The sequence below is a fragment of the Eurytemora carolleeae genome, unplaced genomic scaffold, assembly GCF_000591075.1.
Source record: "Eurytemora carolleeae unplaced genomic scaffold, Eaff_2.0 scaffold516, whole genome shotgun sequence".
Lineage (NCBI taxonomy): Eukaryota > Metazoa > Arthropoda > Copepoda > Calanoida > Temoridae > Eurytemora > Eurytemora carolleeae.
Genome location: NW_019397079.1, coordinates 1 through 71,659, shown reverse-complemented (window position 1 = coordinate 71,659; position 71,659 = coordinate 1). Strand labels below are relative to the sequence as shown.

The window sequence follows — 71,659 nt, the reverse complement described above, 5'->3', positions numbered from 1 at the left end:
GAAAAATTTATTTATCTCTTTTTTCACAAGTGCAAAAAGGTCTTACATTTTTTTTTGGTAAAAATATAATTAAAGCTGAATAAAGTTCTTTATATAACAAAAAAACTCTTTTACAATTTCTTACGATAAAAAGTTTAATTGTAAGTTACTAAATTTAAATACACGTAAACTATATTTCAAAACTTTGTTAATGAATGTTTTATATATTTAAAGGCGTAACAAGCAAATCTAATAAACTTCTTATGACCTTGTATTCTCAAAAAAAAAAGATATTTAAAGCCTGTTATCAATTGTTATACCAATGTACCTGTGCGCTTTGTACTCTGCGATAATTCCTTTCTCATCATCCTTAAAATGGTTTTATACCACAATAGTTTTAGTAGAAGCAAGGTTATAATGCAAGGAAAGTTATTTCAGAGGTGTAAGCATCCTTTGTACTGTAGTGTACTGTCTCTGGGCGGTAATGTAAACACAAGACGGATGTGAAAGCCTGACATGGGATCCATCTTTCACATAAAAAATCAATGAAATATTCTAGTCATATGAAACTATTATGTGAATTATCAAAATGATCAAAATTTAATGCTTTTAACCTCCTCGGATACTAAACGAAAACTGATGCATCTATTCTTGTTTACAAATTCCGCCCAGATAGAACTGATTCAATATGTACGCAGAGTATACAGTACACAACTGCATTTAACTTTCCTTGCATTACAACCTTGCAGTAGAAGTAAATATTTCCATTTACTGTTAGAGATGAGCATTTTTCTCTAATTGGATGATGCGCTAGATAGAAGGACAGATGTTACCGCCATGCAATTTCTATTGGTTCAGAATAGACACCAAAAACATGGCTGAATACTGATTGGATCAGGATCTAATGTACTCGGCATACTATAGAATGATATTAGTTTCCCTATAAGATAATCTTAATAAAATACAATGATAACCATAAAATTGTAGAACATAAAGACAACATTAAAGCAATACTAAAGTGCATTTGATGATGTTACAAAGTAAGTTGTTAACTCACGTATTAAATAAAATGGGTCTGTTTGCATTACACAAGTGCTGTGTATCTGCATGTTCATTGGACTATCTAAAGTCATAACTTGAGTTTAAAAGTCGACTTCATTTTCCAGAGATTTCTGATTATCACTGTAGCATTTTAACACGATTAACGAGTCTGAGACATTCTTAGGTTTATTTAATCTAAAATTATTTACTCTAAATTTTACCTGGACAAGGAAGACGACATCAGGTGGAATCGGTGAATTTTCTTCCAGATATTGAGAAAAATCTGCTTCATTTAAACTCATTTTCTTCAAAATATACTGTCTACAGAGTAAAGTCCATTTACACCGTGTATTATCCTATACGTAAGGGTGAAATACATAAACTGCAGGGTGTCCCACGAAACATAACAGAGTGGCCAATAGTTTAAAATGCCCTCTTCCATAATTTTAAAGTGCTTCTTGATATAGAATAAAATAATTAAAAATATCACGTGACAGTTTTATTATAGTAAAAATGATTTCAAAGTAAAATATATTTGAGTTAAAGATATTTTAAAAATAAAACGACTACAAGCATGGTTGGTTATTGTCGATGCGCTCCAATTTTCGGAAAAATGTCATCTGCTAGAAAGAATTCTCATATGACGATACTGATAAAAAAGGCGAGCGTGACGTCATATGAGGATTCTATCTATCATTGCTAAGGAGACAGCATTTTCCGTACATTGGAGCGAATCTAGAGTAACCAACCACTATTAAAGAACCTTGGCAAATAGACTTTAACATCTGATGTGGAAAATGGAGAAGATCAGATTAAAAACTATTCATTAACATGTCATGCTGTTTCGTGGAACACCCTGCACTGTAGCAAATCTGTACCATAATCACTTTAATATAACTCTGTTCACGCTTTCGTTTATTTATGAGGGCTCAAGTTTTTTAAAGACCAATTCTTTCTGCGTTCGTTTATTTTTGATTTTTTTTTAATTGGAAAAATCGATAATCCCTCGTTAGTTACGCTTCGCCCATTCTATATTAGTACACTGTTCCCTGTACTATATATACTGTACTATTCACTGTACAATTCACTGACCACTGTACTATTCCCTGTATTGTACATGCATTGTATACTAAATACTGTCATATATACACTGTACTGTAAACTGCACTACATAAACAAGATTATACACTGTACTATATGCACTATACTATATACATTGTACTATATACTTTCCAAATTTATACTCTACTATACACTGTACTAAATTTGCACTACAATATGCACACTGTACTATAAATACTGTACTTTATTCACTGTAATATACCGTTTACTATATACACTGCTATGTATCCTGTACTATATACACTGCATTGTATCTTGTACTATATGCACTATACTATATACACTATACTATATACACTATACTATATACACTGTACTATATTCACTGTAATATACATTTTGCTGTATACACTGTGTCTGTACTATATTCATTGTAATATACCTATTACTACACTGCTACATTTCCTGTACTATAAACACTGTACTATACGCTGTACTATTCACTCTACTTTATACTGTACTATACACTGCACTACATAAACTGTACTGTATAGATTGCACTATACACTATACTATACAATGTACTATACATTGTACTATATACACTATACTATACGCCGTACTATATATGCACTGTACTATACAGTGTACTTTATACTCTGTACTATATACTCTGGACTATGTGCACTGTATTATATACAGTATACATTGTACTAGTACAATACACTGTACTATACTGTAATAATATACACGGATAGTTGTGTATATGATTACCCATCAGCTGTTTTCAAAGTATTGACAAAACTTCTAATTCTATGGTAGAATTTATACACCACAAGAATACAAAGAAAATGGTAAAAAAACCTTGGGCTACAAATTATTTAGTTCAAACATATATGACAAAGGAATAGAGAATAGAATATATATTAGAGGGGAATTTAAAGAATCTCTCGGTATGAATTTTTTCAGTCCCTTTCAGCCTGAAAGGGAGTTCAAAGTGTACAAATCATGTAAATGTTCACAAATTATATGTAGTAGAGTACATTAATACAGTATGTTCCTTAGACTATTAATTTCAATTTCGAATTTTTTTAACTGTTAAATAAAATTTATAATGAATTAGGTGAATAAAAACATCATTTGATTTATAGTTATAACGGAAAATCATCGCTGTAAAGCGAAAGGCATAGAGTCTATGTGAAATGATCATTGGTCAATTATGAAACCAGCCTATTTCATAATTTTGTTTTCTTCTAACAATAATTTTAGATTTTCTATAAAATGATATTCCAGGGCCCAAAAGGTTATATAGCATAAATATGTGAAGTACACCTGCAGTATGGAAACAGTATAACAAAATGGCCGTTTTACACTTTTTTCTAGTAAATTCCCCTCTAATATATATTCTATTCTCTATGGTTTTCAATAATTTTGTCTTTCAAAAAAGAAAAAATACAGGGAGGACCAGAACCAACTTAATGCCTAAAAATGTTCAAAATATGTAAATCAATTTTCAATGACAAATTGAACTATTTGAGATTTTACATATAGGAAAATATTACATTTATATCGTTTTAAAAGAATTTTGGCACGCTAAACGTTTTAAATCCAAATAGTTTTATTAATAGCTTAACTCAACTAATTGAGTGAAATGAGACTGTGTTCACTGCACAATTGCTTCATTATATTTTCATTGAACTATAAAAATCATAATTTGAGTCTGCCCGTCGTCTTTCTACCTTAATAGGTCTCACTGTACTTTTTAACTAACACAATATATCATATATTTAACAATCAAATTCATTTTTTTAATAATTTGAATACATTTTTATTATTTTCTAAGGTGGTGGGCGTGGTAGGCGATTATATCAATATAATGAAGACGACTTTCGATTTAAATATTGAATAACATCAAGCTTATGAACAGCATCGATACACAAAAACATGGAAACAAAGAGAAGCTGTCCACTAAAAAAGCTTTTCTTTAATTACTACAGTGAAAACCTTAATAACGAATACATCGGAAGAATTGATCAAATGTCGTCTTGACAATTTTTTAATGAGTTTTATACTATATTACGTAAATTTCAGTATTTGCGAAAATAAATAAATAGCCATGAATATGCGGGAACAGTTTTAAAGAGTTCCATATAATCATTTAATTAAAAAACTGAATATCTGCAACATTCCATTATCAGAAAGTGAAGAATACGACATTTGTTGATATCTTTCGATGTATTCGTTATTAAGGGTTTCACTGTAGTAAACTTGTAATTTGAAAAAAAAATTGTTAAAAAAGAAAACAGAAGTAAAAAAGCCTTCTTCATTATATTTATATAATCACCTAGTACCTACCACCGTAAAAAAAATACTAGAAAGCCTGTTTAAACAATGTTAAACAAGGAAATCATTTTATGAACAAACGAAACAAAGCTAACCACACTATACACAATGCTAATTTTTTGCTCTAATAACCTTGATAGGGTTTTTTGTTTGTATTAATTGTTTACTAACATCGAAAACACTTAAGAACACATTTAAATACTAAAGAACACATCTAATTCTAAACACTTAAGAACACATATAAAGTCTACGGAACACATTTAAAGTCTTCAGAACACATATAAAGTCTCAAAAACACATTAGTCATGTGTATTTAGATTAGACAACAATTTATGTTAAGTAAAAATTCTGATCATTTTTGAAAAAGGACACGGGAAAAAATTATATCATTGAAGTCATCAGTTGGAAAACTCAGCATAAAGAAATTGCATTGGAAAATTGATAATTTTTGTAATTTTAATTTTAAAATATTTGAAAAATCTTAAAAAGTCGTCAAGGATAAAATTAGATATAATTTTGGTCATCATAATAATCAATTTAAATTCAAAAATATTTGATTTGTGTCTATCACTGTTTTTATCCGTTTCTTGAAAATTTAAAGTTTTCTTGTTTTTAAATTTCAAGAGTTTTTCAAAACTCTCTTTTATTTTGTTTACACTATGCAAAAGAATGATTTTTTTTTCATGGATATCTTTTGCACATGAATCAACGTTTTGCATGAAGCAAAAAAAACATTTTAGAAATTACAATTTGAAAATATGCCTCATCGACTTTTCAGGTGCAACCGAAGAGCCCAAAAAACCTTATTCATAGTGCTCAGGCTGTGGGTGGAGGGGTAGGATAAGGGATGGGGAGGGGACTGAGGGGTGAGGGAGGGGGTGGGTGTACGATAAAGGTAGTTATAACATCAAGCTCCGGTAAATCATCACAGTTTATAATTTAAAATTAATTGCTTAGTTTTGCTGACATATAAATCTTGCTTTCAGATCAGGGTGATTACATGGAATCTCGATCTCAGAACCATCTAGCGGATTCCATTGAAAACAATGTCCACGCCGAGCCACCAGGCTGGGAGCACATCCTCCTGGAGAACAAAATATGTGTTTAAAATGCAATGTAAATGTAAGAGTCACGAAAACTGAAACATGGGTTAATTGATTAGTTCAAATCAACCCTATTCCAAAGAGGGGGGGGGGGGGTTCCTGGGAATTAGATTTTAATGTTTATTCAGTGTAAATAAGTAGCTTAACAACTAGAAACTTTAAAATTTGAAAACTATTGAAACAAGTGACCCTCGGACCTCGATTAGTTTATAATCTACAGAGATTTTTCCATTCTTGTATCTGCTGCACAAATTTGTGAGTCACAGTTAGATATATTAATTTTTTAAATGGAAACTTAATCCCGCGCAACTCCGCGATTATTTAATTGCGTCCTTGTTTGCAATTAAAGCGCAATTCTGCGCAATGGAATAGCGCAAGAGGAAGAAATTATTGCGTGCAATTCCGCATAACGGAATTCCGATTACAAACCCTGATTGCGGAACTTTGAAATAACAATACAATAGGAAATCTTGAACAATGTTTTATAAAAGTGAAAAAGAGTAAAGAAAATTCCTCCGTTCTTATAATGATTTATTTTTGTGTGCGTTTCCTGTTGGTTAGCATTTTAAATGATTTATATTTTTATATTTTACTTATTCTTTATCATATTTGAAGTTTTAGAAGAATATCGTAAAACTAAACTCTAAGGTAAATTTATCAGTTTGATGAAAATCTTAAATCTATCATAACTTCTTTTACTGTAGAGCTATTAAAGAACAAAGAAAGGGTCTGAATTTCTATTATGTAACCAAATAAACTTGCTTAGTTTTATCCCTGTGCATTAAAATAAACCAAGGGGAGCTACAGGGTGTCCCACGAAACATGACAGTTGCTGAATATTTTAAAATGTCTTCTTCCATAATTTGTTTAGTTGTTTGATACCAAAGAAAATAATAATAAACATTAAGTGGCAGTTTTATTATAGTAAAATCGATCCCAGATTAAGATATATTAGAGTAAAAGATTTTTCTACCGAACTAAACTGCAAAAAGTCTTTAAATCTAAACCAGTATTTGGAAGACGACATTCTAAACTGTTCATCAACTGTCATGTTTCGTGGGACACCTTGTACGATGCCAAAAAGTTATAGCAGCCATGTCGCATTATTAGTTTGATTTTCTCCTTCTGTCTGGTTCAGAATGATTTCTTACCTCTGACAGTAGCGCAAAGGTCTAAAGCACTTTTAAAATCTTGAACTTGTTCTGCTAGTTGACCGTCATGTGCCATACAGAATACAGCTGCATCATATACACTCTTATATGCCTAGATACATATAAAAACAATTATTGAAGTATTCAAGTGGAAAAATCTAATATTAAAAGCGCCTGGACTTGAGATTTTCGAAATGTGGTCTACCATTTTTGACAGAGGTATTGGAAGGTTTATACAAATATGTCATTTTATGCTAAAATCAAAATTATCTTTATATATAATATTTACGTCAATTTTTAATACACAAGAAAGGTAGACCACTGTATGAAAAGCTCGTGTCAGACGTAAAGTCTCGTTCTCATACTTTCTTTGTCATGCATTAAATATCAGATCAAAAGTACAGCTGAGATATCAAGGTTTAACAAAAGTACAGCTGAGATATCAAGGTTTTACAAAAGTACAAATAAGATATCAAGGTTTAACAAAAGTACAATTAAGATATCAAGGTTTAACAAAAGTACAAATAAGATATCAAGGTATTAGAAAAGTACAAATAAGATATCAAGGTTTAACAAAAGTACAAATAAGATATCAAGGTTTAAAAAAAGTACAAATGAGATATCAAGGTTTAACATGAGGTACAAATGAGTTATCAAGGTTTAACATGAGGTACAAATTAGTTATCAAGGTTTAACAAAAGTACAAATGAGTTATCAAGGTTTAACAAAAGTACAAATGAGTTATCAAGGTTTAACAAAAGTACAAATGAGATATCAAGGTTTAACAAAAGTACAAATGAGTTATCAAGGATTAATGAAATCCTAAGTCATTGCGAGTTTTAAGAGTTGTTGTTTAATGTTAATCTCTGGTACAACGATATAGAATATTTTTATAACGGACGCTGAAATTAAGCGATTTTGAAATGGTTGGCATAACTTGAAATTTAATCATGCAGTGTTTTGAACTTTGAGCCAGCGCGGCACGCCATTTGAATCTGTGATTGGCGGTTCAGCGACGTGGTTCTAATTCATTAAATGCCCTTGTATCTAATAAACCCCGGGGAAATAAAGAATATTATATACCTGGTGCCATGTATCTGATAAACCCAGGGGAAATAAAGAATATTATATACCTGGTGCCAAGTATCTGATAAACCCCAGGTTTAATAAAGAATAGCATGTAGTACATATAGTAATAACCTATATCAAACCTGAACCTACCTGTAAATATATTACGTTACAATCACCTGACCAATTATAGGTCAGTTTAATCTTTATCTGTACCTCATACTCAAATATAGTTAGTTGGATATGAACTCTGTTTTATTAGGGTTGGACGTATAGAATATAGAGAAGAGAGTATAGAGTTTGAGAGAGTTGTATCTGGATTGATACATACTTAAGCATACAGAGAGAGTTGAATCTGGATTGTTACATGCATAAAGCACTATTGGAGTAATTATATACCTGGTGCCAAGTATCAGATAAACCCCAAGGAGAATGAGGTCTTGAGAAAAATAAACACTGTTTCCCAACTTTCTAGAATGGTTTTAATAATTTTAAGTAACACTTTATACAAAGATGACAATGGTCTATTCACAACGATCTGAGTTGAATAATGCCACACTTTGAATTTATATCGGTTCTACGCTTTTCGGTATGAGTCGTTTTTAACCATTTTCTCCTAATAGATGCAACAGCTGGAGGAAAAATTAGAAACGATCCATATCAAATTTAATTTGACATCAACCTATAACTAGGGCTGGGCACGTTCCCACTTTTACCATCCATTCTGGTAATAGTTAGCTCCAACCGTTAAAAAAGTAAAATTTCAAGTAGCCATTAATCTTAAAGTAAAGAACGGTATTTAATCTTAATGGTATTTACCGTTTTTTAAATTACCGTTAGTTAACATTTTAAATTTTATTAATGGCGTTAACAGAAAATTTTCAACAACCCTTAATGGCATAGTTGTTAACGGTTTAAGATATTGTGCAGCCATTAACGGCCTGTTACAATATTAACATATTATGGAAGCATTAGCGGCACGAAGCGCTTAAACTTTTTTGTTAACAATTAAAGAAATTGTTAATGGTGCAACTGTTAACGGTCCTTTACAATATAAACTTTTATAAAATCCTTAACGGTCCTTTACAATATAAACTTTTATAAAATCCTTAACGGCACTAAGTTCCGAAAAAAGTTCGTTAACAGTGAAATAAATTGCTAACTGCGCAAAGCACCAAACAAATTTGTTAACGTTAAATAAATCATTAACAGCACAGCTGTTAATGGTATAATTTATAATTAACGGCAATATCAGTGTAACTTCATTCATTAACGTTTCATGAAATCGTTATGGGCGCAGCCGTTAATGTTATTTTTAGTATTAAGGGCACTAGCAGTTAAACTAAAGTTATCCTTCTCTGCGGTCTGATATCATAATCAACTATAATTATCTAATTCCGAGGAGAACCCAGATTTTAAAAGCAGAAGACGACATTCAAAACTTAAAAAAATTAACAAAATTCACTGTCTTTTTTGTAAAAGTCCGTTCTGTTTTCGTTTTCAACTGTTAATTTTTTTCTTTCAAAAACAGCTAATCCGTGCCGTTAACATTTTAAAAATTAATGGTTTTTGCCGTTTGTTATCAGGCACTTCCGTTAATTTTCGAAAACCTTTGTTCCGTTAACGGAACTTTGCCCAGCCCTACCTATAACCTCTTTCATTTTTTGCAAACACTCCCTTTCAAGGTATCTTTTTGAATCGGACCATGTCATCTTTGAGTTACTTGAAATTACGCTTTTCATAATAATATGTAAAACAAATCCTATCATATTCAGCATTCTCAATCTGACCAAAGATACTAACCAAAACGATTTGTAAAAAAGTCTACAAATAATTCTAAAAAAAAATTGGTTGATATAATTTGGACAAAGACCTGTAAGACAAAAACAGATATTTCATTTACTTTGTATTTTAATTTTCAAGTATTCTTTTTTAAATGAAATTGAATCTACAGGTCCTTACGACTTAAAACAACATTCTAAACAATGATTTGTTTTTAAATTTTCTCCCTATGATCGTAAACACTCCCCTTCCCCTCCCCTTTCCCCTAAAAAATACCCAGCCATAGTCCTTCAAATGAATGCTAAAGTCGTGTTATAATACCTGATATGGCGGAATACACAGGCTTTGGGATCTAACAATCACTAAAAAAAATTTTTTAAAAGAAATTAAGCAAAATAACTATGATAAGTTTTCCTTAAAAAAAGCGTTTCAAATTTCACAAAACTTGAGGTTCCATATATGTCCATTGCACAATTGCTGTGATTCATGTTTCACGCCTATTTAAAGGGTCCGATTCATGTTTCACGCCTATTTAAAGGGTCCGATTTACAACAGAATCTTTGGATGCAATTTGTCTACTAAATTATCAATTAAATATCCATGCTAATAATTTAAAAAAAGGATTAATTTCAATGTTGGTTTTCTATATCAAACTTAAGTACTTGTGATTTCAACGCCAGGAACATAATACAGGAATTAGAAATAACCACTTTTCAACTTTAAATTATGCTTACAGTCCCTTTAAATTCAAAACTTGAGTCTAACAGTCGTCTTCCTATTTCACAGTTGTGTGGGTCTCACTATTGAATGCCTTGAACTTACCATAGTTTTCTAACTGTGATTGCACTGTGGTAAATACTGTTACACTCAGAATAAATATTACAATGTGACGCGGCATAATTATGTTTTCATGCGCACAGTTAGTTTTAAACTGTTTAAACTGTAACCAGCAACAATCTGATCAATTATCAATACAATGGATACAAAATATGATAACTCTCTAAATCAATAAAGTTTGTATGATGAAAACAAGATTCAATATTATTAAAGTAACTTTATACAAAGTTTAAAGTGAAGAATAAAAAGTCAGCGAAGTGGAAACTATTTAATTTTCACTAAACATCTTCTCTTTGGTTTCTATCCTGGACTATTTAGAAGATTCTAAACTACCTGCCCCCCCCCACACACCTACACACTTATATAACTGTGTCCAATAAAGCATGACAATTGGGAAACGGTTTGAATTTGTTTTGATTTTTGAAGTTATTTGCTCCATTGGTATACAAGATTACCCTTAAAATGATGGTCATACAATATCCCTATTACAGACCTAGCATTTCCCAAATTTATCAGTTTTTCTTGAGATTCCAAAATTATCATAGATGTATAATTTTCCATACAGATTTCATGCAATTTTATAAAAACAACTTAAAATTGTCTTTGTCAATTTTTTCATTTTTCATACATTTTTTTATTCAAAACAATAATATTAATTTTAGCAGAAGACAAATTAACAAAAACTAGCATATCAAAGATAACAATTTTAAACCTCGTTGCAGTTTGAATTTTTTAACCAATATTTGACAAAAGTTTAGTCTTGACGTTTTGTTTTTCGTTTTCAAAAGCTTAACACTTAAACTGAGTTAGTTGTTACTGTTTTTAAAATTTTTTTAAAAAATTGTAATGCAGGTCAATTTAAAAAATTTTGCTCATCAATAATTTCATGAATTCAATTTACTTAAAAGAATGAGTGTACACTGTACAATGTACATATTAATTTCTAAGAAGAGTTTTTAGTTCAAGATTTACAATGATAAAGTAAAGTATCCTGCATCCAATATAATTGCATTACAAAGAAACAACATATTTATTTTTGAGATAAAATTCTTATAATACCTGGACAGAGCAAATAAACAAGATAAAGAATGTTTAAAATACAAAGCAGTTGGGAAATCTGACCAGTTGGAAAAATGTTTATTCTAGTATTTGTATTTGTGGGATCTTTCTTTGATTCCGGCCAAGCACTACATGTTGGAATTAATAACAGACCTAAAGTTATGGAAAACATGAATGGTGAATACTTGTTGTCTAATCCAAACCCAAATTCTAAAAATAAGTTTTCTACTGAGTACTCATCTTATGAGAATGTTGAATACTTTGATGTTTACTCTCCTCTTATTACATCAAGGTAGGTTCTTCCACTTATAAGAAAAACTAAAAATATATTTTTCTTAAATTTTTGTTGATTATATTAGTAATTTATTGCTACTGACTCAAGATTTTTGGTAGTTTAAGAGGTTTATCAAAATTCTCCCAAGTTTCACAAATTTCAAATTTTTCTGTCAGAATTTGAAATTTTCAATTGGAAAAAAAAACAATCTTCGAGAAATGAAATTTTTTCTTTCTTTTAAATCTCAAATATAAAAGAAGGATTTAAACAAAACCAAATTAGAGAAACTAACAAAATTTTTTAGATAGATTTTAAGAAGTCGGTATTTTGCTTGTTTTGTTACTTTATTTTTAGCTAATAACTTAAAATTCTCCTAATTGACACATCATTTTTCTATTTTTGTTTGGTTTCCTGTAGGGTTTCCTGCGAAAAGGGTAAATCACATTTTTCGCTAAAATTATTTTCACAAAAAAAGTTGCAACATACAAACAAAATGTTTGCTTTTTTTTGCGAACATTTTTGTTTGTTCGCGGAAATCAGTTTCTCCTTGCACTGTCAGAATTTGAAATTATTTATTCAGAAACAAACTAAACTTTAAGCAACACTATTCTCAATGTTGTGCAATTTTTCAAAAAAATCTCAAATATGAAAAATGGACACAAACATTCTTAATAAAATAAGCTAACAGCATATTTTAAATCAATTTTAATAGGACGATATGTTGCTTGTATGTATGTATAGCTACTTACTAAAGATTTTTGGTAGTTAGTTCATAAGATTAAAAAATAATTCTCAGAATTTTTAAAATTTTTTTCTTCCCCTTCTGACAGAGTATAAAATTTTATTTGAAAAAAAAAATTTTCACAAAGCAATTCTCAATATTTTTTTAATTTGTAATGGGGTCTTCTAACTTAAAAATTCTAAAATGTTAGAAAATATTGCTCAACCCTAGGTATGGAGAGGTTTATTGGACACTGATGGATGAAGTTCCTCTAGACAAATCACTTGTGGATAGATTTGATGGAAAAGTTATGGCCATCGTTGGGTTTGAAGCTGATCAGGTGAATAGTTTTACTTAAGTTGAATTGTCTTACTGCCTTTTGACCAACCAATAAAGGGCAGTTAATTTACTTTACCTCCATTGGGACAATTAAGTAAAATAACAACCCACTTAAAAATGTTACTTAACCACAGGTTCCCTCAACCAACTTTGCCAGTGAAACATCCATTGCTACCCTTTGGATGTTTTGTATGTAAAATTGATCTTGAGAACCCTTGGAAAAGTAAAATTCCTTGTTAAATAGTTGTAAATAATTAAAACACATTGCTGGGAATATTTTTTCTGTAGGTGATGAAAACAGGTAAGGGAGATGTTTCAGTTCCAATAACTTGGGCGTACAATCATCATTTTGAAGCTTACATCAAAGGAGCACTTTCTGAAATGAGACTTACAACTCCAGAGGAGGCTCATAAAATGGGTCATTCATATGGACAAAAGGTTTGGCATACTTTCAAAAGGTCTGATGTTGAGGATCCAACACCAGAATCTGGAATTCCTGTTTCTCAAATATTTTCCGAGGGAAATGGTGGGGAATATAGAAAATCCTATCACGGTTACCCAAAGGGAATGGCTCAGTTGATAGAATCACCAGTTTCTTTTCAAATTGAGCCAATGCAGATTGACACTAAGAATAGATTCTACAATGGATCTGATTTCCGTCCTGGCATTCTGCCAGCATCCTCTGCTGCACCCCCAAATGCCTCATACAGTGGGCTCCTGGAGTGTCCTTGTGCTACAAGAATACCTAAAAATATATCTGTTTCATACACCACAGAGGTGACTGGACATTGTGCAACTGAAATCCATAATTCTAAAGAATGTTTTGAAGCAGCTGAAAAGGTAGGTTTATCAAATGTAGCCAAATTTTTGGAAATTAGTCAAGACTCCCTGCCAACAGGATGTTCCTCCATCACATATGCCAATGGAACTGTGAATGTGTATTACAACAGCATAGAACAATCTAAAACCCAGTGTGGAGGAGGAATGGTTACTTCTGGAATTCTAAAGTCTGATTCTGCAATGGTGACCATTTCCCTTAAACTAGATTCCACTCTGTCCAAGGCCACTATTGAATTAACTGGTCAAAGTCAGAGTTGGTTTGGAGTTGGCTTCAATGCACCCAGCTTTCTAATGGCTGATCAACCATACACAATTGTTGTAGATGGAAATGGAAATGTTGAGGAGAGAAAACTAGGGAACCATGCCCCTGGTAATGTTCTTTCCCAAAGTTTGAAAGTTGTCTCTAATTCTATCAAGGATGGACTGAGAACTGTTACCATAGAAAGACCATTTGCTGGAAAGACAAATGATCATTATACATTTGACCCCAAGAATTCATCTTTGCCACTGCTGTTAGCTAGTGGAACAGCAAGCTCCTATTCATATCATGGACCTACATCAAGATCAGGAGGAACCATACATCTTCAAGCCATGGACAATCCAACTTGTCTGTGCTATGAAGGGGTTAAAGGAACCATCAATGGTATTCCATTTTCCAAGAACTGTCTTCCTGAACCAAAAGGTGATTTACTTGTACAAAAAAATCCAACATGTTTTGTTGACACCTACCAGGGAGGACTAGCATGCTGTCATCATGAGGTAGTCCTTCTTGATGAGGATCAGGTTCAGCCGGAAGGAGATTTGTCCTATCACATGAAGTTTAGATTCTGGTTCCAAGAATATGATACATCTACCAACATTCCCTCTCACCAAAACCTGATTCGAATTTACTGGCAGACTGAAGCGTTAGCTGGAGAATATGATATCTTAAAGTGTGAAGATGGAAAACCAGAGGAAGAATGCATCTTTGAGATAAAATCAAACTTTACAGTTCGAGATATGATGTCATCATGTGATACGCGCACAAACCCTTTGTGTTGGGGTGACACCACAAAGTTCAAGGGTATAAACTTGACTTATGCTGCAGGACATTGTCATGCACCTAGCTGCACTCTTATGGAACTGTACAATGCTGACACCAATGAACTCTTATGTCGTCATGACCCGGTATATGGTAAATCCCATGAAGTGTTTGATGAACTTGGATATATTGCTATCCCACCATGCTTGTACGGATCTGAAGAGCATGGACTAATGCCGCCTACCTTCTTGTCCTATGATACAAATCTATATTCAATCAAGAAGAACAAAAACACTGCTGCTCATTATGGAGAAATGGCCTCTTGGCAAATGAGAGGTGTACTGGCTAATAATTGAGAGACACTAATATGGAAAGGAACTGATTTCTAGACAAAACTCAAATTTTCTAATATCTATATCGTTGCAACCTGCTGGTTTAAACCTTTGATATTTCATCAACAACCGTTTGCAAAGATAGGGATTAATAAACAAAGGTTGTTGCAAAAATTTGTTTTAATTAATTGTTAAGAGAATTTATTTTGAATAAACATAATTGGTATATGATGTTTGAAGAATATCAAAGATCCTGAAATTACAGCAGTGTTTGTTCATGAACCGCTCTGATCCCAAAGTAAGGCTGACATTTTCCAGGATTCCAATTAAAAAAACAAACCATACAACTTTATATTTAAAATGTTCAGATTTTTTGGAATTCTAGAAAGGGAAATGTGCTATGTCATTTGTTTGGAGTTTAGCGAGAAAAAAACTTATTTAATGATAAGACATAGATTAAATGCTATCTTTGTAAATAGGACATCTGTTTTTTTTAAACGAAGTCACTTTAATTGTGTCAGCATTTCCTTAAAGTTAGCAGACATATTATTAGACATTATAGAAGTTCTGTTTTTCATACGAACAATTCAATATTTTAGTGGTATTTCTTTGCAACCATCAATACAAATCTGTACATTTCCAAGAAATCTACATAGGTACTTTTTCTGCGGTTTAAATGAATTTTTTACTTGCATAAATATATGCATTTATTACTTCTAATTAAAGAGACAACTTTTCTCTACATTTCTCCACACTTAGCTGAAAGAAAAATGATGATTTATTTCTTATTGTAATACCATTCCATACTTTATTTTTGTAAGAAGATACAAATAAATTTATTGTCTCCAAGTTAGTTGAATCCTTGGTTAAAATCTATTTGGTAAAGTGATGTATTAATATTTTATACAGTTCCCCCACTCTCCATATTGAAATCACTTGTCTCTTGGATCCAGTAAGTAGTGTAATATGGAAAAAGAAAGACTGAAATAAAAACAAAATTTAATGCAAACATTTGTAACAAACCTCAAACAATGGAAAATTAGTTTTTGCCACAAACTCTGATTTTATTACCCATCTATATCCTTGCAATCCGACATTATAGAGTTTTGATATCTTAAACTATAAGTTCCATTGGATTAAATAATTTAAGTTTGAAATATCCAAGGTTTACCCAATCAGGTTGCAAAGATATAGGGATTAGAAGATTTGATTTTGTGGCAAAAACTAAGTACCTTTAATGAAAATCATTTTTAAAATTTTTTTTCTCTTAAAAGATTTCAAATTTAAAAAATTAAAAAGTGTTTACAAGATTATTTAGATGGGAGGTGCATGGTTGCTTCTAAGTCAGATTTTTCCCTTATGAATCCTTTATTGAAGAATTCTGTGTCAATTTGTGACTCTATAGAAAATCAGAGTCTGATAAACCCTATTCAGTGCTCATCCTAACCAACGACATTGGTTATTAGACCAAAATACAGAAGAGGGGGGGGGAGGGGGAGATGGCTACAGTCTTAAGACTAATAAGACCTTTCAATCCTAATTTCCAAGAAATGAATGTAATTACAAAAGTTGATTGTTGTAAATGATATATATACTTTGGTGTTAAAGCAATTAAAAATAATTGCTTATTATCTTTATGTGTGGATCTATTTTCTAAGAGAATGGTTTATTATCCCTGTGGTTGGAATTGTGGATCTTTTATCTAAGAGAAAGGTTGCTTATTATCCCTGTGGATTTATTATCTAAGATAATGGTTTATTATCCCTGTGGTTTGATCTGTTGATCTATTATCTAAGAGAATGGTTGCTGATTATCCCTGTGGTTTGATCTGTGGATCTATTATCTAAGAGAATGGTTGCTTATTATCCCTGTGGTTGGATCTGTGGATCTATTATCTAAGAGAATGGTTGCCTATTATCCCTGTGGTTGGATCTGTGGATCTATTATCTAAGAGAATGGTTGCTTATTATCCCTGTGGTTGGATCTGTGGATTTGTTATGTTTTCCTCAAATCTAAATTGAAATCTCGCCATAACTTCTACCTTGGGGGGATAACACTCCTTTCATCCCTACAAACACAATATTTCAAAACAAATCATAATTTTCATTTATATTTTAAACTTTAGGAATAGATATTATGTTTTAAATATCTAGATTGTAAAGTACTTGAGTAGCACACAAGTATATCAAGGCCCAAGGATTGAGATGGGTAGTTTAACTCATCTAAATATATATCAAGTACTGATGTAAACATCTTTTTTTTTCGGTAAAAAAACCTTTTACTTTCTAATTCCTAAATCATTGAACATGAAGGAGTTAACCTTTAATATTTCAATCTATGTTTAATTGATCTATTACAAGTTTGAAAAATCAAATGACATCTATTAATTTGAAAAGAAATAAGGAGACAGGACATAAGTTTTCAGAATTAAAAACTTCAGAGTTGTGGCAATTATATACGTCGCTTAAAGAAGACGAATAGCATCAGAACCCAAGAAATTTTAGCGCGTAAACCATAAGAGAACTCTCATTGGCCCGGCTCCAACATGGATATTAAAAGTAAGGATTTAGCAGAAAAGCAAAAGTTTCCACAGTGGATATGCAGATATTTAGCAATTGGGATTAAGGGTATCCATTAGAAGAGGTTTTACCTCAGTTACTTAACCCAAGTAATTTGACAATTTTTGAAATTTCTTTTGCTTTTATCGTGAACTTTCGTACTAATCTGTTTCGCAAAAAAAAATGCGAAATTTTCGTAAATTTATAATTGAATTTTAAAGCTGATTGAGACAACAAGAGAAAATTTTGAGAACTCCAACGTTCTAGTTAAAGGCACTGTATGCGTAATATGTGGCCCTCTAAAAGGGACTGTATGCGTAATATGTGGCCATCCGCTCAACGATGCCAATGCCCGATGCACAACACACTTCTGTATGCCGAGTCCATTAGTGCCTGATCCAATCAGGGTTCAGTCATGTGTTTGTTGTCTATTCTGAACCAATATAAATAGTATGGCACTCCTGTATGCCAAGTCCATTAGTGCCTGATCCAATCAGGGTTCAGTCATGTGTTTGTTGTCTATTCTAAACCAATAGAAATAGTATAGCGGTAGCAGCTATCTTTCTATCTATCTCATTTTCACGGGCAGCCGTAGTACATTTGAATTTCCTAGCCGTGTAAGCCTTTCCGGTCCCAGTTTGTACTGTATCTAGCTCTATGGAAAGGACTAGCCGGTGCAACAAGGTTGACGCGGTCAGGCTATATGCTTCATATACAGGCTGAATTTACTTTTACTACAGGGGCAAATTTGCGTGTTATCCAATCAGAGTTATGAATCCTTCAATCTGCGCTATCCGTAAATGGAAATATTTACTTGTACTGAAACTATAGTGAACTTTACCCTTGAAACTTTTAGCTGATCCGAAATGTGGAAGAAATTGCCGTTGTAACGTGTATACTGTATAGTTCTAATAATAGAAATGCGCAAGTCACTTTGTAGATTAACCTCAATTGAAAAAAACTTTATTTTTTACTCATAAAAATGGATCTAACTCATACTTGATCAGACAAAGACTTTCATGGTACCATTGTGAATCGGGCATTGCCATTTTTGCATGAAGGGTCGCATGGAATTACGCGTACATTCCCTTTAAGTAAAACTTCATTTAATGGCCATCAGCCCTGGATATTGATATTCCATAACAGAAGGTATTAAAACTTCAGATTTAATTCTAAATATAGGCTTTTCTGCAATACTATTTTTTCAATTAAAACTATCAAAAAGAGGGAGGGGGGGTAGGAGGGGGAAGAAGAAATATAAATTTTAACACACTATCACTATTAGGCTATTTTTGTCTAATTGAGATTGCTCTTTTTGATTTTGCGCCTTTAGAGATGAGATTGGATAATTACGTCGAATTTTAACGTTTCTTGATTTTTGCGTTGTTATATATTACAATGGTGGGCGATTATATCAATAACATGAAGACGACTTTCGATTTCAATTTATATTTATATCAGGCGTTTACACAGCATGAAGACTCAAAAACATAAAAATCAAAAACATGGAAACAAAGAGAAGCTATCAAAAAAACAAAGAGAAGCTATTAAGAAAACTTCTCTTTTATTACTTGTAAACTTGTAATTCGAAAAAGATCGGTATTAATTGAAACTTTATTAACAAATCGTCTTTATTATATTGGTTGAAATACCTACCCCCATATTAGAAGTAGTATGAAGGTAAAAGAATGAATTATGTAAAGATTTCAATATAGATATTCTAAAGGATAAAAACTTTAAACTAAATATATTCCGATATACCGCAGCGCTCCTATAATATATATATATATATATATTATATTATATTATATACTGTGTTATTTCAAAATTTACATTTTAGATCTAAACACTCAAGAACACATCTATATTATCAATAACATATTTAATGTTTAAATTTAATGTTTTCTAAATCCTCTTGTTAAATTGCAATGAATTTATTCCTGAAAATCCTGAAAATGTTTTTGATTTAAAAAAAAAGCTAAATATAGATAATTCTGCAACAGCATGTATATGTCATGAAAATGTTGTATTTTAACTTTATCTTTGTAAATATATGTTTTGATGTTGTGTTGCGCTGACCGGCCTCACCGGTCTGAGTGGATCATGGTTTCTTTAAATAAAGATCAGTTCAACTCAAACCTTGATTATAGAGAGGATAGATTTTGTAGTTTATTTCGGAGTGAGGTTGTTACATATATATGTGTGTTTTTGAAATTAGAAAATGAATATATTCTGTGAATTAGACTTAGCTTATTAAAAATTTAGTTTTTTATGTATCTTTACCATAATATACTAATTTATGTTTGTGTGTGAAAATAAATCTAAAATAATTATAATAATAATATATCTCATCATCCAAAAATACTTCTAAAACCAAATATCACATTTAAACATTATATTATTGTTTTCGTGTTCAATTGTATGTAATATTTTATAGAAAAACTTAAGAATAGGAAGACGACATTAAAGCAATACGTAAGGCATTTGATATTGTTGCAAAGCAAATATCTTTACTTGTAAGTAATTTAACTTTTAATTATGTGAAATGGGTCTGTTTACACAATTGTTGTGACTCATGTTCATGGAACTATATAACCCTGTCCTGATTTGGTTATTTTTGTCTAATTTAGATGGGGGGGGGGGGGTGTTTTCCACCTACCATTATGATTTTGCTCTTATAGTTGAGATAGAAATTATACCTTTATCTTGAATGGTTAGGGTGCAAGAGAGGATTTAAAAAAAATTCAAACAGTACGTCGAAAAAATTTTCAGATATAAATATTTTTGCTTTTGGCAAGTGTAAACATGTAATGCTGTAACACATGTTAATACATCCATTTTTCAAGGGCTTTTCAAATACTTAAATTTTAACCTTGTTTTTGTGTTTTGTTTCAGCCGTTTTAAAGTTTTTTAGATGGGGGCACCCCCGGCCCTCCCCCCCCAATCGTGATAGGGTTAAAGTCATAAATTGAGTTTGAAAGTCGACTTCCTATTTTAGAGTTTTTGGTAATATTTTCTGTAATATTCTTTGATTCTTGTGTTTAATATTTCTTGTACTCTTGTGTTGTCTTGTTGACTTGTTGTCCTGTTGACTTTGTACTCTTGTGTTTTCTTGTTTCCTTGTTGTCCTGTTGACTTTTACTCTTGTGTTTTCTTGTTGTCTTGTTGTCCTGTTGACTTTTACTCTTGTGTTGTCCTGTTTTCTTGTTGTCCTGTTGTCTTGTTTCCTTGTGTTTTCTTGTTGTCTTGTACTCTTGTGTTGCCTTGTCGTCGCGTGTTCTTGTACTCTTGTGTTTTCTTGTCGTCTCGTGTTCTTGTACTCTAGTGTTGTGTTGTCGTCTTTTTTCTTGTATTCTTGTCTTGTCTTCTCGTCTCGCGTTCTTGTATTCTTGTCTTGTCTTGTCGTCCCGTGTTCTTGTATTCTTGTCTTGTCTTGTCCTCGTGTTCTTGTCTTCTTTTGTTGGCTTGTCGTATCGTGTTCTTGTATTCTTGTCTTGTCTTGTCGTATTGTGTTCTTGTATTCTTGTCTTGTCTTCTCGTCTCGCGTTCTTGTATTCTTGTCTTGTCTTGTCGTCTTGTGTTCTTGTACTCTTGTGTTGTCTTCTCGTCCCGTGTTCTTGTATTCTTGTCTTGTCTTGTCCTCGTGTTTTTGTATTCTTGTCTTGTCTTCTCCTCCCGTGTTCTTGTATTCTTGTGTTGTCTTCTCTTCTCGTGTTCTTGTATTCTTGTCTTGTCTTGTCCTCGTGTTCTTGTATTCTTGTCTTGTCTTGTCGTCTCGTGTTCTTGTATTCTTGTGTTNTGTTCAGAAAAAGTGTAATGTTTGCAATTTCATTAAGAAATGTTTGCTTAAAGTGATGCTTTATAAAATGATGTTCAGAAAAAGTGTAATGTTTGCAATTTCATTAAGAAATGTTTGCTTAAAATTATGCTTTATAAAGTAATGTTCAGACAAAGTGTAATGTTTGCAATTTCATTAAGAAATGTTTGTTTAAAGTGATGCTTTATAAAATAATGTGCAGAAAAAGTGTAATGTTTGCAATTTCATTAAGAAATGTTTGATAAAGAATGCTGTTTCCTGTTTTCATTATCATAAACTTTTCTTCCATTTATGCTTCAACTGAAATCGATTTAAGGTACTATGTTTTTAAAAATTTTTTCTCTAAAAACATTTAGTCGATCTCGCAGGTATTATCCACGAATGATGAGACTTAAATGACGACCAAAAACTCTGAAGAAATACAGTTTTCTCCTGTATTTGAAGAATAAGATATATTTTTGTCAGGAACGAGTTGAACGTTCTTCTTGAACTACATCTACCTTCTAAACTCTTAGTTCACCAGGTAATCCTGGATTATTTTATCGAGCTGGAACTTTTATGTTGATTACCCTTAATCCCGAGTGCTTGACCTTGACATTCACAGATTGCAATTCTGAATTTTACGAAGAATCTGCTTGATCTCTTGATTTTGGATACGTTCTCTCTTCTCCAATTGGTTGAACGCAAAATTCCTTGGCTTCTGATTGGCTGTTTGTTTTCTGCACGTCAAAGGAATAACAAAAAATAAGATCAAGCATCAATCTAGATAACAATACACGAGTTCCCACCTCTTTTTTACATATAATGGTTGCTATTAATTTGTTTGGTTTTTCAATAATATTTTGAATTATAAAAGGCCATTCGTTTTTGAGTTATATAAAAAAACAGAAGATGAATGGTCAAAATTAGCCCTGTTTCCCCACTCCCCCCCCCCAGTAGGAAATTGGTTAATATGGTTATAATACAGCTTAAATATAATATATTTAAATGTAATCAATATAATGATATAGGTGACAAAAAAAAATATTTTTGTAAATTAGGACAGAGATTCTGTAGAACGTTTAACAAGGACAGCAACAGAAAGATTCCACGTCAGAAAGCACATAGAAGATTACCACGTGGGAAAGCAGATAGAGGACAGAGGAAGAAATAGAAGAAATGTACAGAGCGCAGATGCCGGGGCAACAATGTACCTTCCTTTAGGGGGAGCAGGAAATAAAAGGTGCAAAGAAAACTTTTGCAGCATTTTTTGGCATTCTTTGTTAGCATGAATGGAACTTTCAAAACTTATCTAAAATACAAAACCAAATGCTATATTTGATGGAATCATTGCTTGTTTTTTCTTTCCCTTTAGATTTGAAAAAAAATGTTTTCTTTTTTTCAGATGCCCAACTGCTGCAGATGCTGCTGCTGTTAGGAAAATAAATCAACTAATCAAACAATCTTGAAAAAAGCTCAGATAACAGTTTAGAATTTCATGCTTTCGTTTTAGATTTTTAATTAAGATTGACACAAAGTGGGTAAAGGTAAAATATGCTAAAAATATGATAAATTAGGTACTGTAAAAAGTCTTTAAAGTTGAAACTGGGCTGACATAGAATAGGGGCGAGGAGGTATGTTCATCTCGATAAGGCGGGTACAAGGGGTTGATCCGGTTCGAATTGGTTTGAATTGACCTTAGTCTACTGTAGTTTGGCTTTGTTTAAAAATTGATTTTTATTTTTATTATTGCACAGTATTGCACAGATGACATTTCTCTCCACTACTCTCAACATTTTATCCATTGTCATCAACATCAACAACAACTTAAACAATAACAATAACAACAACAACAGGCTGAATATTAACGCTCAAAGTAACAACAATATTGTTACAAATACCAACGTAAACAATGGAAATCAGGTAAAAATTTTTTATTTATGATCAATCCTAAAAAAGGCTAGAGGACATTTTTGGTGACCCCACCCCCCTCTCTCACGTTCTTTCTATATTTCTGTTTTTTCTTTCACCATCACCAAAGATTTGTTTAATTGAAAAGGAAAGAAATCTAGCATCCTAGTTAAGACATATTAAATAGGACCGATTTTCAACCCTTAACTTAGCCTATGCTAACTTTTTAAGTCTGTAAAGGGTTACTCACAAAGGATGCGACCTTTTAGACGACTGTACGGAATTAACACTGTCTTTCTCATCATATTCATGATTCCCTAAACAATTGAATAAGACTATATTTAAAAATTTGAATAAGACTATATGAAAAAGACTATATTTAAGGCAAAAGGCTTAATTTAGCCTTGGGAAAACCATGTGTTTAGAGTTTCCAGTCGTCTTCACACTCTCATGCTTTGTGGGTAACCCTGTACATCATTTTTAAAAAACGTTTAAAGAAATTTTTTTAGTAAAAACTGATATTTTAAATGAATTGTTTATTATTTTACTTTAGGTTAATGTTATGGTACCTGTACTTAACCCCTAGTTTAACAAGGTACTTCAAAATAGATCATTATTTTTTAACAAGTATTTCACAGAATACTTTAACTGACAAAAAACCATTTATTAGCTGTTTTCGGATTGTTCAGTCTAAGCCACAATCTCCAATGTTTCAAGCGTTCTTGAAAAATAACAAAATTAGAACAGAGTTTGGAAAACCACTTCCGAAAACAAGAGCTCTTGAAGAGTTTGGAAAACCACTTCCGAAAACAAGAGCTCTTGAAGAGTTTGGAAAGAGAGCCAAGGTTCACAAAAAAGCCAACCTTGCATCAAATCCAGAAAATTTTGTTGGTACTCTTCAATCAATGGTGATGCATGATCTTAGCCTCGGGCAAGCATCAAGGTAAACTTAGAATTTTTAAACCAGACTAAGGACAATTCTACTGAATTCCCCAATAAAAATAAATCAGCAAATCGGTTCTGTGGTTATGCTCGTACATTCAATCAAAGAGGATACTTTATATTAGCCTCGGGCAAGCATCAAGGTAAACTTAGAATTTTTAAACCAGACTAAGGACAATCTTGTGTTTCTACTGAATTCCCCAATAAAAATAAATCAGCAAATCGGTTCTGTGGCCGTAGGATTTGGAACTCTTTTTACGGAAAGCTCTCCAGAAAAAAAAACTGTACTTAACAATATGCAAGATTCAAATCTCAATTAAAATCTCTTAAATCTTTGAAAGTTCTTATTTAAAAACAAGTTCACATTTTTTGGTGATATAATAAAACCTGGAGAAGTTACTCAGTTCCACAGTTGTTACCGATAAACCTGTTTGAAATGTGTAACCCTATAAAGGCGGGGGGGTCTGAATCTATGTATAGAAAAAAGGCCTTAGAGAATAGGTATAGGGTTGAAGTGCATGTGCATAGCCCAATTTGCCAATGCCAGCTCATTGAAAAAAAGATTAGACCGATAGCTTCAATAGTTTGGTTGCAAGGGAGGGTTGAAAAAAAAACGCCAAAAAGGGGTCAGAAAAATGAAAAAATATTTTTGTTTTGTTTTAAACAAATATCAAAGTGTGACACATGTGTCTATATCCATTTTTCACGGGCTTTACAAAAATATAGTTATAAGATATGTAGCTTTAGTCACAAAAAAAGTTATGGGCTATTTTAGATTTTTTTTCCAAAGACCGGACTTTTTTTCCGACTTGTACAAAACGCTATGCATTAAAAAAGTCTTTAAAAAAAATCCTTTCAATTACTGTTCATTAAAAGTCACAAAATTTCACAATAATAGTGTCAAAAATGAGAGTATTAGGATAAACGAACCCCGCCTGTTTAGGGTTAAAATATGAAAATTCATCAAATTTTTGTTCAAATTCTCCAGTTTGTAAATAAACTGATTTTTATAATAATTAGGCGGCGACGACTTGATGATCAGCTGTACTGGCAGTTTTTTATTCATCCTAAAGATTTAGAAGCCTTGCTCAATAAACCAGGAAATTTTATGAATAAAATTCCCCCTTTCGGTCTTACCCTCCCCCCCCCCTTCACTTCCCATTTTTTAATCCTTCCTTCACCCTATTCAAAACTTTTTTTTCAAATATTTTTACATTTGAATAAATTTTGATATTTTTTTTTTCGAATTTTAAGTATGGAGCCTGTTTTAAAATTATTTCCTTGGTTGGAAAGGAAGTGGGTGTTTGCCTCTTTAAAATATCTTACAGGATGTCCCACGGAACATGACAGTTGGTGAATAGTTTTGAATGTCTTCTTAGTTTTTCCTTATACTGTATTAGATATTAAAGACTTTTTGCAGTTTTATTTCGTAAAAGTCTTTTACACAAATATATTTTATTTTTCTATAATATGACGACCTTGTAAAATTTGTTATAATTACCTTTGGTATCAAAGAACTTAATGAATCATGGAAGAACACATTTAAACTATTCACTAACTGTCATGTTTCGTGGGACAATCTATACATTCATTTCTATATTTTTCTTATCTAGAAAAGCAGTTTTATAAAATAATTCTGTAGGATTTGGTTTACAAAGGTTGTCACTTGAAAGAGAAAGATTGGAGAATCTAAAAGACAATGCAGCAGCAATTAAACCAGACAATGTTTCCTCCGGAAATAAGATGGAGTCGGCCATTTTAGATTTGAAATCAGATTTCCCGCCAAAAACACGGGTTAAAAGAAATTCCCCGGATCCACAATCGCCCTCCGTTCTCTATCTTCCTTTAGGTAGAGTTTTTAAAAATAAAAATTTTACAAAATTTTTTTTTATTTTTAAAAACTGAAAAAAAAACTAAAAGATTTACGAATGTTTAAAGGAAATTATAATATCTTACATTAAAGAATAACAGTTTTCAAAAGTAAAAATATGTTAGAATAAATATCTTGTTTGGTAAAAGTAAAAATATCGTTTATTTATTAATGCTACACCAAAAAATAGAAATTAAATAAAATGTACTTCTAGGCGGTGGTGGAATTAAAGATTGTCAGCCTGCAGGTACGACAAAAAAAATATCTTATTTAAAATTTTTTATTTTTTGAACTTTTTTATTTGGCTTCAATTATAAATAATTTAATGGAGTAGTTTCCCTCTTAAATTAATTTAATTTAATTAATTTCTTAATTATTTTTAAATTGTACTTTTTATAATCTCCTGTACAATTAATTGTAAACATTTGTTACCAAAGAAATTGAGTTTTTGCTACAAACTCACTATATATTTGCAACCTATTGGTGTTTTTTTTACAATTTATTATTTAAAATTTTTTATTTTATAATTTGGATACAGTTAATACAGAAAGCAACCTATTGGTTGATATTTCAAACTTAGATTATTTGATGAAACAGAATTCAAAGTTGAAAATATCTAAGATCTATAACACTGGGTTGCAAACATAAAGGGATTAGAAAATCAGAGTTTGTGGCAATGACTCAATTCCTTCGTGAAAATCTAAAAAAACTTAAACTTTTTTTTCATAAAAATTACATATGTGATTTTTATTTATACATATTGTAAACCAGGACTATAGAAAACTATATAAAATCAACCCTTCATAAAACGACAGTCTTTTACTGAACGAAGGATTTTTTCGAACCAATTTTTGAAAAAACGTGCCCATCTTTATTTATAACATGTGTGTGATTTTTCCCATGGTTTCCACCGTGGTTTCATAAATAATCGAAATTCAATTCAAGACAATAGAATATTTCCGAACCAGATCTTGATATAAAATTTTAATACAAAATTTAATACAAAACTTTGTTAAAAGAAATGTTAAAATTTTGGGCAAGTTATAAAAAATGAAAAAAGAAACTATAAGAATTTGAAGAAATAAAAGTGGAACAAAAATTGGATTTTTTTTCTATGATGGGTTAAGGGGGGGGGGATAAACCCCCCTTTTCGAATTGGGTAATGCAATATATGTCACTAGTTCAACTGTAAAAATGTTAAGACATAAAAGTTTAAAATATGAGATACGGATTGCGAGAGGTTTAAAAAGATAAAAAACAATGTGAGAAAAAAATTATAATTTTTATTTTTTTAACATATTTTCAATATGGCTTTTCAAGTCATGAAAGGAATTGATTCTGTCAAAAATAGTGATATTCTTATCCCTATATTTTTGTAACCCAATATCGTAGACCTTAGAAATTTTAAAATTAGAATTTGTTAGATCAAATAATCTTTAGTTTGAAATATCAAAGGTTTAAACAATCAGGTTTTTAATATATATATATGAAATTGGAAAATTTGAGTTTGTGGCAAAGACTCAATTCACATATGGAAAAATAATTTGTTTGTTTGTAGCTGGGTCTAAACTTGTTCACCTGGTTCCTCTCATGTTTGCTGGGATGACCTTCACCATCTTTGATGCTGTTGCAAACATCAACAACAACATTAACAGCAACAACAACAACAACAACATTCAAAATATAAACTTTCAACAATCTGTAAACACAGGTTTAATATTAAATATAATGTTAAAGAGACTGAAAAACGTTATTTCAAGGGATCTTTCATTGATACAGTGATAACCAGAAAATTCTCTGGAATAGGAAGACGACTTTAAGAATCAAGTTATAACTTTATAAAGTTAAATAAGCACATCCCCAGCAATTTCAATAAATTAGTGATCTACTAAGTGTCAAGCAAATCTATTTGCTCTGTAACAACAATAAATGCACTTTAGTGTTGCTCTAATGTCGTCTTCATAATCATTTGTAATATGGTTATCACTGTAGAGGGGCATTTGGGGTATCTAATACAGGAGTTTTCAGCATCGGAAGCACTACAAATATAGTTAAACTAGCCAAAGCCTTAAAGAGCTCCGAATCCACTCGACATGAAAAATCAACTCTATGCAAATTCATAAATTACTATCTGTAGAGAACCCTTTTTTCAGTTTTGATATTTTGTTCAATTTAGTTGTGACTGGGAACGTGAATGTTGCAAACCAAATCAATGTTATGAACGGTATCGGACGTAAGAAAAGAAGATCCCTAGAAAGCATGAAAGCCAGAATATGTGCGCAGAAACTTTTGGCTCAAGCATGGAAAGCTACCAAAAAAGAGGCAGCAAAAGTAAGTGCTCAGGAGGTTTGAGATTTTTTGGGAAAAAGAAGAGAAGATAAATATAAAGTATAAGAAATAGATAGATATTGATATTTAATTACGTGTTTATTTGTTCTTGTCATTATATTTAGAGATGCAAGTTTAACTTTGAAATTGTTTAGGTTAGTTTATCATTGTGTTGATACAATACAAATACACAAGGAGTCCCAGTAATCATTTGGTTTAAAGAGACGACTTAAAAATCGGTTTTGATTTCCGATTTCTAAAAAATAATATAAATGGTTCCATAGACTGCCCAAATTTTGGTCTACCTTAATTTTATCTTTTAAATTTTGCGACAAAGTAGAAATTCAGAAAACTTTTCAATATTCTACATTAACTTGATATCTCTGATGGCAGACCAAATTTTGAAAATCCTGAAAAAATCTTGAATTCTTAATTCTCATATTTTGTGAGACACCAATTATATATATATATACGTGTGTTTAGATAGCTCGGACTGGACTTGTGCAGAAGCAGATTGATAACAACAAAGTTTAATTGATTTATTGTGGAATCTGTTCTCAACATATCTATTTGCATGTTTTCATTAGTTATAGAAATAAATATTCTTTTTTAACTAAAATTGTAAAACTAGTAAAATATTTTCATAACAGTGGATTAATATGTACTTTGCTTGGCTGGCTCTGTGTTTGTCTCAAGGAGAATGAAATAGAACGGAGACACAACTATTCAGAATAGGTTATTATACACGCGGTAATTGTACATCAGACAAATATTTCTTATTCAAATGAAGTACCGTCTGCAAAGCATGTATAATCATTTGGTAGGGCGGACCGCGTCAGTTGTATCTCCCTTTTATTCCATACTCCTTGGTTTGTCTGCTTGTATCCAAGAAAAAATGTCAAATTTTAATATTTTTGAAAATGCTCCAATGTCAAGAGAAAAATCCACGTTTAAAAGAAAAATATAATATTTCAATTAATTAATTTAGGGATATCGAAAACTATGTAAGCATACTATCTCAGTGCAGGGAACAATGCTTTCAAAATTGCAATTTTTATCTTTTCAAGAAATCTTTCAATCCAAGTATAGAAGCAAAAAAACTGCAACATACATTTATAAAAATGGGAAATCATACTATTAGGAGAATTAGGATTAATAATCGTTTTTTAAATCGATCAAAAAAAGCTATAGTTTTTCGTTTCGTTTTTTGTTATTTCTAAAACGATCGTTTCGTTTTTAGAAAAAATATCGTTTTAGTAAACGAACCACTCGTTTTGAAGGATCGCTTTTGAAAAAAATTTAGCTAATAGATCTGAGTTTTATAACAAAAAATTTCAATTGTTTTTCAGGAAGATAAGTTTATTAATGTTGTCTTAAATGTTGTTTCTTTGAGAGGAATAACGAAACTGTTTTCTGACCTTAGGGATTTCTGATCTAAGAATTTTCCGACTAAAAAATGCATTTTGTCTTTAAGAAGTTGCTAACAATTGTCAAAAATCAAAAATGACCAACTTTTCAAAAACGATCTTTTACACAAACGACCGTTTCATTTTTTCGTTTTTCCTCTTCGTTTATATAACGAAAACAAAAATAACGATCAATCCCCGGACTATATATTTAATTAAGCAATATCAACTTTAAAAAAATGATAAAGTGTGAGAAATAGTTTTTTAGGAGTCTTGATTTCGTTTTCTAAAAAATCCCTAGTTTTGAATCACGTAACCACACTTCATGTCCATTTCGTTTTCTGAAACATTTCCTGATTTTAAAATATTTACACAAATTCATATCAATGTGAATCAGGTAAAATTTAAACAAAATAAAAACCAAAACATAATTTTTATAGACATTTGTTAAGTGGCAGAAAGAATCATAACCCTGGTTGGGTAGTATCCCCCAAATAGGTGGGAACAGAGAAACCGACCAACTGTACACGACGTCACGAGTGTAAAATATAACAAGGAAAACGAAATTTTCTCACATTGGTTGACCAAAATTAAATAAAAAACTGTAAAAACAGAAACTAGAGAACACTTAAAATTGCACTTATTTTACTGTAAAATAAACATTTTTTCCTAAAATTATTACTATTAATAATTTTGTCGGACACAAATACTAAGTTGACACTTGTGACGTCAGAACACAGCTGTACTGAGAATGTACAAGTCTACGTTGCCATCTATTGTACTATAATCTATTTGGTATCCCCTGCACTGCGGTGTGTATTTTATAAAAAATCTTCCAGAAGTATATTTATATAAAAACAAAGAAAGTATATTTTCTTTTCTTTTTTTAAAATTTTTAAGCTTTTTTTCTTGGATCTCTGAGACAAGTAATTTCAATATGGAGAGTGGGGGAACTGTATAAAATATTAATACATCACTTTACCAAACAGATTTCAACCAAGGATTCAACAAACTTGGAGACAATAAATTTACAATTTTCTATGTGCAGATATGTAGAAAAATTATAAAGAATTTTTTTACAGAGTCAAACCTCTGTTCATGAATCATAAAGTTCTCAATATTTTTAAACAAAGAGTATTAAGTCAGAATTGTTGTGTTGCCGTTGGTCAACAGAATCTTTCTTAAATTGAAAAAATAAATTCCTGTTTATTTACGGAACATTCTCCTACATATCCTTCTTTTGGTGAAAGATAAATCCGTCCTTCTTTTGGTGAAAGATAAATCCGTCCTTCTTTTGGTGAAATATGAATCCGCCCTTCTTTTGGTGAAAGATAAATCCGTCCTTCTTTTGGTGAAAGATAAATCCATCCTTCTTTTGGTTAAATATGAACCCGTCCTTCTTTTGGTTAAATATGAACCCGTCCTTCTTTTGGTTAAATATGAACCCATCCTTCTTTTGGTGAAATATGAACCCATCCTTCTTTTGGTGAAATATGAACCCGTCCTTCTTTTGGTTAAATATGAACCCGTCCTTCTTTTGGTTAAATATGAACCCGTCCTTCTTTTGGTTAAATATGAACCCGTCCTTCTTTTTGTGAAATATGAACCCGTCTTTCTTTTGGTTAAATATGAACCCGTCCTTCTTTTTGTGAAATATGAACCCGTCCTTCTTTTGGTTAAATATGAACCCGTCCTTCTTTTGGTCAAATATTAACCCATCCTTCTTCTAGTGAAAGATAAATCCGTCCTTCTTTTGGTGAACTATAAATCTGTTCTTCTTTTGGTGAAATGTAAACCCGTCCTTCTTTTGGTGAAAAATGAACCCATCCTTCTTTTGGTAAAATATTAACCCGTCCATCTTTTGGTGAAATTGGAACCTGTCCTTCTTTTGGTGAAATAGAAACCTGTCCTTCTTTTGGTGAAATAGGAACCTGTCCTTCTTTTGGTGAAATAGGAACCCATCCTTATTTTGATGAAATTTGAACCCATCCTTCTTTAGGAGAAATAAGTGTCCTTCATTTGGTGAAATATAATATTGTCCTTCTTTTGGTGAAATATTAAACCATCCTTCTTTTTTGTAGAATATGAACCCGTCCTTCCTTTGGTGATATAATTCACTACATTTCATTCTACTCTCTCCCTACGTACTTATTCTATACTCCCCTCTTCTTTATCTATACTCCACTCTTCTTATTTTATGCTCCCCTCTTCTTATTCTATACTTCCATCTTCTTTATCTATACTCCCCTCTTCTTATTCTATACTCCCCTCTTCTTTATCTATACTCCCCTCTTCTTATTTTATGCTCCCCTTGTCCTATTCTATACAACCTTCTTCTTATTCCTTACTCCCCTCTTCTTATTCTATACTCCCCTCTTCTTATTCTATACTTCCCTCTTCTTATACTATGCTCCCCTCTTCTTATTCTATACTCCACTCTTCTTATTCTATAATCCCTTCTTCTTATTCTATACTTCCCTCTTCATATTCTATAGTCCACTCTTCTTATCCTTTACTCCCCTCTTTTTATTCTATACTCCCCTCTTCTTATTCTTAACTCCCCTCTTCTTATCCTATACTCCCCTCTTCTTATTCTATACTCCTCTCTTCTTATTCTTTACTCCCCTCTTCTTATTCTATACTCCCCTCTTCTTATTCTTTGCTCCCCTCTTCTTATTCTATACTCCCCTCTTCTTATTCTATACTNTATGTAGTTCTGGATCTATGTAGTTCTGGATCTATGTAGTTCTGGATCTATGTAGTTCTGGATCTATGTAGTTCTGGATCTATGTAGTTCTGGTTCTATGTAGTTCTGGATCTATGTAGTTCTGAATCTATGTAGTTCTAGATCTATGTAGTTCTAGATCTATGTAGTTCTGGTTCTATGTAGTTCTGGATCTATGTAGTTCTGGTTCTATGCAATTCTAGTTCTAAATATAATTTTGGATCTATATAGTTAGGTTCTATGTAGTTTTGGATCTGTGTAGTTTTAGATCTATGTAAATATATAGTTGGGTTCTATGTAGTTTTGGATCTGTGTAGTTTTAGATCTATGTAGTTCTGGATCTGTGTGGTTTTAGATCAATGTAGTTTTGGTTCTATGGAGGCTTTGGTTCTAAATATAGTTCTGGATCTATGTAGTTCTGGAGTTCTGGATCTATGTAGTTCTAGTTTTATGTAGTTCATGGTTCTATGTAGTTAATGGTTCTATGTAGTTCTAGTTCTAAGAAGTTCAGGGCCTCTGTAGTTCTGAATCCATGTAGCCCTGGTTCTACGGAGGTTATGGTTCTATGTTAATAAAAATAATGTAACACTATAATCTGTAAACCTGAATTACGTTCTACATTATCAATTATTTACGTTGTAAAAAGCTAATTAAAACCCATTTCATGATTTATCTAACTGCGCTGTAAATAATTATGTAATATGATTAGCTTATTAGCTTAATTACATTGTATGTATAAGTAATTCTGTTGATTAATGTTAACTTAATTGTAAGATAGAAATCCCAAATATTTTGCAGAGTTTTGATAAACTCTGTTTTGATTACGGTAGAGAAGTAATTGTTACTCGTTTAGCGTACAAAATTAGACGTGCCCAGTGGTATGGCATTAATACTCTCTGAGATTGTGCCCAGAGGTTTGGCATTGATAGAACAGTTTAGATCATGCCAAGTGGTTTGGCATTGATAGAACAGTTTAGATCATGCCCAGTGGTTTGGCATTGATAGAACTTAGTTCTGGTTCTATGTAGTTCTGGATCTATGTAGTTCTGGTTCTATGTAGTTCTGGATCTATGTAGTTCTGGATCTATGTAGTTCTGGATCTAAGTAGTTCTGCTTCTAAATATAGTTCTGGATCTATGTAGTGCTGGTTCTATGTAGTTCTGGTTTCATGTAATTCTGAATCTATGTAGTTCTGGTTCTATGTAATTCTGTATCTATGTAGTTCAGGATATATGTAGTTCTGGTTCTATGTAGTTCTGGTTTCATGTAATTCTGAATCTATGTAGTTCTGGTTCTATGTAATTCTGGATCTATGTAGTTCAGGATATATGTAGTTCAGGATCTATGTAGTTGTGGTTCTATGTAGTTCAGGATCTATGTAGTTCTGGTTCTATGTAGTTCAGGATCTATGTAGTTCTGGTTCTATGGAGTTCTGGTTCTATGTAGTTCTGGGTCTATGTGGTTCTTGTTATATGTAGTTCTGGATTTATATAGGTCTGGTTCTAGGTATAATTCTGGTTCTATTTAGTTCTGGTTTTACGTTTAAGTCTGGATCTGTTTAGTTCTGGATCTATGTAGTTGGTTATAGATATAGTTCTGGTTAAATTTAGTTTTGGTTCTCTGTAGTTCTGGTTCTAGATATAATTCTGTATCTATGAGGTTCTGGTCATCATTACAGATCTGGACCTGGTTCTGTTTCTGGTTCGGGCTCAAAGTCTGAGTCTTGTCACTTTTTCTCTGATTCTGGCTTCTAGTTCTGTATTTGCGTCTGGATAAACTGGATGTGTTCAGGTTCTGGTTCTGTATTTGCGTCTGGATAAACAGGATGGGTTAAGGTTCTGGTTCTGGATGTTGCGACTGGATAAACTGGATATGTTCAGGTTCTAGTTCTGGATTTGCGTCTGGATAAACTGGATGGGTTCAGGTTCTAGTTCTGGATTTTGGTCTGGATAAACGGGATGGGTTCAGGTTCTAGTTCTGGATTTGTGTCTGGATAAACGGGATGGGTTCAGGTTCTAGTTCTGGATTTGCGTCTGGATAAACTGGATGGGTTCAGGTTCTAGATCTGGATTTGCGTCTGGATAAACTGGATGGGTTCAGGTTCTAGTTCTGAATTTTCGTCTGGATAAACGGGATGGGTTCTAATGGATATTTTGGATCCTTACCAAAACTCTATTGATAGTTTAATGTAAAGCTTTTAGAGAGACACTATAAGCATTTCCTCTCATAATGGGAGAAAGGGGGGGGGACAGAGATATCTGGACATACTCAGATAGATAGATTAATTGACAAGCATACAGTTTATCCGTTGAAAGGAGGATTGGACAAATATTTACAAAAACTAGAAAACATGTTTTTAAATAGAAAGCTGGTTTGGTTTTGGCAGTCTATTTTTTCGAAATACAATGATATTTGTAAACAAACTTACAGATACACTTTGATTGTCTAATCCCAATATCTTTGCAAAAATTGTTGTAGACCTTAGATTTTTCAACTTTGAATTCTTTTAGATAAACAAATATCAAAGGTTTTTACCATCGGGTTGCAAAGACATAGGGATAAAAAAATTCGATTCCAGCTTGACGAAAAAACATTTGTGAAAAAATTACACTTTCCATTTTCTGACTTTCGTTTTTATTCTCTTCTTCACTCCCACTCTCCTTGTACATCCCCAGTTTCTGATCCTCCAGTTATTTTCCTCCTCTTCTAATTAAACTTTTCTTATCATTGGTATTAAGATTGCCAGGGAATCCTTTTCCAGTATACTAGGGATCCTTTTCCAGTTTACGAGGAGATCCTTTTCCAGTTTACTAAGGGAACCTTTTCCAGTTTAATAGGGATCCTTTTCCAGTTTACGAGGGATCCTTTTCCAGTTTACTAAGGGATCCTTTTCCAGTTTAATAGGGATCCTTTTCCAGTTTACGAGGGATCCTTTTCCAGTTTACTAAGGGATCCTTTTCCAGTTTACTGGGGATCCTTTTCCAGTTTACTGGGGATCCTTTACCATTATACTAGTGATCCTTTTCCAGTTTACTAGGGATTCTTTTCCAATATACTAGGGATCCTTTACCAGTATACTAGTGATCCTTTTCAAATATACTAGTGATCCTTTTCCAGTATACTAGTGATCCTTTTCCAATATACTAGAGATCCTTTTCCAGTATACTAGTGATCCTTTCCCAAAATACTATGGATCCTTTTCCAGTATACTAGTGATCCTTTTCAAATATACTAGGGATCCTTTTCCAGTATACTAGTGATCCTTTCCCAAAATACTAGGGATCCTTTTCAGTATACTAGTAATCCTTTCCTAATATACCAGGGATCCTTTTCCAGTATACTAGTGATCCTTTCCTAATATACTAGGGATCCTTTTCCAATACACTAGTGATCCTTTCCCAAAATACTAGGGATCCTTTTCCAGTATACTAGTGATCCTTTCCTAATATACTGGGATCCTTTTCCAGTATACTAGTGATCCTTTCCCAAAATACTAGGGATCCTTTTCCAATTTACTAGTGATCCTTTTCCAGTATACTGGGGATCCTTTTCCAGTATACTAGGGATCCTTTTCCAGTATCCTAGTGATCCTTTCCCAAAATACTAGGGTATGTTTTCCCGTACAAATGCTTTCATTTAAAGATCCAGTCTGACAATATTTTGCAAACATATGTTTTAGGAAAATGCTGAAAACAGTGAAAGTGTACAAAAACGTATAGAGGGTTGTGGAGAAAATCGTTTTTACAATTGCGTAAATTTTGAAAGGAATCTCTGTGTAAAATATTACCCCCCCCCCTCACCCCTTGTTGAACGGAAACCCTGTGTTTAGCTACTGGGGGAGAGACCAATTAGTGAAATTAGAAGAAATTAATCCAACTAAATTCCAGTTGAGCCCCTCATTTTCCCTCATTTCTTTACCAGCCATTACAATTTACAGGGCCCTACATTATACAGATGAATTCTTTACTTAAAGACTAAATAGTAAAAACCGAGTTTTTTACTACTTTATCAACGAAGAGAGCTTGAGCAATTGATTTAGACAACATTTTTAAATAAATTGATTAGTCATAAAAATTAGATTTTTGATTCTTGTTTAAAAAGTTACTGCGTGTGCCAACCTTTATAAAGGGACTGCATGTGTCTACCTTTATAAAGGGACTGCATGTGTACACCTTTAAAGAGAATGCATGTGTAAACCTTTATAAAGGATCTGCATATGTACACCTTTAAAGAGACTGCATGTGTAAACCTTTATAAAGGGACTGCATGTGTACACCTTTAAAGAGACTGCATGTGTAAACCTTTATAAAGGGAATGCATTTGTCAACCTTTATAAAGGGACTGCATGTGTAAACCTTTATAAAGGGACTGCGTGTGCACACCTTTATAAAGGGACTGCATGTGTCAACCTTTATAAAGGGACTGCATGTGTCAACCTTTATAAAGGGAATAAAGGGACTGCATGTGTAAATCTTTATAAAGGGACTGCATGTGTCAACCTTTATAAAGGGACTGCATGTGTAAACCTTTATAAAGGGACTGCGTGTGTCAACCTTTATAAAGGGACAGCGTGTGTCAACCTTTATAAAGGGACTGCATGTGTAAACCTTTATAAAGGGACTGCGTGTGTCAACCTTTATAAAGGGACTGCGTGTGCACACCTTTTAAAAGGGACTTCATGTGTCAAGCTCTATAAAGGGACTGCGTGTGTCAACCTTTATAAAGGGACTGCGTGTGTAAACCTTTAGAAAGCATCCAAAGTTCTATTTTTTTTTCAAATTCCTGTTCAATTATTCAAAACATGTACTGTGAGAGCCTGGATTTATCAAGTTTTATCCCAACCAATCCTTGCCATCAAAACTTTGATCATTATTATTCCAAACGTCCCCCTGCTGTCCCTAATACATTGATACATTTTATACAAACTTGAAAACTAGGGATATAATGGGATACATTGTAAACTCACATATTTAGAAGGAATAATACAAAATGAACTGATGTGAAGTGCCTCAAACTCTAATTTTAAAAGCCAAATAACTTTTTAACCTATGACTTTTTAGACCTTAGATTTTTTAAACTGTACATTTTACCATATCTATCTGCAAATGGTCAAATTTTGAAAGGTTTACATCATCAGTTTGTAAAGCTATAAGAAACAAAGAAGACAATTGAACGAGATAACAAAGACGAATTGCTCATTAACCCTATCACGGTTGTTGGGGGGGGGGGGGTTCCCACGTGTATTTGTTTTACATACAGTGTGTCCCACGGAACATGACAGTTGGTGAATAGTTTGAAATGTCTTCTTCCATGATTTTTAAGTTGTTTGATAGTAAAGGGACTATTTAAAATTAGTATATGACAGCCGTATTATAGTAAGATTGTTTCGCGGGCTGATCTACTCGCTTAAACTATCCTAGTGTATCGAACCTTGTCATGATCTGCTATAGCGGTGATCGCAACCATCATTATATATTTCTCAGACTCTCTTGGACAAAACTTCTTTTAGGGTCTCTCCTCGACAGTAACAGTGCTCTGGATAATGACAAACGGGTTCAATCGGAGCAGATTGCCCATATTAGTTTTACTTTATAAACAAATGAAAAGAGATGCATACAAAATTGAATAAATGGAATAATATACAAAGTTTGTAACTACGAGAAAAAAATTTTTGAAGCTCATGATATAAGAAAAATGCGTAAATCTTCAATAGCTCAAAATTCGGTAATTTCCTAGAGAATGATTTTTGGGATAATAATAGAAGCAACCCTGATTTTTTTCAGGCTCCTCTGGGATATCGTAGTTTTCAGATTGTTTGCGTATTTGCTGAATATGATTTGTTTAAAATTTAGATTATTATACCAAATCTGTTAAATATAGTTCTTGTTATTAATTTTTACATAGTTTTATATCAATTTCTCTAGACATGAGCATCAGATAGAACTCATATAGGTCTCGATCAACTCCTGAAATGCTCAGGTTTCAGCCTTTACTCCCTTTTAGTTAACCTTTACAGTTCCTTTAATGAGCCTTGACAAGTTGGACGAAGGACATTTATCACTTCACTCTCTCAACTTTAAGGGCAAAATTATATGGGAGGTGGAACCCCCCCCCCCCCCACTCTTTATTAGTCAAAAATGGCCTAATCGGGATAGGGTTAATAAAGTCCGGGAGGTTTAATAATGGATTTTATTTAAAGATATCATTCTTCATTATAACTGTGCATAAAATGCTAGCAATAAAGGGTAAGGCTGAAAGGCTGGGATTGGGATGAAAGGTTTGGATGACAGGTGGGATAAAAGGTTTCGATGACAGGTGGGATGAAAGATGGAGAAGAAAGGTTGGGAGGACAGGTTGGAATGAAAGGTGAGGATGAACGTTAAGGATAAATGCTCAGGTTTCAGCCTTTACTCCCTTTTAGTTTACCTTTACAGTTCCTTTAATGAGCCTTGACAAGTTGGACGAAGGACATATATCACTTCACTCTCTCAACATTAAGGGCAAAATTATAAGGGAGGTGGAACCCCCAACTCTTTATTAGTCAAAAATAGCCCAATCGGAAAAGGGTTAAGACAGTTTTACGAACATAGTTGATAATGTTTTATTTTGATGTATCGATGATTTTTGGTCAGTGAAATTTCGGTTTTAGGTTAGATCCCCAGCGCAACTTCCCCAGTCACAACTTCCCCGAGACATCTTCCCCAACAGTAATTTCCCCTACAACCAATTTCCCCAACACTAACTTCCCCAGTCACTAATTTCCCCAACAGCAATTTCCCGAACACTAACTTCCCAAGTCACTAATTTCCCTAACAGCAATTTCCCCAACACTAACTTCCCCAGTCACTAATTTCCCCAACAGCAACTTCCCCAACACTAACTTCCCCAGTCACTAATTTCCCCAACAGCAACTTCCCCAACAACAATTTCCCCATGCAGTAAAACAGCAACTTCCCCAACACCAATTTCCCCATGCAGTAAAATATCAAATATTTCCGTTTTGAACATTATTCCAATGAACAAATGCGCAATTTTAAAACAAAAAAATTCTCAACTTTTTGAATGTGAAAAAATCCGTTGGATTAGAGTCGACAATGTTGGCAGTTTATAGTACACTGTCCTCGAAGAAGAGAAATGTTCTGGTGGATCCCATGCAATAAGTATGAGTACTTAATTTACAATAAATGTCAAGGGACAAATCTAAATAATTCTGGAACTGTGGAGAAAAGGAAACATTCAAAATGTGTAGCAACAGCCGTTGTGAAGTGAAGTTGCTGTTGGGGAAGTTAAGAATTTTACTGCATGGGGAAATTGGTGTTGGGGAAGTTGCTGTTGGGGAAGTTGGTGTTGGGGAAGTTAGTGTTGGGGAAATTAGCGGTTGGGGAAGTTGCTGTTGGGGAAGTTGTGACTGGGGAAATTATGTTGGGGAGGTTGGGCTCGGGAAATGACCTAACACCGAAATTTCGAGAATTTTAGTCGTAACTCGCCGTTACGAAAATGTGGCAAATTCAATAGACTTGGTCTACTTAAAATGGCGAAATAAAAATCTTTTTCGTATACATGCGTATTGAGTAACAACGGTAGAGGTGGGGAGGGGGGGGGGGGAGTTAACAACAGGTATTATACAGTTCGGTCAATTTCTTATCTCTCTAAAATTTAGAAGTTTATCTTACTTAGTTATAGACTGGACATACATAATAAAATAATAGACGCAACTTTTTAAAATCAAATATTACATTCAAATGAGAGACTCAATTTTTTTGATTAAGTATTTACAGTGGTGGACAGAATAATATAGAATAGTGTCTGTCTACGTTGTTACTTTTAAGTTTAAAATTTCATTAAGAATTTTGCAATAAGATCAAATAGACATTGTGATAACTAATAATACAGTGATAACCAGAAAACAATGGAATAGAAAGACGACATTATCGCAATACTGAAGTGTAATTGATGTTGCTTCAAAGTAAATGGTTTCACTTGACACTTATTACATCTCTAACTTAGTAAGATGGGTGTGTTACCACCCTTCTGTGTCTTGCTCATGCTCTTGGTATTTTTTTAACTTGTTTTAAAAAGTCGTCTTCCTATTTCAAAGTTTTCTGGTTATCACTATAAATATCGGAAAATGTTTACTGGTTAGAACAGATTGTTTGAATAAATTATTTACAAAGAACAGCATTTGCTACAACTTTTAATATACATACAAAGAAAGAAAAAGAGCAAAATCATAAATCCGTATTACGTCACAAGAAATCCCACCAATGGTAGTGCAGAATAGTGGTCACGTGTCTCAGTCTGCATCACGTGACAAGTACTGCACTCTGCTTTTTTGTTCCCGCAGTATTTTATTTCATTGGGGTTACAAGTACAAAAGTCAGAAAGACATAATAATGCTATTAATAGTTTGACATCCAACATTTTTTCATAGAATTAAAAAAAGTAATAACTTTAAATCCATATTTATTATTGATACGTACTTTAATGAAGCCGAAAACAAAAATGCAAACTTTTCAAGTTCTGCTAAAAATAAGAGTGGGAGGTTTAATAATGGATTTATCTTAAAGATATATATTATTCTCCAATTAAATGCAACCCATTCAAGTTCTGTTGAAAATAAGAGTGGGATGTTTAATAATGGATTTTATTTAATGATATTATTCTTCATGATAACTGTGCATAAAATGCTAGCAATAAAGGGTAATGATGAAAGGCTGCGATAATGGTTAAGGATGAAAGGTTGGGATGAAAAGTTAAGATGAAAGGTTGGGATGACAGTGGGATGAAAGGTCAGGATGAACGTTTAGGATAAAAGATTGGGATGACAGGTTGGAATGAGAGGTTGGAATGAGAGTTTGGGATGCCAGGTTGGAATGAGAGGTTGGGATGAGAGGTAATGAGGAGAGGTCGGGAAGAAAAGTGTGGATGAGAGGCAAGGAGGAAAGGTTAGGAAGAAAAGTGTAGATGAGAGGTAAGGAGGAAAAGTTGTGAAGAAAAGAGTGAATGATAGGTAAGGAGGAGAGGTTGGAAAGAAAAGATTGAATGATAGGTAAGAAGGAAAGGTTGGGAAGAAAAGTGTGAATGAGAGGTAAGGAGGCAAGGTTGGGAAGAAAAGTGTGAATGAGAGGTAAGGAGGAAAGGTTTGGAAGAAAAGTGTGGATGAGAGGTAAGGAGGAAAGGTTAAGAAGAAAAGTGTGGATGAGAGGTAAGGAGGAAAGGTTGGGAAGAAAAGTGTGAATGAGAGGTAAGGAGGAAAGGAAGATGACTTTCGATTTCAATTTTGATTTACATAAAGCTACCAAACAGCATGGATACACAGAAGCTGTCAATTAAAAAAAGATCTTTTTGATTACTTATAAACTTGTAATATGAAAAAAGCTTGTTAACAATCAAAACTTTTAAAAAAGTCGTTTTCATTGTGTTGATATAATCCCTTACCACTGAATGAAAAATTGTAATTGAGACTATGCCAGTTTTTGCTAAAACTTGAATACAAAATTTGAAGAAAAAATGTTTCTCTCTTCTTGGATTGTTTATCTCATAAAGGTAAGTTTCCAAGGGAATTTCTTGGTAATATTTCTGAATAATACATTCTGAAAAAGCGTCCAAAGTTCGACATAAAACAACCTCCCGCGTAAAAACAATTGGTCTAAAGGCATAGAGTAATTACTCTATGGCTAAAGGATATGCACCCTCCCTCCCCACCCCAAAAAAAATGTAAAGTAAAAAAATTGGGTAATTTTGAGCATCCATAAACCTTTCTTGGGGTCATGTGAGGTCTGACAAAACATTTGGGCAAGATTTCAGGTTCAGCCGTTTTGACGTTTATTATATGTAAGCATACAGACATACAAGCAAAGTGTATGTATAGATAATGATAAAGATATAGTTATTCCGCGGATTTGCTTTTAGATTAAAATATTTTTCATATAATTTATTTAGACTAGAATCTTGTTCATGGTCAATGATGGAAATGATGATAAGGTATATAAATATATTATATATATAAATATGTTAATATAGAAAACTTTTTAAATCATCAATCATTTCATCGTTTATTCTTTATGTCATCCTATTACTTATTAATCCTTTTTGTCATCCTATTATTTATTAATCCTTTATATCATCCTCTTATTTATCAAACCTTTCTGTCATCCTCTTATTTATTCATCCTTTTTGTCATCCTCTTATTTATTAAACCATTTTATCAACCTCTTATTTATTAATTCTTTCTGACATCCTCTTATTTATTAAACCTTTCTGTCATCCTCTTATTTATTAAACCTTTCTGACATCCTCTTATTTATTAAACCTTTCTGTCATCCTATCATTCATCCTTCCAAGTTATTCATCCTACAATCATGTAATCCTGTTATTCATGGACCAAGCATGTCATCCTTCCTAAGTTCAATCTAACATAAATTATCCAGATTAAAATCATTCAACAATTTATAGTGTCATGTTTACTAATCTTTAAAAGTCAGGGTTTATAGTATATATATTCATAATGGAAGAGACTTTTACAATAACCTAAAAAATAAAAAAAATTACGTTCAGTAGATTAAATTTGATGAAGAGAGCTTTTTGATGCTCTTTTAAATGTATGACAATGAGAGAGACACCTTGCATGTGAAAAAAATGATTTCTGTGCCACGCACTTCTGCCCCTTTAGTAAAAGTAAATTCAACCTATATGAAGCATAAAGTCTGACTGCGTCAACCTTGTTGCACCGGCTAGTCCTGTCCTTAGAGCTAGGTACAGTACAAACGGGGACCGGAAAGGTGACACGGAAATTCAAATGTACTACGGCTGCCGGTGGTGCAGTCTTCTCCAAAGTCTTATGCTTTGTGAGTAGCTCTGTATTATTTAAACTTAAAGAGTTAATCAAATTTTCAAAATATAAACAGTCTAATTTTGAATAAAACTCAGGCAGATCTGGCGAATCCTGAAAACTATAAACTTGAGAATACGGTCAACATATACTTCAAGGGTTACAAGGTAGGATGATATATATTATCCCCCTCCCCCCCCCCGTTGAGGTTTTTTAGGTGATCAGGGGGGGGGGGTGGTATATGCAAACATTGTATCAATATTAGCTTGCATTAATTTATAACGATTTCAATTTATATTACTTTTCCCGTTCACAAATTTATCCATGAATGGCTGCTAGAATTTCACAAAATTGCAAACATTTGAAAGGTTACATAAAGAGATGCAAAGATTGATAAAAAGGTTCACTTTATACCATTTTTACACGAAATAACAACAGTTTAAGGATAAGTCACACTTCTCAAAAAATAAAAAAATGATTAAGATACCGAGCCTTATTAGACTCGAATAAGAGGTTTATGGTGACAACTCAATATTGCTGTCCCCACACCCACCTCTCCATGAGGGGTTAGAAAGCCTTATTTGCTAGTTTCGGGGAAAAAATATATCAGGAAAGGAATTGAACATTCGCCACAATCTCTAATTTTTCAAATCCTATATTTTTGCAACCTGCAGGATATGAATGAAAGAATAGGAGGATGGTTTATAAGCCCAGAAAAGGTAAACATTAACAAATTCAAAATCCGTGTCTTAGTGCAAATTACGGACAAGAAAGGAATTCATCTGTTTTTTAAGATTGAAAACCCCGCACTAAATTTTAAAAGAACAAAGCAAATAAACATCTTGAAGACTTTTTCCTAATTTTTCCTGAAAATGAAATAAAAATACCCTTTTCTCTCAGATAAATGATTCAGTATTTTTATGTTTTGTTTACACTACCATCAATTCTGACATTTTATTTTTGTTCTCAAAATAGATATATATAATCTACTAATTTGCAACCCCAGATTTTCCTTCTAGCTTTTCCTGACTCACTTAACTTTAAAACCAAGCTAAGGTTATTTTCGTTGTTATCTTTTGGCGACTTTTAAAAAAAGAGAATTTTTATCAAAACATCGTTTAAAATAGTTGGATTTTTTAAGTTTCACCCCGAGTTTGTAAGTTTAGGTGGGAGGAATTCCTTAATCATGGTTATTGCTATAAAATCAAATCTGAACCTTGTTCTGAATTGACTTTATCGCTTCAGCTTGGGAAAGCTGACACAAATTGGCCAGAATACTTCTTTTATATATAAAAAGAGTCTTTTTTTATATATTTTTCCAGGCTGATTATCAGTTTTGCAAAAAAGACTCTTGTCCAGACAACATTTTCAAGTCACCGAAACTTAGGTAAAATTTTTTAAGTAAACACTTTTGAACAAAATTTTGGAAAATTAAATCTCTATATTTGAATTGCAACCCCAGGAGATGCAATAATAAAGAGATAAATAATTATTTCATTTGAATTCAGCGCCTTTTTTTAAAATTCATTTTTTATAGTAAAGAAGACACTGTATTTTTATTGCTTCATGGAAATGCTAAGGTGAATCTTTTTCATAATAGCCTAATATATCAAACTTTAAAAACAATTTTTACTTTAATTTGATGAGTTTTTTGTAAAGTAATTGAGTAAACCTTTGATATTTAAACTTGGACTATTTGATCTACAAGAATTCATACGACATTGGTTTGCAAGGATAAAGTGATTAGAAAATAGATTGTAATAAATGTACGTTGAAAATTCTAAATTCAATGAACTTAAAGGGATTGTAAAGGAAAAATGAAAGGGGGTATAGGATGAAACCTGAAAATCTCATGTTATGAACCATACCTATAAGACATCTATCTTATGTTCCTGTCTCGAGAAATTGACATAAAACTGTGTCAAAATTATGCCAATACGGGCATATGCAAGATTTTGTATAAAAGTTGTAGTATTAAATAGATCATATTCATCAATTACGCAACCAATCTGAAAACGACTATATCTCACAGCAACCTGAAGTTCTCAGGTTTGCTCCTGATATAATTATTTAATTTTTATTGTGCATTTTTTTTAGATTTAATTGATAATATTAATAAAAATGCAAAATGCAAAATTAAAAAATATAATAGGAGCAAACCTGAGATTCTCAGGCTTCTGTGAGATATAATCGTTTTTAGATTGGTTGCCACGGTAAACTAGAGGTCTTGGTTTTAACTTAGGAAACCATTTTGAACCATTACGTTTTCTTATTTGATATTTTGTATTTTTTTTGTTAGGCTTCGTGTTTTAAATATTAATAGAAATGAATAGGAAGTACAAAGGTCTCTTACGGTGTTTTGAAGGATTTGAAATTTAAATGATTAAAATGTGACTGAAAGTATTCCGATACGGCCAGGATGCACTTCGTTAGCTTTACGTGTTGCGTAGTTGTTGAATATGATCTATTTAATACTACAATTTTTATACAAAATCTGGCATATGCCCGTTTTGATATAATTTGACACAGTTTTTTTTTGTCAATTTCTTGAGACAGGAACATAAGATAGATGTCTAATAGGTATCGTTTAAAATCTGAGATTTTCAGGTTTCATCCTTTACCCCCTTTCATTTTTCCTCTACAGTCCCTTTAATGAAACCTTATCGATGCAATTCTTTGCGGTGCAGCAATGAGAACCAATATTGATTTGTTCTGATGTACATTTATATAAGTAGAGGTGTGGACTTGCAACGTGCTTATTCATAGATTTGATGGATTTCTTATATAATTAACCCTATTCCTACTGACGTCTCCTCAGCCCGGGGGGGCCCGGGGGGGGGGGCAGAGGGGGTTTCCTGTATTTCCCTTTTGCGATACTAATTAATAGTATTACACACAAACATATCTTTGCAACCTTGTAAAATAAACTCCTTTTTGTCAGAGGTTTTCCAAAGAGCTATAAAATGTTGAAATCCAATTACAGGAAGTCAGGGTTGATACATAATGTCCGACAGTAGGTTTTAAAGCCTAGCTTTTTGCAGGAAGTGAAAGGAAATTTTGTCAGTTAAAATGTCAAAAATTTAAATATCCTCACACCCCTAAAAACTCCTCCTGCAGTTGGAATAGGGTTAAGTTTTCATCTTAGAGGAAAATTACAATTCACAATCCTAGTATAGATATTTGATACCATTCCCAATCCAAATATAGATATTGGTACCATTCCCAATCCTAGTATAGATATTGGATACTATTCTCAATTCTAGTATAGATATTTGATACCATTCCCAATCCAAGTATAGATATTTGATACCAATCCCAATCCTATTATAGATATTTTATACCAATCCCAATCCTAGTATATATATATTGGATACCATTCCCAATCCTAGTATAGATATTGGATACTATTCCCAATCCTAGTATAGATATTGGATACTATTCCCAATCCTAGTACAGATATTGGATACTATTCCCAATCCTAGTATATTATATATATTGAATACCATTCCAGGCCCATTCACAAGGGTGCCATAGAAAGCCTACGATTAAAATTTTTGTAGATATCCTTGTTTTTCTGTATGAAACATTTATCACATGCAATTGTTGGGTTTCTGAACAAGTGATTTTCGCACTTATTTAACAGTACAATGAAAGAACTTGTAAGTAGTTAGTATTCTGAAATATTAAAAACGACGATCTCTTCCTTATTTTTATCAAGACAATGGTTTAGTGGGGGTACAGAGGTGCCTCGCATAGAATAGCGGCGTATATATATATAATCACTTTAATGATAATATTTTGAAAATAGAACCGAGGTGCCTCGCATAGGATAGCAGCATACAAAACCTTTCAGAGATTAGGGTTTTATACTCTGACCATTGATTACAGGTAAATATTATGTTCACACTTTTAAAGATGTTTTGATTGTATGATAGTGAATGCATTATCACCAGTGCTGTGCAGATCTGAAAGGAAAGTGGGTGGAAACGTCATATGAGGGTGTCTGTACCAAAAGAGTGTGTGTAAGGTTAACGTACCGAAGGTGTGTACTGTAGGTATATACAGTACATACGAATCTCGGTATTTGTACAGTCTAGGAGAGTACATTTGTTTATTTTTAATTGTTTACTTAAAAATAAGTTTAATATACATGTAGTATATTTTATATATATTTAAATCAACACTATAAGCCAAATTTGCATGTAAAGAATATAACTTGATTAAAGTTTACAATAAATATAGTCGTTATTCAAGCTTAATTATAATTGAAAATATTGTTCTGCAATTTCCTTGACTGTAATCATTTTGTGTGTCTGTACCAAAAGAGTGTGTGAAAGGTTAACGTACTGGTCTGCAAAGCAGTGCGACTGGCTTTTTCATGCCAGACCGTGCCATTTCCTTTTCCTTTATTCCTATTCCCTGGATGTGGCGCTACTCTTCACAGCACCATGGTGAGAATGCACACACTCTCATCATTTGAGTATTATAGATATACTCTAATCTATCATGTTCAACGATGAGTAAATGTATCAAAAACATTGTAGTTGTCTCCTCAAAAGGGGCTAGATGTGGGTTAACTAAGAAAAAAATTTAAATATCTTAAAGTCTTAAGAGAATCGTAAAAAAAATCGTAGAAAAATTATTGAATAAGGCGCACGCACCCCTGACAGTGTCTGCTTTATTTACCCAATGTTCGGGGGATACAGTACAAACTGGGACCGGACAGGTTGACCCGTCTCGGAAATTCAAATGCACTACGGCTCCCCGTGAACGTGTTTATTCAAACATGACAGTAAGCAAGACAAGAGGTCATCTTTGAGTTTTGAAATAATTTCCGTCATTTATTCGTTAAGTAGAAGTATTAAAATCTTTTTTTTTTTTTCATGATTGGTGGGCCCCCCCCCCATAATAATACTGCACTGCAGGGGATANAGAGCCATACTGATGAGTCCTTATAGGACGAAACACTGTGTCTATGGATATATATATATATATATATATAATCCTTATATCTTTGGAACATGATGTTATAAATGTTTGATATTTCAAATTTAGGTTATTAGATCTAATAACAGAGTTTTTAGTTTAAAATATCAAAAGTCGACGATGTTTGGTTTCTACAGATATAGGGATTAGACAACTGGATTTTGTGGCAAAAACTCAATGCCTTTGTCTGTTTTCGTCATTTCTAAATCCTGAACTCTTTATTTCGAACCGGCGCGCGCTGTTCAATTTAACGTCTAAGAGGTTCAACTTCTTCGCGCTATTCATAGAAAGACATCTGAGCCCGCGATTTAAAAATGTAGGAAAATAAGACTTAGGTTAAAGCTGAGTTTAACTTATGCTGGAGATTTGGATTTAAATTGCAATTTACTTTTCACAACGTCGGGTTTATTGAACCATTTTAATATTTTATTTGGCAGATTATCATGAGTGGAATTGGTGGATTAGAGGAATTTGATTAGAATACGACTTAGCATATAGAGACTAATTCTTCCCTAAAACCAACCAAGATCGGGTTTATTTTCATAAAGCCTAACTACCTTAAGTCGAGCCAAAGATCTGGCAGCTGTTAATCACGTGGCACAAGATGCCGTTAGCTGGTTCATAGGTTGAGTCTGAGGTGAGCTTTAAACCTGGGTCTAAGGAATTAAGACTGAAGCCTAATCTTTTAAATCGTCGGCTCAGGATTAGAAAATTTTAGTTTGAGCAAATAATCAAATTTTCAGGGAACTAAGAGAAAATCTGGGAGATGATTTTAAATTGGTTTTGTATGGGCACTCCATGGGATCTGGGATAGCAACTCATGCAACAGTTTTGGGACAAGGTAAAAAGAAAAACAACATATTAAAATTATTTATTAATGACTTTATTCTAGTGAGTGTAAATCTTTAATTTCTGGAATTTGTCAAAGCTAGTTACGTAAAATGACAAATTCAGTTGGAAATTTGAATAATTCAGGAGTTTTTTTACACATGCAATTCTCATGAGCTCTTATATTATTGGTGTTAAGAAAATTTGTTTAGAAAAATTTTGTTTTCTTATATAGAGTTAATTAGAGGAAGGACTGATTTTGAAAATATTTCTTGCTTAGAGGAAGGCCTGCGAATAGATGGTGTTCTTCTAGATTCTCCCTTTCACTCTATTGGATGGACCCTAAACAGATCTAGAATTGCAACTTTTATTGGTTAGACAAAAATTTTTATTTATAAAATTAAACTCGAAAGTTGAAATGACTCTCTATGCAAAGTGGGCAACTCCAGATTCACAATGATACTCTTGAAACCTTTATCTGAGTAATAATGTGGAAGATATTGTCGTTTTTAGATTGAACAATTCTATAATTTGATAAAATTCCTCTATGTTTCCTCATCGAGGATATAATATGTATATAGAGTGATGATGTTCGCCATTTACTAATTGTACAGGCCATGTACTTCACTTCTAAAGGTCAATATTTATATTACAGTAATACTCGGGGATGATTTCTGAAAATATTAAAATGGAGAATTTGTTTTCCATGTTCATTACTCTATTATCATGTGCAGGATTCCATTTTCACAGGAAGACGTACATTTACAGCCTTTTACAGAGCAATATTTCATCGTTAATAAACTGTTCTAAGATACAAAACTTAATCTCCAAAAGCGTACTGCATATTTGATGTTTTTACTGCATGAATAGGCCATGTAATCTCTTATTATCCTTTATCAGTAAACTATCCCAAGTGTACTCTCAGGCTAATTACACACGGAGAGGTAGCTAAGATCCAACCCACCTGGTATTCCTGAAGTAAAAATAAGCAAGTCAAGAAATCTATGAAAATCTGTACTCCCAGCATACTCTAGGAGAAGATTTTGATAAAGTGCAGCAAAATATACAAGAAAGAGTTCATCATGGATTACAGGATGATATAAATAAAGTTAACACCCAGTCAGTCAAAGATGCACTAAATAAAATGAAAGCAATAGTATTAACAGAAAAACATTTTTTATATTATTTAGAAATTAAACTTTTATGTAAAATAATCAGTGTAAAGTATATATCATTAACATAAAACCATTTCATTTAATTAATAAAACGTAATATGTTTTGGAACTAAATAAAATTCATTTAGGACCTTGTCATTGTTAGTACATAATAAACACTCGTTTTGGTTGTTTCGAAGTATAATGTTCCAATTATAAAAAAAAATTAAATTAATGGTTTTGAGCTTCCACTTTTTAACATTTCATTGTTTTTTTTTTATAGATTTTGGTAAAATGGTTTGAAAATTTAATCTAAAAATTTAATTTAAAATTCTCCAGATTCTCATTAAGATACTGATTTAAATTAGGATCGGCTCTCTCATCCTATTTATACTTTCATTTTATTATGGTTCAACATTCCACCTAGCCTTAATAAAATTAAATTTAATTAGGCTTTTCATTAGATTTCCTTTTAATTAAACAACGAAAGCTGGAGATTGATTAAAAATATTGATTTTATTTTTTAATATTAATAAAACCTTCACTTTTATTATTTTCGTTGCTTTTGTTCTAAAAAGTCTAAGTTTTCGGAATACTTAATTTTAAATACTGGTCGCCATTATCTTTATTGTTCTCCAATAAAAACAAATTTTTTCTCGATGGGTTTTTCCTTCAAAGTTTGCTTTCAAAAAAATTTATTTAAACAAATTTTAACTACACCATTTATATATGTATTTATATCTTTGTGTGTGAATAAATCTTTATAATAATAATAATAATTTGGTAGAGAACCTCAAATTTTAAATAATCTGGTTTCAAACTAATAAACTGATATCAAATTCATACTTTAAGGGCAGGAACCGGTGGGAATCAAGCATTGCCATCTTTGCATAGAGGTTCATTTGAAATTACGCTTACAGTCCCTTTAAATAATTGCGAATTTAAATTACGTAATTTTCAAAAACTTTTCAAACCTATTTTTTAGAGTCCATATTGGGAGTTGAGTCCATGCTGGCCGAATATGATATTCTGTTCAACTCCATTAATTGGGTCAAACAAATCAGGTTTTTTCTTCTCTTTTTAAGCTTTTATGCTTTTTATGTTATCTTTTTTTAAAGCAATACATGAGGTTTCTATCATTGGCTAGAACAAAGTATTTAATTTTTTTATTCGTCAACAGAAGCTATGTAGTTTCTTTTTGTGTAAAACAAACACATCTGGTTTTCTTTGGCCAAAAACCTAAGGTTACTTTTTACGGTAAAGGTTGTAAGCTTCTATTTTTTAGNCCTGGTTTTTTCTTAGTACAGGGTTTCGAATAACGGATCACCCTGAACTAACGAGAGAGAGAAGCATTCGGTTTCTTTTATTTGAAATCAAACATGTTTTCGTCTATAATTCAACAATCTTTAAACTTACTGATTTGTTTATTTTATACTTGTTCATATTTTTTATATTTCCTGTAATTCTAGGGTTCCAGTTCGAATCCTTCATGCTGAAGTTGATCAAGTTGTACCAATAGGCAAATAGATTATCAAGTATCTACAATAGGGCGTACTTAGCCCGAAATATAAGACAGGGTATTGTCATGAAACCCGGTGTCGGAACCCGGGTTTTGTGAGTGGGTTATGCAAAGGAATTGAGTCTTTGTAACTAACTCTGATTTTCTAATACCTATATTTTTTCCACCTGATGGTGTAATCCTTTGATATTTCAAGCTTAGATATTTTTTCATCTAACAGAATTCATAGTTTGAAATATCAAAGGTCTACGGCATTGGATTACAAAGATATAGAGATTAGAAAATCATAGTGACAAAGACTCAATTCCTTTTGTAGATATCAAATGTTTTGTTGCATTCAAAGATACTCTCTTAAATTTCCGGCTCTGAGTGCGAAACTTAAGACAGCGTATCATAATGAAACTCAGTAGCGGAAAACCGGTTTCATGAATGGGATCTGCATGTTTTATAGATACCATTTTTTCATGTGATTTCTTTACATTCTCTTTTGGTTTTCTAAGTTCTTAATTTAAAATCTACACAAATGTATAGACCCCAAACAGGGGAACTGGGGACTGGGGAGTTTATATCAAATTTTGGCTCTGCAATTGGTACACATTCAGTACAGTTTTAATTATGTTATCAGAATCAGAAATAATATGTCGATAATTGGGATAAAGGAATTGAGGTTTTGCCACAAACTCTGATTTTCCAATCTCTTTATCTTACAAATTCGTAGGCCTTTGATATTTCAAAATAGTAATACTGTGAGTTAAAATGGTCTACGTTTGAAATATAAAAGGTTTACATCGTCAGATTTTAAAGATATAGAGATTTGAACATTTGAGTTTGTGGCAAAAACGAAATTCCTTTGAGTCTTTGCCACAAACCTAAATTTTCTAATCCCTTTACCTTTTCAACCTGGCGGTGTAAACCTTTGATATTTCAAATTTCTATTATACCTAACAGAATTCATATTTGAAATATCTTAGGTAAACATATTGGGGTTGCAAATATATAGAGATTAGAAAATCAGAGCTTTAGCAAAGACTAATACATTTAGAGGTAGAAGTCCAAAAGAGTTACGCGTAGTCGGCGTAGAAAAGGGCTCTCTCTCTACGCTGACTACGCGTAACTGCCTCAGGGTTATTGGGAACAAAATACTTATGAATCTTGAAAAGACGACATCTTGTGTCTTATCTATTATTTTTATTAATCTAAGCATTTAGACTAAATACTTAGGTTACACTAAAATTAGAAAATTTTTATTTGCTCTTTATTCCGTTTTGATATTTGCTGTTTTATCTACTGTTTTGTGACCTAGAGTGAGAACCAGAAAACTGTGGAATAGGAAGACGATAATTAGCAATACTAAAGTGTAATTGATGTTTTTATTTGGAAATAAGTTTTATTAGAATGTAATTAAACCACTTATAAAGTTACATGGGTTTGTTGACAATGCTCAATTGCTGTATCTCTTGTCCATTGGACTATTAAAATTAAAACTTGAGTCTAAAAGTCGTCTACCTATTCCAAAGTTTTCTGGTTCTGACTGTATTGTAAATTTGCAAATCTGTTTGTCCCCAGGACAATCTGTGTCCCTTGTTGAGGACTCTAAACAACATGGAAAGCTTGATATTGATCTTGTCAGGTCATTTATATTTATTTTCACAAAAAATTTCGTGGATTTTCAAAATTTTCAGAAATTTAATGAAGATCGAATTTTGATGGAGACAAATATTTGAAATTTTGATCATTCATAAACCTTTTCTGTGGTCATGTGATGTTCCACAAAAAATTTGGGCCCGATCGGTTCAGCCGTTTTGACGTTTATTAGATACAAACAAACAGACAGACAAGCCAAATTTATATATAGATATATACTTTTCTTGTCTGTATGTCATTTTGTCTGTTTGTAGGATAAACGTCAAAACGATAGAACCGATCCGGCCCCATTTTGTGTGTGACATCACATGACCCAAGGAAAGGTTCATGGATGCTCAAAATTCCAAAAAATTTCCAAATTTATTTGATTTTTGTAAAATTTTGTAAATGTGCGAAAAAAGCGCTTTAAAAGTCTTATAATAAATATTAATATAATTATAAAAATTTGGGAAATTTATAATTGATTTGGGAAAATCATGACGAAAAAACCGCGAAAATGATTGAAATAAAAACTCTTCTATCTATATCCTGACGCTTTTCTGGACAATTTTCCGTATTGCACTTACCTCTAACTCCCAATATCTAAAAATTATAACTTTGAACCCCTTAAAAAAACTAAAAAGCTTGAAAATTACATCATGTTATACAATTATAGACAGCAATATGACATGAAAATGTTAACAATCAAACCAAAATGAATTATTATAAGCCTGAAATACTTTTTTTTTACTTAGAGGGCTTGTATCAAAAAAGGCAACATTTCGGAAATGAGATTTACTTTCGCCTGTTATCCACCAAGATTTTTATTCTATTATTTTTATTATTACGAATAAGATTACAAATCTGTTTACGTTAAAAAACATTTATAAAAAAATAAACAAATTTATTTTAGATTTGATGAGGAGGGTCTAGGCCATATTGGAATATCAACTACTCGCGGATTTATCAAACAAATTCAAGATTTTGCAGACATCTGCTAAATTCAGGATTTTGCAGATATTTGCTAATTATTCATCATTTTGTAGATATCTGCTAAATTCAAGATTTTGCAGATATCTGCTAAATTCAAGATTTTACAGATATTTGCTAAATTCAAGATTTTGCAGATATCTGCTAAATTCATCATTTTGCAGATATATGCTAAATTCAAGATATTGCATATATCTGCTAAATTCAAGATTTTAGATTCACCATTTTACAGATATCTGCTAAAAATTCAAGATTTTGCAGATATCTGCTAAATTCATCATTTTGCAGATATCTGCTAAATTCAAGATTTTGCAGATATCTGCTAAATTCAAGATTTTCCAGATATCTACCAAATTCAAGATTTTGCAGATATCTGCAAAATTCAAGATTTTGCATATATCTGCTAAATTCATCATTGTGCAGATATCAGCTAAATTCATCATTTTGCAGATATCTGCTAAATTCATCATTGTGCAAATATCTGCTAAATTCATCATTTTGCAGATATCTGCTAAGTTCAAAATTTTGCAGACATCTGCTAAATTCAACTTTTTGCTGATAACTGCAAAATTTAAATTTTGCGGACATCTGCTTAGTTTTTCTTGTCAGGGCAATACTGGCCATTTTAAGTTAACGTACTGCAGGGTGTCCCATTGAACATGGGAATTGAGAGTCGACTTGAAAGTCGTCTTTGATTTCTGATATTTAATGCATGGCAAAGAAAGTAAAAAACCGAGACTGCACGTCTGACGAGATTTTCAGAAAGTGGTCTGCACCTTTCTTACATCTTAAAAATTGACGAAAATATATTAAGAAAATTTTGATTCATTAAATAAATTGTAATTTGTTTAATTTTTCAAGATATAACGAAAATTACTGAACGAAATTGTCAAAGTTCTTGCTGTGATTTATGCCTACAAAGCTATATATATAAATAAATTAAATTTAAAAAAATAATCTGTTCCACGAATTCTTAATCAGAAGAAGAAAGTAAGAATACCTGAGTAACTTGAAATTACATTTACAGAGCCCGCGATTTAAAAACTTTGGCTCCAGCCGTAATTCCTTAAACACAACTTTAAGACCCAATATTCGACCCAACTCTGACACCAGCTTGTGACACTTGATTGACACATGCGAGGTCTTAGGCTCGACTTAAGGAGTTAGGCCCAATGAAAATAAAACCGACCGTGATTGGTTTTAGTAGAGAATAAAGCTCAATGCGAGTCTTATTCTCAAAAAAAACCCGAATGTGCAAATAATCTTATATGAAAATCCGCAAGATATAATATTAAACTGGCCTTTTGAACTCAACTTTGGGGAAAATAAGATGAAGCTTGAATCCGAAAGCTCAAACTGTAAATAAGGCCCTACGACAGCTTAGACCCGAGCAATATCTTCCCGAGATTTTAAAATCGCTGGTTCTGTTCTATTAAAACGAACACAAGAATTAAACTCAAGGGAAAGTTGTAAGCAATATTTTCAGAAGGGTTTTAAAGACTAAGCAGTCAGCAGTCAGCATAATTTAAAGCTTTAGAAATTGTTTATTCAAATAATTCAGTTGTTAAAAGGATTTTATAAATATCTTTTTTAAAGGGATTGTTCAAATATTTCTTTCAAAGGGATAATTCAAATATTTTTTTTAAAGAGATTGTTTAAATATTTCTATGTAAGGGATTGATGAAATATTTTTTATTGTTTAATTATTTCTTTTAAGGGAATTGTTTAAAAATTTCTTTTTAAAGGAATTATTGAAATATTTCCTTTAATGGGATTCTTCAAATGTTTCTTGTAAAGGAATTTTGTAATTATTTCTTTATTGTTTATATATTTCGTTTAAAGGGATTCTTTGAAAATTTCTTTACATATTTATTCAAATATTTCTATGAAAGGGGTTGTTCAAATATTTCTTTTAGAGGGATTGTTTAAGTATTTCTTTTAGTGGCATTGTTAAAACATTTCTTTTGAAGCGATTGATCAAATGTTTCTATTACAAGGATTGCTAAAATATTTCTGTAGATATTTCAATGAAAGGGGTTATTTAAATATTTCGATAAAAGGGATTGTTTAACCCTCAAAAAGTATTGGTCTGAGGCTGTTGAAATGTTCTGACTTTTCCTACATACCCAAAGCCTTCCCTTTATGCCTAAAACCGGGTTTTAATACTAACTGCCTGAGTCCTCAGGCACACTGCCTGAATGACTGCTTTTTCCTGTAACAAACTAAATCTTTGTTTTGACCCACTTCCACTTGTAAGATTTTGATAAAATTTAGCTTTTTGGAAAGCCTTTGACATAAGGAAACGAATTGCACAAGTTTTGCGAAAAAAATTGCAAAATTTTTGCAAACAACCTGTCAAAGTAAATATGCACATTTTTAGTTTTTCTTGATTAAAAATCAGGTTATTTAAAATTTTGCAAAATTTTTTGCATATTTGAAATGGCATGGTCTAGGGCTTTTTAAAAATGTATAATTTTTCATGTTTTGGACAAATTTGTTTGCAAAGTTTTTACTATATAACTGGATTTTGCGATAAAAAATTCAATTTTTGCAAATTTGCAATTTTTTTTGTAGATTCTAAAAGTAGAGCACAAGAGCTTTTCAATGATGTATCATTTGTCATATTTGGACATCAAACATGGGATTTAGAGGGGGGTCAAATTATTTAATTATTTCTTTTTAAAGGGATTGTTTAAATATTTCTATGGAAGGGATTACTCAATTTTTTCTTGAAAGGGATTGTTTAAATATTAAAGGGGTTATATAAATAATGAGATTATGTAAATATTTCGATATAGGGATTGTTCGAATACTTCTATGAAAGGGATTGTTGAAATGTTTCTAACCAAGAGATTGTTAAAGGGATAATTTAATATTTGTTTTTAAGGGATTGGTTTAAAAATTTCTATGAATGGAATTATTGAAATATATTTCTTTAAAGGGGTTGCTCAAATATTTCTTTCAGAGGGATTCTTTAGGAATCTTTTTAAAGGGACAAATATTTCTATTAAAGTATTTATTCAAATATTTCTTTTAAGGGATTGTTAAAATATTTCTTTTAAAGGGATTGTTCAAATATTTCTCTAAAAGAGATTGTTTTCATAAATCTATTTAAGAGATTGTACAAATGTTTATTTTAAATGGAATGTTTAAGTATTTCTTTTAATGGGATTGTTCAAAAATTTCTTTAAAGGGATTGTTCAAATATTTCTTTAAAAACAATTCTTTAAGGATTCATTTAAAGGATTTGTTTAAATATTTCTCATAAGGAGGATTTCAAAATATTTCTAAAAAAGAGAATAAAATTGTAAATTTAAATATAGTTTATTATTAAATATTAATATCAAAACAGATTTAGGGTAACACATTAACAGAGTGAATTTGCAGTTTATTATAATAAGAAATATTAGGAAATAAATTAGTCTAATTAAAACAACTAATTAAAGAAATTCTGATGAACTCTTTTAACAAACACAAAATAATTATATTTGATATCAATGAAAGAGCTGATAAACATCACACAATACCCCTGGCCCCCTTGCTCCCTCTCTCGTCCAAAAAAAAACCTTCCCCCTTCCCCTCCACAGTGATCAAAACTATTGCCCAGCAAGTAGGACAGGGCTCTCTTTTAGATTCTAAAAATCTTAGACATGTCACCAACCCATCTCCCCCCGGGAAGACCTAAGTGTTAAACCTCAAATCACAAAGATGAAAACATTTAATGAAAGTTTGTAAACATTTAGCATTACACCACAGAGCGTTGTCTAATTACAGCGCTTGGCCCATGTATTTTCTGAAACCAACCTAAGCTCATTTATGTTTAAGCAATATATTTGTATGGATCGCTTCACGCAAATCTGCCCCTTTAGTAAAAGTAAATTCAGCCTATATGAAGCCCACAGTCTGACCGTGACAACCTTGTTGTACCGTCTAGTCCTGCCCATAGAGCTAGGTACAGTTCCAACTGGGACCAGACTGGTTGACCCGGCTCGGAAATTCAAATGTACTACGGCTGCCCGTAGCTTAGCTGCAGAGCACATCACAAACAGTGCTTCTATGCACATGACGAACTCAACCCAATCTGGGAACTTTTTTTGTAGGATATTCGAATTCAGTGAAGCTTATCCACCAATGAAAGCATAAATTTCTATACAGAATTGATTTTGAAGGTGTACTAGGCGAAATATTGACAGATTTGTTATTGTAAATAGTATTATTTTAGTACAGAATTCTGTAAGTCCTATATTATGCATTGTATACATAGAGTAAAATATCATATTTTGATTTTTATTACCAGTTAGAGAATATTTGGAGTGGAAATTTGATTACTATTTGATATTAAAATATTCATTAAATCAACATAAAATATACCAAAATATAGTCGTGATATTGCTTTAACAAATTAAGGCATAAATTATTCATGCGTTGAGGGCCAAAGTGAAATAGTATAACATTGTAATAAAATAAAAAGTAATATTCTAATGGGTCTAATAAATAAAACTTAAACATTAAAAAAAATATGCAATTGTTAAATGTTTTTAAGTTAGTTAATAAATAGAAATAAAGAATTGGGAGTTTTCAAATAGATTCTTCTAAAATATTAAACTCGACCTTCAAGCAATGTTTGGATATTCCAATTTGTTTTATAACATTCTGTAATATTATTCTTACAATTTAGATGGAAAAAATGGCTGATTTCTTATTTAGCTTTATGTCATATCCTTCTCTAATAACCATTGTTGTTTGTTTTTAATGAGATGACATTTGTTTCGAAAATACAATATTTTTAATGGACCATTACAAAAAATATCACATATGACAATTTCACGATGATTAGAAAATTTAAAATAAAACACTCTAAATATTTCTGTATTTGGTTTGGTGTATAGAATACTCTATAAAATCTGTATTTGGTTTGGTGTATAGAATACTCTATATATCTGTATTCGGTTTGGTGTATAGAATACTCTATACGTCTGTATTTGATTTGGTGTATAGAATACTCTATATCTGTATTTGGTTTGGTGTATAGAATACTCTATAATATCTGTATTTGGTTTGGTGTATAGAATACTCTAAATATATCTGTATTTGGTTTGGTGTACAGAATACTCTAAATATCTGTATTTGGGTTGGTGAATAGAATACTCTATATCTGTATTTGGTTTGGTGTATAGAATACTCTATAAGATCCGTATTTGGTTTGGTGTATAGAATACTCTAAATCTGTATTTGGTTTGGTGTATAGAATACTCTATATATGTCTGTATTTGGTTTGGTGTATAGAATACTCTATATCTGTATTTGGTTTGGTGTATAGAATACTCTACATATGTATTTGGTTTGGTGTATAGAATACTCTATATATATCTGTATTTGGTTTGGTGTAAAGAATACTCTATATCTGTATTTGGTTTGGTGTATAGAATACTCTATATATATCTGTATTTGGTTTGGTGTAAAGAATACTCTATATCTGTATTTGGTTTGGTGTATAGAATACTCTTTATATGTATTTGGTTTGGTGTATAGAATACTCTATATCTGTATTTGGTTTGGTGTATAAAATACTCTATATCTGTATTTGGTTTGGTGTATAGAATACTCTATAAATCTGTATTTAGCTGCTGTAAGTATGATTTATGACTTGAATTCCCAAGCTACCCCATAATTCAGTCTATTGTCCAGTCCTGGTTATTTCTAAGCTATTTTCTTCTAAATGTTCCCCCTGGGACACGTTTATCAAACCAACAAAACCAAAAGTGATGAATATTCTGCTGCTGCAAGGGATAGGCATCTTATACAGTGGGATCCTTACAACTAGGGCTGGGCAAAGTCCCGTTAACGAAACGGAGGTTTTCGAAAATTAACAGAAGAGTCCGTTATGAAACGGCAAAAACCCTTAATTTTGTAATCGTTTATAACACAGATTAGCTGTTTTTTTAATAAAATTACTGTTAAAAACGTTAACTGTGAAGCTAAAAACGGTTTATTTTCTGATTAAAGCTGCGTGAAATTTTTTTTTTAACGGACCGTTAACGAAACGGCTAGAAAAAGTTGGAATGTACTTACAACTCTGCGATAAAAAGATTCCTTAAAAACTCAAGTTATGACTTGAATAGTCTAATAAACATGAAACACGAAATTGTGCATTGGTTCACAGACCCATTTTTCTTTATAGGTTGATTTTCAAGCTACTGATAAACAATATAGCATCAAAAACGTCAAATATGGCACAAATAAGATTGACTACCACTCCAAGGTTTATGGCCGGGTCCCAAATCATCGTTTTGGATTTTGAAAGAAGGCGATCTCTTTAAAAGCCATTGTCTCGTTTTAGAATCATTTACAAAGGAACTGAAGGGATGAAAGTCGTTTTTCAAAGGCATAAAAAATTATAAATAATTCGCTTCAATTTTGTTTCTTAAATTTTTAGTTTTTTATAAACATCAAGTTCCTCAAAAAAAAGGTGATAATGCAAATACGTTCAAAAGTACAAGTATTGCCTGGTGTACCAGCCCGTCTAGGATACCAGTATGTGGTTGACCCAGCGCGTTTTTGCAACAGAATTAGGCGGGGGAATCGAACTAATGCATGGCTTTTTTTAAAACTTGCCAATGCACTCACAACTGTCGGAATTTTATTAGGAGGATAGGTCATTTTTTCCCGAAACATAAATGTAATATAACAAATTTTCTAACAAATAAAAAACATAATTCTGATATTTTGCCATCTTTTAGTTCTTTGAAAAAATACCCCTCTCGGATTAGTATACATATACTGCCCATGGAGGACTAAAAATTGGCCATGAATTTAACTTTCTGGGTCAAGTTTCCGGAATGGATTTTTTTTTCCGAAATAGTGGAAACATGAAACGGTACGGTACACGGACAGCCGTAGTACATTTGAATTTCCTAGCCGGGTCAACCGATCCGGTCCCAGTTTGAACTGCACCTAGCTCTTTGGACAGGACTAGCCGGTGCAACACGGTTGACGTGGTCAGACTTTCTGCTTCATATAGGCTGAATTTACTTTTACTAAAGGGGCAGAGGTGCGTGGGTATACATACTTTTTTGTTTAAAAATTAGTTTTTATCAAATTGAGCTAAAGATATCGTTAAACTGGGATTATTTAAAGAAAAACAAAAATATTATTCATTATTTAAACAATATCAGATCTCAAGTATATTGTTATGAACCAGTCTGTATATTGAATTTAATTCTTATTATAAATATTAACATAAATTTGTTCAATCAAAATTTTATGTTTTAAAGATACCAGATAATTAGAATTGGAATATACTATAAACAGTGATTATTCCACATATATTTACTTTATAATTTACCATCTTAGAACCATAATTGTCCTATTTGTAAAAATTTAATAAAGTGATACAATACTAATTATTTTTCTAAACATTAACATTCTTATAAAATTACATTTTTTCGCATTTATAACTTAAAAAGTTTATAAATTCTATCTACTTTCCTCTTCCCTTTCTTTGTATTAGAGTATAAACTGGGAAGAGTTTTACTTTCTTTGAAGTTAAATAGTTTCTATTGAAGCAGTATTTAATTACCTCTAATGACCCGTCAGTTTATAATTAGCTAATTATCTATTAATCCTCTAAAGGTATAGATCTATAGATCTATACCTTGTTTCTTCAGTATACAGGATTCAGTTCAACAAATATTTTTAATAAATTCTAAAAAACCTTTTGTAAAGTAGTTTTATTATGGTTCACAAGTTTAATATTGATCACAATAGTGATATTTTTAGAAATGCATTATTAAAGTAAATATATTTTCAAATGAGTCTAGAGATTCGGCTTTTTGAATTTTTTCATTGAGTAAACAAATATTTTTTTCATAAGGTTGTAAAACAAATTCAAAAGTTTGATAAAAAAAAATCATTCGTTTCGGAAAAAAGCTCGTTAAAAGAATTCATTTCATTGAGTATTATTAAAACAATCGTCTTATGGTCGGATCATTAACGGTCTGACTGATACATAACATGCAAACGAAATTCAAAAATTTAAAACACATGTTTTTTTGTTCGTTTTGAAAAACGCGAGTTTTCAAACTTCACTGAACGATTCAATGTATTTGTACATTTTTTTAACAACACCATCTTTCATTTAAAAAAAATTTCGTTAATTTACATAAAAGAATGTTCATCTATAAAAGTGATCCATCAATTGTTTTGAGGAATATCTAATCAAGAATGAAGAAGATATCCTTCTTTTATTCTTTCTTAGATAAAGTTTTAAAGAGTACCGTTGTGAATTAGTCAAACCACGCTAAATATGAAGGATCACTTGAAATTACGTGTACAGTTCCTTTAAAGAAATATATTTGTTTAAATGATCTAAAGATCGAAGATGGCAGGATTGATAATTATTCTTTGTATTAGTTTCCTAACAATCCTACCAGTTGTACTCAATAACCCAGGTACTAAACCAGTTGTACTCAATAACCCAGGTACTAAACCAGTTGTACTCAATAACCCAGGTTCTAAACCAGTTGTACTCAATAACCCAGGTACTAAACCGGTTGAACTCAATAACCCAGGTATTAAACCAGTTGTACTCAATAACCCAAATACTAAACCAGCTGTACTCAATAACAAAGGTACTAAACCAGTTGTACTCCATAGCCCAGGTACAAAACCAGTTGTACTCAATAACCCAGGTACTAAACTAAGTTGTACTCAATAACCCAGGTACTAAATACAGTGGGTTCCATAAAACTGTACTGTCATATCAGAGAGGGAACTCTAGGACGCCATGAGCCTCCGCTGTGCAGACACGAGCCTCAAAGATTTGTTAGGTATGCACCGAGCCTCCACTATGCATTAATGAGCATGCGCAATACATCAAAATGTGCCTGAATACTACAGCCTAGGAGGTTTTTTAAACTTGTATTTTAAGTTTATAAAAGATTTTTTACAAATTTTTCGACATAGACGCATGAGAGGTTTCTCAAAATTAATTAGTATTTATCAATTATCATAAATAGTTCCTACTTAAGACGAATAAAGTGGTTTAAACATTTTTTACAAGGAAAGGAAAATATTTAGAGAAAAAAATTTTAATTAAATTTCATTTCTTCTTTTGTAATCTTTCATTTAAGCAATACCTAGTTTTGTAGTTCAAATTAAATCTACAAAATTTGTAAAATTTTTTTAAATCTTAACATTTTTAAAAAAAGGTAATGTTTGAATCAAAGATTACAACAAAACAAACTAAATTTACTCCAGAAATATTTCTCCAAATATCTTCCTTTCTGTTGTATGGCGGAGGCTCGTTTACTCGGTCTGTATAGCAAATCTGGGAGGCTCATGTTTGCATTTTGGAGGCTCCAGGAGTTCCCTTCCTCCTCACATGAAGAAGACGTTTGAACAATTTGATGTGTACTATTTAGAGATTTGTGAAATTGGTCTGTGTACACTGCACATTTGCTTCATTGTTTGATGTTGATAAGAATATATATTTTCTTTAAAAATAATTTTATTTTTACCATATTATAAATTTTTAGAACCTGCCTCGATTGGATACTATTTGGCAGAGTTGGCTAAAATTGCAGGTTTTTAAAATATATTTATTTTTTTGTCAAACTAGAGCTACTATAAAAATATAACTTTGAATATTTAGAGGCTCAAAAAACCGCTCTTGTAAAACACCCAGTAATAAGGTAGGAGATATATATTCACATATTTGAATGTATGTATTATATAGGAACAAAATATGAACAAAGGAATTGGGAAAAAGGGGAAAGTAAGAGTATTTACCTGATTAACACTTTTTTATCATCTTTGTTGAAAACTTTTGTTTTTATAAACTGTTTAATAAAACGTTTTTTTGGACTTTTAAATAATTAACTTTGATATAATCATATATCACTATATATATATATATATATTTGTATTAGGGTTGGATTTGTTCCTCAGCAGAAAGAAGAAATGGAAGAGGAAAAAGAAAAGAACATTGATTAAATAATTCTTTACAATGCATAGTTTCTATAAATTTTCAATCAAAATGTTAAAATAAATTTTCTGTATTTGTGTTCTCTGAATAGTATGCATTGTTTGTGAGTTGTGACCTAATTTTTATTGGCTCCAAAGTTTAAAAAAAATTAAATTTTGTTACTTGAGTTTTTTTTTGCATTAGTTGGTTAAAAAATGAAAAATGTTCAACAAACCATCATGGTCATTTTAAAGTTACAGAATTGAATGATTACACATGGTAAGTTCACAATGTTTACAATGTTTTTAGGAAAATGATAAAAATACTCTTAAGGGGAATCCCTTAAAGGCTTAGACTGGTAAAAAAAATAAGCTATTCATGTTTCTCCGTTTGGAATTCATAAATTTTTAATGAGGGGTTCTCTGTAAAAGTGACTTGCGTAGAGAAACAATGAAGTTTAATTTTCAGAATTAAAAACTTTTTTGGCTAGAAAACGACGATATATCTTCCACTGTGTTGATCAGATGCAAGGAGAATTGAATAGAAGGAGGGGGCGATAGGGTTTCCGTACACTTTGATGTGACGTTTTTGGACTGCTGAAGAACTAGTTTTTGCGTAACAACAATAATAAAGATTGTAAATAATAACACAAATGATAAACAGACATCTGGCGCATCTCTAGCTTTAGATGAAGATTCACCGTATACTAGCTCATGTTTGTTTGCATTAGATCAGCTGCCTTTGTTAATGTTGTTACGCAAAAACTAGTTCTTCAGGAGTCCAAAAACGTCACAGCAAAGTGTACGGAAACCCTATCGCCCCCTCCTTCTATTCAATTCTCCTTGCATCTGATCAACACAGTGGAAGATATATCGTCGTTTTCTAGCCAAAAAAGTTTTTAATTCTGAAAATTAAACTTCATTGATAAAATTGATTAATACTAACATGTAAGAGATGAATTATTGAAAAAAAATCGAAGTGGGGAGAAGTTCAACCTGGCGGTTAGTCTGGTCAACAGTGGTTACCACAGTAAAATGCGCATACCACGGGCAGCTGTAGTACATTTGAACTTCCGAGCCGGGTCAACCTTTCCGGTTCCAGTTTGTTATACTGTACATAGCTCTACGGACAGGACTAGCCGGTGCAACAGTTGGTTGACGAGGTCAGACTTTATGCTTCGAATAGGTTGAATTTACTTTTACTGTAGGGGCAGAGGTGCGTGATACGAATGAAAATTTCTAATGTTTAAAATAATGATACCTCTTATTAAAGACCTATTGAGAAGAACAAAAATGTTTTTAATTTGTAATGTGTAATCCGGAACAACAAACTTGTGCATCAGATCAAAAGAGCTACGAGGTCACAATGTCGGACCATAATTTTTGCATAGAATTAACCTACTTTCTCAGTATAGTTTGCAGGGTACCGTTATGAATCTGACATGCCATTAAAATTACACTTACAGTCCCTTTAGTATTGAATATTTGTATATAAAGAATGGAAATAAAGAAAAGAAAGAAATACCAATACATCTGGCCAGGAAGTTGTTCAGGCATCGTCTTGACATTATCAGTTAATGAAAATGTCAAAATTCCACAAGGATCCAAAAATCAATTCACCATCCCCCCCCCTTTCCTCACTCCCCCCTCATCTCCGGACCACTTCCCCCCCCTTCCCCATGCTTTAATTCCCCCAAAAATCCAGCTTGTTTTTTTAAAATTATTTATTTTCTCTATTAGAAGTTGAAAAGTCCTATTGAGAAAAAAACATTTTTTAAATGTTATGAACAATTACACAAAATCAATAAATGAAATTGTATTGTTCAGTACCGTAGGTGTTTTCTAAATCTGCTAATAAAAATATGAAAGGAATGATTGAATGAATTGATTTCAAATGTTAACATTACTTTTTAAGTTTTATAGATGATAAAAAAGAGAAAAATATAATTGATATTAAGTGACAGCTTTCGTGAACTTTTCGTTTTGTTTCGTTTTTCATTTCATTTTTAAACTACTATGTCGTTTTTCAATAAACGAACCACTCGTTTTGAACTTTAAAAAACGAAAATGAAAACAATGGTATGATCCTTTTCGTAAAAGAACTTTTTGGTAATAAATCTGAGTTTTATGACAATTTATTTTATTTTTTTCAGGAAGATAAGTTGATGAATGTTGTCTTAAATGTTTTTTTTATCATTATAATTAACATGCATATTTACTAACCTATGGTTTGTATCTAAGGATTTTCCGACCAAAAGAAAGTATTTTGTCTATAAAAGGTCGTCAACGATCGTTAACGAAAGATCGTTAACAATCGTCAAAAATTAAAAACAACCACCTTTGTTAACGAAACGACGAACTAAAACTAAAAAAACGTCTTCTTTGTTTTTTAATTTAAAAAAAGATCTTTTGCAAAAAATATTGTTTTTAAACATAACCATTCCGTTTTCGTTTTTTTGTTGTCGTATTTAAAACAAAACGATCATTTTTCAAAAAATTTAAGTTTATTATGAAGAAACATGTATAGTAAATTATCTTTACAGCTTATCTTTCTTCTTTCCTTATCTCAAGCTATCTATCTATCTTTAACTAACAAATTTACTCTTACTTTTATATTTATATAAATTTTTCAGGGTTAATCATGTAGATAGACGACATCAAAACATCATCAAAATGAAGCAATATATTTTTATCATCCAATTTTTTCTTAAAAAAAACTATATTTTATTCCCTGTACTAAATTCTGTAAATATTCTAAACATATTGTTCTTATTAGTTTAGATTTATCATCAGAAATGTTAAAACCGAAAACTAATTTATTAATATTTTGTCTGTTCGCTGGTACTGCAGTATTTGGAGAAGGTTAGTTACAAACCTAGTTCTAGGGATGGGTTATAGAGGTGGACATTTTTTTCAAGCGTTTGGAAATAAGATTTATTAGTTTAATCTCAATATTATTTCGTTTGTTTCTCAATGAACGATTGTTCAGTAGAATTGTTCGTTCAGTAAAAAACTATTTTTTTTTCATGATCGTTAGAACTATTCTAAATGTTCTTTAAAAATCTGAAGTGTTTCATACAAAACAAGTCGTTTTGGTAAATTTCATTGGTCAGAGAAAATAATTTACATTATATTATATTACACCAAACTAGATAAGAAAATAAGGTGAATTCTTTGCGATATCACTGATCTGGTTGTTTTTAAGCAAAAGAATGTTAATAATAAATTTATCCAGATATATAATGAAAATTGAAAATATCTATAGAACTCGTAAACGCTCTTTAATAAGAGTAGTTATTAAAGATTTCAATCCTTCATGAAATTTACTTTCGCTTGACACGATAAAAAAAAACTTATTGAGCATACAATTAGACATATCATATCTTTTTGGATTTCACCTGTATAGCATCGTATCGGTTTGGATCATGCATAGAAGAACCTTTTAAGCTACTCTGTCCCTTCTAACCTATTTGTTTTGGATGATGACCTTAGAATTTTCAAATGAGATCAACCGTTTCATGATCGGAACCAGATATACTGGTTTAGTGTTTACTCGTACCAACCTGACTGGTGTACCCATGGTAACTTGGTATATAGTTGACAATCACGTTTTCTGCAACAAAATAATTTAAATAAATTCAATGATAAACATTTTATACGTTTTTTTAAAACCATTGGGCTATACTTCAAAAATCTGCCAAAAAATGAAAATTTTTGAAAAAATCCAATTAAAATTGAGCAAAATGAGAATTTTTTTTAACGGTTGGAACTAACCGTTAACGAAAGGATTGAAAAACGTGGAGCGTGCCCAGCCCTAAAGTGATCTTTATTTTCTTGTACTAGAGGATGTCTCTGAATGCACGAGATACGATCCTCAAGAGATCAAGGCGACCTTCTTCGATCCCAGTTTCAGCAGTACTCTAAACTTTTGTAAGTTAACCAGGGCGCTAACCAAATTGTCAAAAAAAGAATAAAGAATAAGTTACAAAAATGTCAGACCCATTTTGAAAATAAGAATTTTAGATTCCAGCTGTAAAGAATTTTACTACAATGAGGCTTTAGACTAAAAATGATTTAAAAGCAATCACTGTATTCCTATGTTTGTTGGGACACTCTGTATTTGCCTTGTTTTTAGATCTTGAAGCTGTCTCAGAGTTTGAAAATGCAATCCAGGACCTTAAGGTTGGATTAAATATTTAATCCTTAAAAAGTTGAGGTTGAGATGCGTTTGCACAATCATTTTATTTTTTGTTCAATCCCTCTCACTTTTGTTACCATCAACTTGAAAGAATACTCTAAGAAATGCCAAATTTTCATCAAAAAATGTGTTGAAGCACCTGAGAACTATTGGTCTGAGTCTGTTCATGAATCACTTAAGGCTAAAAGTTGGTGTTTAATACCTACTGCCTGTGTTAAGGGCATACTGCCTGAATGCCTTAAAAATACCATACTCAATCTTTATTTAGACCCAGTTCCAGCCATTGACTTTTTACTGATAGCAAAAGATGTTTTAGGACAAATTCCCAAAGATGGCTGAAAAATCAAATCCTATACAAGCAGCACAATTCTTTGCAAATTTTAAAGAGGAGATAGGGTAAGTGGATTTATAGGAAAAACATGAGTCTTTGCAACAAACTCAAATATTCTTATCCCTATATCTATGCAACCTGATGATGTAAACTTTTGGGATTTTCAAACTTAGTTTGAAATTTCTAAGGTCCATAACACATGTTTAAAGATATAGAGTTCAAGGATAAGTGTCAGTTCCTCAAAGGAATAGTAAATGTCATTTCAAAGCGACTCTCCTGCTTTAGAGTAGCTGGTCTAATTGACAAAGTACCTACACACTTTTGTCTTAGCAAGGATTATTAAGATATCTTGCTTTTTCCATGCCTAAATTTAATTATTTTATAACATAAAATATTTTAATCATTTTTATGAGAGAAAACAACGAAATATTCTTCCCTATTTAAAGTTTTGTTGGGTATCTATTGTAAATCAAATCGCTTTGCAAAACCAGTTTTCAAAGACAAGAACATAACATTGCATTGTAATATTTGTAATTTTTTTTCAGGATTTGTTTGAGAGCTCATGTCAGGCACTGGTCGAAAATTACAGAGACGCAATTAGATATCTTGGACAAGAGGTAGAGTTTTAAACTTTGCAGGATTTGATACTTAGCTTATTTTTGATCTAAGCTATGCATTCTATCCCAACATGAATCTTTCTATAAGTATGAATATAAATATATGTACACTGTATAGTGATGTAGATCGATTTAGATAGATAATTTTTCTGTCTTAATGTCAATTTCCTACAAGTTATTGCAAAGATATTTATATATTTGCATAGTAACAAAAAAATATCTTTCAATCTTTAATTTATTACTGCAGAAGGAATGAAATGTCGTTCTGTTCACAATCGATATTATGTTGTGATTATAAGTTAAGTTAAACTATAGATTAATGATTGTGCATCAAGAGATTTTTTATTTGCCAGCATAGCTGAACATTATTCTAGGGCAAGGACAATCAGAGCATTAAAAAAGATGCAAAAAAGGTAAAAACTCAAGATACGGCATTTAGATATTCAGTTTTCAAGTAGCGAATTTATAGAATTACACCTGCACAAGCTGGGGTATGAGTTCAGAAAAATTCTTTCTTTAATCTCAGGAATTGCCACAAACTCAGATTTTTTATTCCCTTTATCTTTGCAACCCAATTTTGTAGACCCTAGATATTTCAAGCTATGAAATTGTGATCAATCAAGTAATCAAAGTTATAAATATCTAAGGTTTACGCCATCTAGTTTTAGGTATCATTAAAATTGGGATTTGTGGCAAAGACTTAAATCCTTTGTCTCCATATTGTTTTTTATTTGTAAGAAAGTTGTTAAAAATCATGAATTAATTAAATAAGTGGAAAATAAGTTCCTCTGTTCTTAAATAGTAAAAATTATTCTATACCTAACAATTAACCAAAAACATATAGTTTTCCTTCAAATTAAGTTTACAATCCGTTTAGCTTAACAATTTACCACAACAATTCATCAAACATATTTTAATAAAAATGATTTAATAGGATTAATTTCATAGTCTCCATTTATATAACAGGATTGATTTCATAGTCTCCATTTATATAACAGGATTGATTACATAGTCTCCATTTATATCACAGGATTAATTGTATAGTCTCCATTTATATAACAGGACTAATTGCATATTCTCAAATAACAGGATTAATTGCATAGTCTCCATTTATATAACAGCCTAACAGGATTAATTGAATAGTCTCCATTTATATAACAGGATTGATTGCAAAGTCTCCATTTATATGACAGGACTAATGGCATATTCTCAAATAACAGGATTAATTTCAAATTCTCCATTTATGTAACAGGATTAATTGCATAATCTCTATTTATATAACAGTACTAATTGCATATTCTCAAATAACAGGATAATTTCAAAGTTTCCAATTATATACCAGACTAATTGCATATTCTCAAATAACAGGATTAATTTCAAAGTCTCCAATTATATAACAGGATTAATTGCTTAGTCTCCATTTATGTATCAGGATTAATTGCATATTCTCCATTTATAAAACAGGATTAATTGCTATAAGTGCATAGTCTCCATTTATATAAATGCTTAGTCTTCATTTATATAACAGGATTAATTGCATAGTCTCCATTTATATAACAGGAATAATTGCATAGTCGACATTTACATAACAGGATTAACTGCATAATCTCCATCTATATAACAGGCTCCATTAGGCTACAATTTTATGTTGTCAGCATTATAATAATAAATCCAGAAATAAAGAATATTTAAATTAATTTTACGAAAACTACATAGTTGAAAAGAATTTAATAAAAAAAAATTTAAAGAACTTTTAATAAGCCTATTACAAAATGCGCATCATTAAATTTAATTGAAATTCAAGCTTAAAATCATAATTACCCTGTTTAGAATTCAAATTTAAAAAACTGATTAGTTTTGTATTCTTAGTAATTTCAAATCAACATTTTAAGTAGATATACGTACACAAAAGGTAAGTTAAAAAAGCTATGATTTCTTTTTTCTCTTTTTTCTCCATGAGAATTGTACCCGCATAGAACAAACGACCCTGTTTTAGAGTCTGAAAACGACCCGCACTACCCCAAAAACTGGCGCCGGCCCGACTCTGTTTTAGTACTAATAAAAGAGTCGTTTTTAGACCGAAAAGACCCTGAATCCGTCTCTCCTCAAAACGGATGGGTGTCGGTTTACT

General features: G+C 31.8%; 6 protein-coding genes and 1 long non-coding RNA gene across 8 annotated transcripts in view; 5 read left to right on the top strand and 2 right to left on the bottom strand.

The window, feature by feature from the left end:
• LOC111711667 (uncharacterized) overlaps window positions 1-1,358 on the bottom strand; it is a 2,890-nt gene extending 1,532 nt beyond the window's left edge. The window contains exons 1-2 of the mRNA XM_023486064.1: window positions 1,242-1,358; window positions 308-348 (exon numbers count right to left, since the gene is read on the bottom strand). Of these exons, the coding sequence (XP_023341832.1) occupies window positions 308-348; window positions 1,242-1,322 (122 nt within the window). The 5' untranslated portion in view covers window positions 1,323-1,358. The remainder of the gene's footprint in view (window positions 1-307; window positions 349-1,241) is intronic.
• Window positions 1,359-5,051: 3,693 nt separating this feature from the next.
• On the bottom strand, window positions 5,052-10,894 carry LOC111711669 (uncharacterized). The gene is made up of 5 exons (XM_023486065.1): window positions 10,352-10,894; window positions 9,851-9,891; window positions 8,147-8,218; window positions 6,680-6,791; window positions 5,052-5,509 (listed from the first exon to the last, which is right to left on the bottom strand). The coding sequence occupies exons 1-5, from the start codon at window positions 10,425-10,427 to the stop codon at window positions 5,379-5,381; spliced, it is 432 nt and encodes a 143-aa protein (XP_023341833.1). The 5' UTR covers window positions 10,428-10,894; the 3' UTR covers window positions 5,052-5,378.
• A 583-nt stretch (window positions 10,895-11,477) lies between these two features.
• LOC111711679 (uncharacterized) lies at window positions 11,478-15,071 on the top strand. The gene is made up of 3 exons (XM_023486075.1): window positions 11,478-11,717; window positions 12,652-12,760; window positions 13,048-15,071. The coding sequence occupies exons 1-3, from the start codon at window positions 11,500-11,502 to the stop codon at window positions 14,974-14,976; spliced, it is 2,256 nt and encodes a 751-aa protein (XP_023341843.1). The 5' UTR covers window positions 11,478-11,499; the 3' UTR covers window positions 14,977-15,071.
• Window positions 15,072-23,135: 8,064 nt separating this feature from the next.
• Window positions 23,136-28,954, top strand: LOC111711677 (uncharacterized). The gene is made up of 9 exons (XM_023486073.1): window positions 23,136-23,229; window positions 23,771-23,812; window positions 23,888-24,160; window positions 25,180-25,259; window positions 25,802-26,008; window positions 26,244-26,276; window positions 27,588-27,740; window positions 28,206-28,360; window positions 28,841-28,954. Exons 1-9 carry the CDS (start codon window positions 23,219-23,221, stop codon window positions 28,889-28,891), a joined length of 1,005 nt encoding a protein of 334 aa, XP_023341841.1. The 5' UTR covers window positions 23,136-23,218; the 3' UTR covers window positions 28,892-28,954.
• Window positions 28,955-39,574: 10,620 nt separating this feature from the next.
• LOC111711686 (monoacylglycerol lipase ABHD12) lies at window positions 39,575-55,376 on the top strand. 2 transcript variants are annotated; one of them, XM_023486085.1, is made up of 13 exons: window positions 39,575-39,648; window positions 42,431-42,472; window positions 43,418-43,486; window positions 43,994-44,038; window positions 44,642-44,706; window positions 44,857-44,899; window positions 47,128-47,207; window positions 49,049-49,146; window positions 49,414-49,506; window positions 51,273-51,351; window positions 51,757-51,806; window positions 53,373-53,436; window positions 54,343-55,376. In XM_023486085.1, the coding sequence occupies exons 2-13, from the start codon at window positions 42,446-42,448 to the stop codon at window positions 54,428-54,430; spliced, it is 801 nt and encodes a 266-aa protein (XP_023341853.1). In that variant the 5' UTR covers window positions 39,575-39,648; window positions 42,431-42,445; the 3' UTR covers window positions 54,431-55,376. The 2 variants fall into 2 exon arrangements, with proteins under 2 accessions (XP_023341853.1, XP_023341852.1); XM_023486084.1 differs by lacking the exon at window positions 39,575-39,648 and adding an exon at window positions 41,940-42,034.
• Window positions 55,377-62,787: 7,411 nt separating this feature from the next.
• On the top strand, window positions 62,788-64,388 carry LOC111711684 (uncharacterized). Its single transcript, XR_002767303.1, has 4 exons — window positions 62,788-62,869; window positions 63,956-64,003; window positions 64,072-64,111; window positions 64,349-64,388. It is a non-coding gene; the product is annotated as an uncharacterized LOC111711684 (long non-coding RNA).
• A 2,749-nt stretch (window positions 64,389-67,137) lies between these two features.
• LOC111711680 (uncharacterized) lies at window positions 67,138-69,558 on the top strand. The gene is made up of 5 exons (XM_023486076.1): window positions 67,138-67,244; window positions 68,226-68,312; window positions 68,518-68,564; window positions 68,897-68,976; window positions 69,457-69,558. Exons 1-5 carry the CDS (start codon window positions 67,178-67,180, stop codon window positions 69,530-69,532), a joined length of 357 nt encoding a protein of 118 aa, XP_023341844.1. The 5' UTR covers window positions 67,138-67,177; the 3' UTR covers window positions 69,533-69,558.
• Window positions 69,559-71,659: the final 2,101 nt, after the last annotated feature.

Bases quoted from the DNA above. Each gene is read 5' to 3' on its own strand.
- LOC111711669 (XM_023486065.1), bottom strand. From the start codon at position 10,427: ATGCCGCGTCACATTGTAATATTTATTCTGAGTGTAACAGTATTTACC. The intron at 9,892-10,351 runs GTAAGTTCAAGG...AATTTTTTTTAG, and splicing joins ATCACAGTTAGAAAACTATG to TGATTGTTAGATCCCAAAGC. The intron at 6,792-8,146 runs GTATATAATTAC...ATATGTATCTAG, and splicing joins TATCTGATACTTGGCACCAG to GCATATAAGAGTGTATATGA.
- LOC111711677 (XM_023486073.1), top strand. The intron at 24,161-25,179 runs GTAAACTTAGAA...TATAATAATTAG, and splicing joins AGCCTCGGGCAAGCATCAAG to GCGGCGACGACTTGATGATC. The intron at 28,361-28,840 runs GTAAGTGCTCAG...ACGTGTGTTTAG, and splicing joins CCAAAAAAGAGGCAGCAAAA to ATAGCTCGGACTGGACTTGT.
- LOC111711679 (XM_023486075.1), top strand. From the start codon at position 11,500: ATGTTTATTCTAGTATTTGTATTTGTGGGATCTTTCTTTGATTCCGGC. The intron at 11,718-12,651 runs GTAGGTTCTTCC...GCTCAACCCTAG, and splicing joins TCTCCTCTTATTACATCAAG to GTATGGAGAGGTTTATTGGA. The intron at 12,761-13,047 runs GTGAATAGTTTT...TTTTTTCTGTAG, and splicing joins TTGGGTTTGAAGCTGATCAG to GTGATGAAAACAGGTAAGGG.
- LOC111711686 (XM_023486084.1), top strand. From the start codon at position 41,999: ATGTTTCTCTCTTCTTGGATTGTTTATCTCATAAAG. The intron at 42,473-43,417 runs GTATATAAATAT...AATAAAACTCAG, and splicing joins ATGATGGAAATGATGATAAG to GCAGATCTGGCGAATCCTGA. The intron at 49,507-51,272 runs GTTAGACAAAAA...CCTATTTTTTAG, and splicing joins TAGAATTGCAACTTTTATTG to AGTCCATATTGGGAGTTGAG.
- LOC111711680 (XM_023486076.1), top strand. From the start codon at position 67,178: ATGTTAAAACCGAAAACTAATTTATTAATATTTTGTCTGTTCGCTGGT. The intron at 67,245-68,225 runs GTTAGTTACAAA...TTCTTGTACTAG, and splicing joins TACTGCAGTATTTGGAGAAG to AGGATGTCTCTGAATGCACG. The intron at 68,313-68,517 runs GTAAGTTAACCA...CCTTGTTTTTAG, and splicing joins CAGCAGTACTCTAAACTTTT to ATCTTGAAGCTGTCTCAGAG.